General features: G+C 27.1%; 4 protein-coding genes and 1 long non-coding RNA gene across 8 annotated transcripts; 3 read left to right on the top strand and 2 right to left on the bottom strand.

The window, feature by feature from the left end:
- Positions 1-12,030: 12,030 nt before the first annotated feature.
- On the top strand, positions 12,031-13,875 carry LOC135931571 (DNA-directed RNA polymerase III subunit RPC6-like). Of its 2 annotated transcripts, XM_065468795.1 has the most exons (3): positions 12,031-12,094; positions 12,135-12,391; positions 12,556-13,875. In XM_065468795.1, the coding sequence occupies exons 1-3, from the start codon at positions 12,069-12,071 to the stop codon at positions 13,287-13,289; spliced, it is 1,017 nt and encodes a 338-aa protein (XP_065324867.1). In that variant the 5' UTR covers positions 12,031-12,068; the 3' UTR covers positions 13,290-13,875. The 2 variants fall into 2 exon arrangements, with proteins under 2 accessions (XP_065324867.1, XP_065324866.1); XM_065468794.1 differs by having other exon boundaries at positions 12,038-12,391.
- LOC135931570 (uncharacterized) lies at positions 13,734-26,156 on the bottom strand. 3 transcript variants are annotated; one of them, XR_010573088.1, is made up of 11 exons: positions 25,594-26,156; positions 25,253-25,437; positions 23,987-24,130; positions 23,768-23,867; positions 23,538-23,714; positions 22,509-23,412; positions 22,371-22,455; positions 16,630-16,757; positions 15,978-16,297; positions 15,451-15,651; positions 13,734-15,398 (listed from the first exon to the last, which is right to left on the bottom strand). XR_010573088.1 is itself a non-coding variant. In XM_065468793.1 (11 exons), exons 1-11 carry the CDS (start codon positions 26,134-26,136, stop codon positions 15,571-15,573), a joined length of 2,604 nt encoding a protein of 867 aa, XP_065324865.1. In that variant the 5' UTR covers positions 26,137-26,156; the 3' UTR covers positions 13,734-15,570. The 3 variants fall into 3 exon arrangements, 2 of the variants coding, with proteins under 2 accessions (XP_065324865.1, XP_065324863.1); XM_065468793.1 differs by having other exon boundaries at positions 13,734-15,651; positions 22,509-23,303; positions 23,367-23,412; XM_065468791.1 differs by having other exon boundaries at positions 13,734-15,651.
- Positions 26,157-26,212: 56 nt separating this feature from the next.
- On the top strand, positions 26,213-34,431 carry LOC135931395 (RNA polymerase-associated protein RTF1 homolog). The gene is made up of 18 exons (XM_065468467.1): positions 26,213-26,315; positions 26,354-26,410; positions 26,453-26,519; positions 26,662-26,824; positions 26,950-27,158; positions 28,904-29,032; positions 29,577-29,763; positions 29,975-30,055; positions 30,172-30,262; positions 30,324-30,406; positions 31,726-31,921; positions 31,968-32,045; positions 32,964-33,085; positions 33,572-33,629; positions 33,679-33,872; positions 33,922-33,964; positions 34,019-34,187; positions 34,231-34,431. The coding sequence occupies exons 1-18, from the start codon at positions 26,295-26,297 to the stop codon at positions 34,371-34,373; spliced, it is 2,091 nt and encodes a 696-aa protein (XP_065324539.1). The 5' UTR covers positions 26,213-26,294; the 3' UTR covers positions 34,374-34,431.
- Positions 34,432-41,993: 7,562 nt separating this feature from the next.
- Positions 41,994-46,240, bottom strand: LOC135922904 (uncharacterized). Its single transcript, XR_010571067.1, has 3 exons — positions 46,155-46,240; positions 43,997-44,121; positions 41,994-42,085 (listed from the first exon to the last, which is right to left on the bottom strand). It is a non-coding gene; the product is annotated as an uncharacterized LOC135922904 (long non-coding RNA).
- Positions 46,241-50,068: 3,828 nt separating this feature from the next.
- On the top strand, positions 50,069-65,348 carry LOC135931422 (monocarboxylate transporter 12-like). Its single transcript, XM_065468507.1, has 3 exons — positions 50,069-50,428; positions 60,407-60,558; positions 63,708-65,348. Exons 1-3 carry the CDS (start codon positions 50,284-50,286, stop codon positions 64,875-64,877), a joined length of 1,467 nt encoding a protein of 488 aa, XP_065324579.1. The 5' UTR covers positions 50,069-50,283; the 3' UTR covers positions 64,878-65,348.
- The last annotated feature ends 6,741 nt before the right edge of the window (positions 65,349-72,089 follow it).

Below are 72,089 nucleotides of genomic sequence, written 5' to 3'. Positions count from 1 at the left end.
AAAGGTTCTATTACGTGGTAAAGTAACGTTTATCTTATTCTTCTCCTCCATCGGTTTTAATAAGTCCCATTTAATTCTAATATCTCGATTAAACATTCTTTGAGAAGGTGTAACACCTGTAGTATCATTACGCGTATTTCTGTAATTAAATAAAAATTTTCCAAGCGCGATATCTGGGTCAATTTTAATATTCCTTTTCATATGTGTTTTGAACGTTCTAACCATACGTTCAACCTGGCCATTGGATTGCTGGTGATAAGCAGATGTAAGCACATGTTTAATACCAAAATTGTTGCAAAATTTTCCAAAATCGTTACTCGTAAAGTTAGTGCCGTTATCAGTAACTATAATTTCAGGTATTCCATATAGCGAAATAGTTTTAAAGATTTCTTTTAAAGTAATATCAGTCGTAATATTTTTAACAGGAATAATAATTGGGAATTTGCTGTAGGCATCGATTATTATCAACCAATTTTTTGTCAAAAACGGACCCGCATAATCTATGTGTATCCTTTCAAACGGTTTGGTTGCCGAAACCCATGGTTTTTGTATCTTTATAGGATTATCGTGATATATGTTACAATCATCACAACTTTTCACTTCCATAACTACATCATTATTTATACCAGGCCACCACATGTAATCTTTGGCTAAGGATTTGATTTTTCCTGCTCCCAAGTGACCTTCATGTAATGACTGTAGTATATTTTTTCTCATAGAAGACGGAATTATGATTTTGTTGTTTTGTAAAGACAATCCTTAATTATACTTAATTCCAATTCAATGTTTTTATAAATATTATTCATTATAGGCCTGTTGTTATTAATATCACTTATGACTTGTTTTAATTCCATATCTTTCAAAGTTTCATCACGAATTTGATTAAAGTTAATAGGTAAATTCTCATATTCATTTATTATGGTTATATTTTCAATAGTTTTATCACGACATTCTTGTGGTAATCTCGAGAGACAATCAGGAACAACATTATATTTACCGGCTTTATACTTTATATTAAAATCATATCCTCCTAATGTAAAATTCCACATCTGGAGTCTTAACGACATGGTGCTATAATCCTTAAGACCCTTGGTAAAGATGTGAACTAGAGGCTTATGGTCAGTAATAATAGTAAATTTTGTGCCTATTAAATATTCCTGGAATCTCTTTATAGCGAACATTATGGCGAGAGCCTCACGCTCAATATTGGTATAGTTCATTTCAGATTTTAATAAAGTTCTCGACGCGAAAGCTATAGGTTTTTCTTTACCATCTTTTTTAATATGAAATAGTACAGAGCCTAGACCGCATTTCGATGCGTCAGTAGCTATCCCTATAGGTAATTCAGGGTTAAAATATGTCAAAGCAGGTGGAAGACTAATCAACTTCTGGAGATCATTATAACTTTTAGAGTGTTCTAGGTTCCAAGCCCATTTTTCTTTGTTGACAATCTTATAAAGAGGATCGGCAATTTCCGCAAAATTGTTCAAAATAATTTCTATAGTAGCCAGCCATTCCCAGAAATGTTGATAATTCAGCAGCTGATTTTGGTTCTGGCATATTAATTATTGCTTCAATTTTGTCGTGTTTAGCATGAATCCCCTTAGCGTCAGAATCATGACCCAGGAACCTCACTTTGTTTTTAAAGAACACACTTTTATTAAAGTTAGGTATTAGCCCAAACGATGATATTCTATCAAACACTTTTTTTATGTTGTTAAGGTGGGCTTCATCGTTTTTTGCAGTTATAAGTAAATCATCAATATAAAATATGACGTCATCCATATCACCGAAGATTCGATCCATAATCTGTTGAAAAATTGCAGATGAGGTCTTAAGCCCAAAAGGAAGTCTAGTAAATTGGTAATATCCCTTGTGCGTAGATATGGTTAAAATATTTCTGCAACTTTTATCAATTGGTATCTGTAAGAAAGCATTTGTAAAGTCAATCTTCGTAAATTTCTTTCCTTCTGAAAGTTTAGCAATTAGATCATTGATTCGTGGTAGAGGGTGTCTAAAATCTTCTAGAGCTGGGTTTACAGTGTCCTTAAAATCAGCACAACGCCTAATGCTCCCATCATCTTTGTAGACAGCGGTAACAGGACTTGCCCATCGGACATCATTCACCGGCTCAATTATCTTATCATGTATAAATTTCTTAAGTTCATTGCTAACAAGATCAATTTTTGAATAAGGAATACGTCTAGGCGGTATAATTTTAGGTTGGGCATCTCTTCTTAAATGTAACTTGACACTTGCTTTGTTGATTGGCCCATTAGTCAATTTGGATTCACACTCTATAATCAATTTTTTTATTTAATCTTCGTAATTAGTGTCAACATTTGCTATAAATTTATTTAAAATATTTTTGAAAGCATTGATCCACGTACGTCCCAACAAGGCATTTTTACTTGATTCGACGACTACCGCTAGTAAATATTTTGAGATACCATCATAAGTCACTTTAACTTGAGTAGTGCCGATGATTTTGATTAAATTCCCGTCATAAGCGGTGAGTTGTAACTCGGATTTCTTAAGATCTCTAATACCAAGTTTTTTAGCCAGACCATGAGGTATAATAGTGTGTTTGGAACCAGTGTCAACTTGCATACAAGTAACAATATCGTTCACTTTTAAAGTAGTCATAAATGCGTTATCTTTGTCATTAAGCATGTCACCAGATAAATTGTTGACATTAAAATCATATCATCTTTGTTCTTTGTAGAGTCCACTTTCTCTTCAATAATTTCTTCAATATTCATGTTGTAATCATTGTTGTATTGTACTTGCTTTCTATTATTTTCGTCGCCACCTCTATAATTATTTGAGTTGTTGTTATATTGTATTTGCTTTCTCTGATTATTATCATTACCTCTATAATTATTTGAATTGTTGTAATAAGATTGGTAATTGTTACGATTTCCGTCACCGTATTGGATTTGTTTTCTTTGATTATTATCATACCATGTATTATTTCTACCATAATTCAATTGATTATTATTGATATAGCGATAGTTGTTGTAGTTATAATTGTTATAATTATCGTGGTATTACGAATTATTATTACCATAATTGTATCTAAAATTATTATTGTAATTCCCATTTCTATTTCTATTATCATAATTATTTCTTTCGCAACTATATCCTTTTAACATTTTTCCCCTTTCAGGGAAAATGTGGATATAGTTGGATACCTTGGCCTTTATGGCTTTGGTATCCCTAAGGCTTTATTTAACAAAATCAAATTTTTGGTGATGTGATATATAAGAGAAAAGTAAATTTTTCGTGGAAATATATATACAAAGAAAATAACAATAATGATATTGAACACATTATAATGAGTATTTATAGTAATAAATATTATCGGATGAATCGTTCTTTAGTGTTCGTTTATTGTTTGAAAATTTTTGATTTTGTTGTCTTGCCTTAGAATAGGTCATCGCTGGCTATGCTAATTTGTTCCATTTCCTATGTTATCGTGCTGGATTGAAGAGATAGTCCGGATATTAACGACGGAGTTGTACCGATTGAGGGGACTGTTTCCTCACCGAATAAGGATATTTCCTCTTCCTGGAGGAGTATTTGTCCTGATAGTGGGGCGCCTTCGAAAAGGGTGAGATTGTCTCTGTTTCCCATCCAAGATCTAGACGGCTCGTCAGCAGGGTTTTCGTCAGTAGGGATCCAACGAATGTTCTGGGACAAGGTTGTAAAATGTGGTAGACCAAGTTTGGATAGTAGACAAGTTATTATTATCTCGAGTGACGGCGATCTTGACCCTCCTTTCCTAAGGGTATAGTAGGTAACTGTGGAGTCTGTCAAGATGATGGGGACTTGGCCATCTTTATCTAATGCAAGGAGGGCGCCTACGCCTGCGGCAAGAATTTCTTTACCGTTGATGTGCTGGATGGCGTGAGTGGGGACATTGAGCAGTAAGGCGGCTTCAGTGTATGAGATGGACAAGTCCTGATATCCCCAGAAGGATATGCCGATGTGGCTATCGGATGCATCAGTGTAGACTGGGTTATATGCTGGGTATCGAATCTGTAGGGGGTGTTTGAGAGCCTCGATGATCATTTCGGCCTTCCTGAATGCCAAGAAGGTATCCACTAACGGTGTCATTTGGCTGCCCATCATTGTGGTGTAGAAGGGTGAGAAGAGCCTTGACATTCCCGTGATGGTGTAGGCGAAATGATTGACCACCCCGAGGACTTTGGCTGCAAGAAGTCTGCCAATTTCGAGGTGTTGGTAGGCGTGTTGTCTAAAGACATTGAGACATTTTTCCAGCCTGCGTCTGGTGTTGTTATCTGCGCTAATGGTTTTGTTGTTGAGGTCGATGGGGACTCCAAGGTAGGTTATGAGCGGCGTTGGGTCTAAGACCGATTTCTCCATGGATATTTCGAGGCCCCACCCTTCAAGGGTACATCGGAGGGATCTAGTAGACCATTTGACGTCGAACTCAGACTCCCCATAGATTAGGATGTCATCAAGGTAAACGTTGTATAATGCTTTCCTAACAGTTTTTGCACAAGCGTCAAGGATGATTGACTGTAAGCAATATAGGCTGAACGATGCCCCCATAGGCAATACCTTGTATGCGTAATACTTATTGTCGATTTTGAATCCAAAGAATTTTCTGACTTGGTGAGCTAATGGGATTGAGAAGAAGGCTGATTTTATGTCAATCTTGCAGGCAAATTTGGCCTTGTGTAGGTTAACCGACATTAGCGGGATTGATTTCAGTTTGAACGGGTAGTGCAGGAAATTCTTGGATGTTTCCGAAAAGTCACTGATTACCCTAGGATTCCCATTAGCTTTAGGTATTACGTATAACGGGGAGCAGAGTTGTGTGGAGTCGGTTTCCACTATGACATCAGCCGCCAGCATTTGCTGTACGATATCTTTGTATCGGCTGGAGATTGCGTGGCTGTGTCTATGCGTGTAGTAGTGCCCAGAATTGTTGGCGATTTTTAAGGGGTCTAGTCGAGGTCTGAATCCTCGGTTAGCTACACGTCTTGTGAAGCTCGACATCAGTGGCCCGGACGTTAGCCTGGCGGTGCTGATCTCGAGTTGTGGGCGTCCTTGGAGTTGTTCGTCCGTGAAGGTCACATGAGCGCTAACATTGGCTATTCATTGAGAATATCCGGTAAGTTAGGTACTGCAGTTGACCCCACCTGGGGCATACCAGTATCGTCTCCGTCACTGTAGATAGAATCGACGAGGCCGGAGATGATGGACGTTTCCTCGGAGGCTCCACTGCTGCTGGAATTCCAAGATGCTGAGGATGCATTTGGGATCCACCACTCAGGAATGCCTGAGTCTTCCGATTGGAAGGAGGGAGTATCGGACTCCGTAGCAGCTGGTTGACCGGCGGGTATTGGCTCGGGAATAGACGGAATGTTATTATTGTTATTGTTATTTTCTTCGTCCGAGCTAATACCTTCATCAGGAGAGAACAGTTGGTGCCTCAATTCCCTTAGGTAAAGATTTACCCTTTTCAGCCAGTCTGGGAATTGCACTATCTCTGCTCTTCGGACCGGAGGACCGTTGTCCGGATTCGTGACTTCCGTTAGATCATGAATGGGTGGCCCTGAAAAGGGCCTTTGGGTATTAGGGGGAGGGGAAGAAGGAGAAGAAGAAGAAGAAGAAGGAAAAGATAAGGAATTTGTATTGTGGCCCGGGTACTTATTTGCTTTTCTTACCCCGGGTGGAGGTCGTCTCCTTCCTGGCGGGTCTCCTTTGATAGGAAGTTGAGGGCCCTGAACGGGCCCTTGCTCGAAAGGGGTCCCTGGCTAGCTTGATTTCTTCCGAGTCCAGGAATTTCTCTTGGTAGGACATTTCGTTAAGTCTGGCAGTATCCCAACCCCAATGGATGGCCAAGCCTAAGATCCTGACTCTTTTTGTCATTGAGTCCACGATCCCTGGTTCTGTGTTGATTGTTATCTGGTCGACCACCTCTTTTATATGCTTTAGCTCGTGCCTGTCGCGTTCGCTAGCTTTGCAGCGGGGTTCCAGCAGGTCGGTGCATACTCCTGCCCAATTTCTTTGCAATTTGGCCACTTTTTCTTCGATAGTGAGTGGTATAGGCGGAGGTCTTGGCGGCAGGCTCGGTGGGACTGGCACAGGTGATGCATGTCTACTCCTAGGAGGGACATATGGCGTTGACGTCATGGCGCTCCTTGATGGCGATCTTTCACGATGGGCTTCTTCCATAGCTTGCATGCGTGTAGACATATTCTGCATTTGTTGCGATATGGTCAAGATAGCTTGCGTGAGCGCAGCTGTATTATCCGGTGGAGGAGCCACGGATAATGAGTTATCGGGAGTGAGTAGGTCGATAGGGGGTTGACCACTCCCAGCGAGATCTTGATTCCGCGTGATAACCATAATTTTTGGTGATGTATTATTATCATTTCTAAAATTATTATTAGGTCTAAAATAATTATTGTCGTTTCTATTTTTATCGTAAAAGTTTTTCTCTTTATCGGACTTTTTATCATTATTTATATAACTTATATTATTATCCTCTGACTTAATATTACTAGAGTGCAGTTTCACCCCTAATTCAACCATCTGGTTTAATGTTAAGTCAAAGTTTTTAGAGAATTTATATTTTATCTTATAATTTAAAGTAGAAGTACGTAGTTTTTCTTTTAATCTACTGTCGTCCAAAAAATTACATTTTTTATGAAGTTTCGATAATCACAGCATAAAACTCTCTGATGAGTTTTGTTGAAGAAGATTAAATTTATTAATAAAAATGTTCTTATCTTGCACCGGTAAAAGATAGGTTAACTTTTTAATCACAATTTTAAGATCTATAATGTCGGTATCAGAACAAATTGCTTTAATATCGTCAAAAACTTCGTCTGATAAATTATAAACTATTTATTTTAATAGAGTCCGATAATGTACTGGTCGAAAAATAATTTAATATTCTGTCTAAATAAATTTAGGTAAGAGGTCCCACTAACTTAGAAATCTTATGTATAAACTCTGGTTTTATCTCCATTTTTTATTAATAGGACATATCATTAAGAAATTATAACATATGATATTTTAATAATTTATGTTTTGACAAATTACAAATTAGTTGGATAAAATCATTATCGCTAAATATGTAATGCTTTCCATTCAAAGATTCGAAGCAAGAAATCATATTTCTCAAATTGATAAATTCGAACAGAACGTCTTCTGTCCCACTAATTCTCGAATAATTTACATCACAATTATAAGTTAAGTCGAACAGGATGTCATAAATTGAAATATTGTAGGCGATATTAATTAACTTGAACGAGAACATAATATAAAAAAATGAATTTACTTTTCAATCTTCTTGTATATATAGGGGAAATTTTTTTTTTATTTTTTAAAGAAAAACATTTAATTTCCATAAGGTGAGATTCTTTTACCTATTATGGAGCACCATGCAAAGAAACATGATATGTGCTATTAAACAAAAACGTATTTTTATTATTAACTTTATTATGTCTATCTTTTCCATTTCACACTTCGTTTATATACATATTTTATAAATCCAAATTAGAATACAATATTAAAAAAACGAAAAACAAAAATAAGATTAAAATATTAAAAAGTAAGGTTATGAAATACAACAAGTAAAATTAGATTATAAAAAATAAAAATTAGAATGCAACAACGCAACATAAAAATTGTATCAAATTTGTCATATATGATTTCAAAAACATAACTTAAAAGTTTATCTAAATTAGAGATCTGCAAAAGTAGGCGCGGCCCGTACCCGGCCCGAACGGATTTCAGTCTGTGCCGGGCCTAATATTATTTAAGAAAATTCGGGCCAGGCCGGGTCGGGCTTAAATCTTTTTAAAATATATCTAAATTTATCAATTTCATGTTGAATTTTTTATGTAAAATAAAAATATATGATTTTATTTATAGAAAGTAGACGCCATATATATATCGTTTATGTTGAGTAATTCTAAGAATTAATTTCTATATTTAAATAAATTCGGGCCGGGCAAAACTTTATAAAAAAAATTTCGGGCCGGGCTTGAAAAATTAGGCCCGATGCAGATGACTAATCTAAATCACTAATCTAAATTTATACATGCAATAGGTGTGCAGATACTTCATTTATAGTGAAGAAGATTATGAAAGCAGTAAGTCATTATTATAATAATGGTGTCTACCAAAATTTAATTTACCATAGAAAAAGATAACACAAACGATTAAGGAGTTCATCTTCAGATCTAGGAGTCTAGGATTTAGCAACAGTTTGGCTGCTTGCATGATCAGTAACACACTATTCCTCTCATTTGGAATAATATTCATAAATCAGATTTTTTTAGCACTTCGAGGTAAGAAAATGTTAATATCAGCTTTAAAAAAATTCTATAATAATTTATCGAAAAAACTCTCTATTTTTTTTACTAAATTAGTAGATAGCCCGTCAAAAATGACGGAGAATGAGAATTTTATTCGTTTTTTTAAGAAAGATGTTACCTTTTATTTAAAAATCATATCCAATTTATATAATTTTTAAACCCCTACTCCCCATTTAGGTCAAGTCCAAGCAATGTCATTGAGTCCAACCCATTAGGACTGAGAGTGGAAACTATTATTTGAGTCAAATTATATTAAATGAGCTTGTACCCAATACCAAAATTCTTTGTAAATATATTACTGGTTACATAAGACTAACATTTAACATTAAAAAATTTCAAGCCAGGTCCAAGCTCATAATATTTGGAAAAAATTTCCACGCGTTCAAGACCTTATAATTTATAAAAAAATTTCTCAAGCCTAGTAGATAAAATAATTAGTATAATTAACTTAATTTAATATTCTTATTTGAGTATATATCTTTTCTTTTTTAAAAAAAGAATTTAACTTAATTTAATAATCTTACTTTTTCAAAAGGAAACTTTGATTAAGTCTATTTAATGCCCTTATTTAGAGAATTTTTTTAAATAACTGGCACTCCGATTTCAGGAATTCAAGGAAAATGATAGTCTCTAAAAATAGATATGATCATAAAAAATAACAAATAAATTACTTCTCCTGATTTCAGGAATTCAAATAAAATGATAATCTCTAAAAATTGGTATCTTGGCACTCCGATTTCAGTCAAGGAAAATGATAGTCTCTAAAAATAGATATGATCATAAAAAATCAACAAATAAATTACTTCTTCTGATTTCAGGAATTCAAATTTGGTATAGCCTAGTAGATAAAATAATTAGTATAATTAACTTAATTTAATATACTTATTTGAGTATATATCTTTTCTTTTTTTAAAAAAGGATGAGTGCCCTTATTTAGAGAATTTTTTTAAATAACTGGCACTATGATTTCAGGAATTCAAGGAAAATGATAGTCTCTAAAAATAGATATGATCATAAAAAATAAACAAATAAATTACTTCTTCTGATTTCAGGAATTCAAATAAAATGATAATCTCTAAAAATTGGTATCTGGCACTCCGATTTCAGTCAAGGAAAATGATAGTCTCTAAAAATAGATATGATCATAAAAAATCAACAAATAAATTACTTCTTCTGATTTCAGGAATTCAAATTTGGTATGAACATCTGTTTATAAAAAAATCAACAAATAAAAAATAAATAAATAAATACGTACCGATGACATGACGTAACGATGACATGACGTAGCGATGACATGACGTCACGATGACGTAGTGAGGACATCGGAAATTTATAATATAGATAAGAACTATCTTTAATTGTTAAATAATAGAATTGATTTTTTATATTTAAATTTGCATTGACATTCATTAATTGATATTATTTGAATATAACCTTATTTAATATTTTGATGAAAACTTACGATTATTTTAGCTTATAACCTTACTTTTGTTTAAATAATTTTGTAATATATTTTGATACTTTTTATTTTGTTTAATCAAATTTGTATTTAATATGAAAGATATATATATTATACCTTATTTTTGATAATAGTTTTTTTTAAGTTTTATTAGATTAATGTAAAAATATAATAAACCTAATAAACGCAATTTTTACTTTTGTTAACTTTCAGCACCATATTAATATTAATAAAAGGTCAGTTTTAAAAATATCATATATTTATTAACAGTAAATTACGATGATTAAAAATATTTAATTTTTTCTGCATTTATGTCTGAAATATGAATATTTATGCATATTAAATTTAGTGACACAATATAGAATATTTCTATGCTTGAGGATATAAACTAGCGTCATTTATTTAATGGTGTATTTAGATCAATTTTTAACATGAAATAAATGTGTTTCTTATTCTGAATAGTTTTAAAAAAATGGTTCTTTCAGAATTCATAAATAATTTCCACTTTTGGATTATAATATTAAATAATTGTGTCAATTCCAAAAATTACCTCATTTGTAAAATATATCATAATTTATTATAGTGTACCACTATATTTTATATATATGAATGTTATATTTTTAATTTGGCTTTATTATATTTTACTAACTAAATTACCAAAATTTAGTATGTAAAGTTTAAAACCAAAAAATAATATGGAAGCAATGAAAAAGAAGAATTAGTACTATTCTTAAATCAGTCTTTGATAAAAATAACTCACATGGACAGGCGACTCTAATATATTATTTTTCTTTCATACTTGAGCTTATAATTATTGAAATTTTTTAATTATATTTTTCCCCTTTAGATATAATTATATGAAAAAATTATTTATATTAAATAGCATACAAAATTGAAAATGAGCATTAAAATTATTACTATTAGCGCTTTAATATTAACTTTTTTTACTATAATTATTTTTTGGCCTGCAATATAATAGGAATGCAAAATCCTTTATTAAGGACAGACTTGTCATATTCTACAAACCATCTTTCGGGATTTCCTATGATTTAAAATTGTTAAAAAGAAATTTTTGTTAATCACCGTCAACTAATGATGTTATTTTTTTTAAATAGATATAATTGACAAAGAATTTTATTTTAGTCAAAAAATAAAAATTTACCAATTTAAAAAAAACTATTATTTATATTTCATAAATAGCCTACAGAGGATTATTTTTTGGTTTTTAATAATATGGATAAATAGATATAATTCTTAGTTTAGATAACCTTTATATATCATTTTATTTAGTACATTTTTTTTGTTATATTATTGAATATTTTTTCAAATCTTTATATTGAAACTTTTACAAGAATAACTCTGTATTTAAAAAAAAATCAATTTGGGTCCACCTTTTCGAATATTAAAAAGATAAATAAGTTAAAGTGGCATTTAATGTGGCCCATAATATGTTTGAAACGAGAGAAATATTAAATGAAAACATAAAACTTATAAGAAGGCAAAAGAGAAGGTCAAATTAATAGATTATTGTTATTTTAGGAAATGTAAAAGACACATCTTGGAATTAAATGATATATATTTTTTATTTTATCAAATCACTACAATATTCATTTCACAAAAAAATTATAAACTTGTGTCAAAAATTTGTAAATTATGTGCATCATTTAGTAGAAAATATAAAAATAATGTCATTACATGAATTTTTATATCCTTCATTGAATTGTGAAAATATTATCTTAATAATAGCAAGCATTATCTTGAGTAATTACATAATCTTGAAAGATAGCTTTGTAAAATAAGAAATGTAAAAAGTTTATGTAATTGGAAGATAATTAACTAATAACACTTTATTAAGTAATTAGAATTATTTATAATCTTCAATTGCATGATTTTTTAAGGCATCTATAATATGCAGTAAGATAAATAATGTTAGAAGAGAATAACATTTATTCCATAGTTTGTTAGCATATAATATGCCGTGCAACTAATGTATTTTTAGATTTCAAAGGTTATAGAAGAGGGTAATCATACAAATCTTCCATTGCATGTTTGTTAGGAACTCTATATGCTGTGAAACTAATGTAGTGTTTGATTTTAAAGGTAAATAATGTTAGAAGAAACTTGCATTTATTTATATTATAAAAAAAATAACGTTTTTATGCTATCACCTTTCATAAGGTGACAAACGTATAAACACAATTCGACATTGTGGGACGATACGAACATCATGAAATAAATAATTTATTATGACTGAACAACAAGACAAAGAAAAGTTTTAAATTAATGATTTTATATAATATTTCCCAATTAAGAATTATAAATTATCTAAAAAAAAATGTTAATGGTGTTTCTGATAAAACTCTACGCAAAAATTTTATTGACATTGATCCCAAAAATATAGTCAATATTATTAATTTATTACTGAATGATGGCTCGTTGAATTTGTTGAAATCATCAAATAACACATTAATATACAAATATAACAATGTTGAAAAAAATGCTTCTCAATTATTGGAGGAATCAGATGAAAAGCTTGTTTATCAGATTATTAAAGATTCTGGAAATAAAGGTTATATTTCTTTCTTTAATGACATTTTAATTTAATCAAATTTCTTTAAATAAAAATTTGTTAAAGGTTTATTTCTTTCTAAAATTTGTTTTAATTCATGTAAATATTTTATTTTAAATTTACTCTTTAAAATCAATTTATTTGTCTTGCATCCTTTGCTTAAGGTATATGGATTCGGGATATTAGATACAAATCAAATTTATTGTTGGCACAATTAAACAAGATTGTCAAAAATTTGGAAACCTTGAAATTGGTTAAATCAATCAAAGCAATATCAGCCTCTAAGAAAAAATTATACATGTTATATGAAATCGAACCAGATCAGTCTTTGACAGGAGGGTCTTGGTACTCTGATCAAGATTTTGAATCAGAATTTGTTGAAATATTAAATAATCAATGCTTGAAATATATATATCAAGAAATAAATTCAAGGAAAAAAAGTTTTATGAAAGCTTATAACAAAATACACCCACTTGTAATGTATGTTTCATCTGTAGAGATATTAAAACATATAACTGATTTGGGCATTTCAAAAATATCTTTAAGCTTAGATGATATTGAAATGATAATGGAAACATTATTTTATGACAATTGTGTTGAAAAAATTATTGTATCACAATCATTATTACCACTTTTTATTTTAAACAACATTAGTGAAAAAGCAAATGATAAATTGGTAAATGAATATATCAAATTATATAAAACAACTCAATCTTTTTTCCCCTTTTCTAATATTTTATCGGATATTGAAAATTTAGACCCTATTAATTCACAGAATAAAATAAGTGGACTTTTTTCAGTGCCATGTGGCATATGTCCTACTTTTAATAAATGCTCAACAAATGGATATATATCACCTATAACATGCTCATATATGGGTGAATGGTTGAAATATTGATTATAGCATTTTTTTTATCTTAAGAATTATACCAATATTTAAATATGTAAAATAATTTTTATTTATTGACATATGTATTATAAAAATTTTTGTATAAAAAAATCATTGATTGGCATGGATGGTATAAAATAAATATAAAATTTAGTATTGTTAAAAATCCTGATTTGGGTTGATTTTTAAAAATGGCCCAATTAAGGAGAAGAGATCCATCTTTTTGCCATCTATGAGAAAAATCTCTAGGCCTGATAATATTGTTTTGGCTAAAATCTTAATCAGGTTGTTTACCCAAATCTTGCTTTTTAACAACATTAATAGCTTATATAAAATTTGAAATTAATGGTTTTATTATAAATAATAGACAAGGATATGAAACTGTGTGACACACCTAAACTACACATTTTTATTTCAAATTCAAATTTGATATAATAATAATATGATGTCCCATCAATGGGTTTTAGCTAATTTTTTATAAATACTATAAAATTTACAATGGATATTAAAACAATATTCATATAAAAGTTCTACAAATAAATTTGATATAAAAACAATTGCACAAGTCATATTATAAAATATTGCCTTTATTATGTTACATTATACAATAGTTTAAAGTGTCATAAAAAAAATAAAACTGAGATTTTTGAAGGAATGTAGATTAGATATTGCAGTATACTTGATTAAAATCATGGGCAAAATAAATGATTGGTTTTAAAATAATATCCTCAACCCGTTTTTGCATGATGTTCAGATATAGGAACATTTATTTAATTTTTTTCCATCTTGTCAACTTATCTTTTTTATACCAATTTTATTTAATTCCTGAAATTCCATTTTGTTAAAAAAAATATCTAAGTTTTTAAGCATTTCCACATTTAAATATTTTTTATATTGTTAAGATATTTTTTAATTATATATATAGCAGTAATTCTAAATAATTAATTTTGTTCATAATTAGATATTGGAACACTGGGAACTCAAACAAGTATTAATTATTTTTAAAATTTCTTACAATATTGTATAATTTTTAAATTTTAGGATATTGTTAGATATATAGTAGAAATCCCATAAATAATTAAATAATATATAAGAATTATTTACATAACATGCCACTATTGTATTGAAGAATTGTTTGTAATATTGGAAAATAAGGATGACCAAAACCTATCAACTTATTTTGAGTCATCACCTGGTGATTGAAATCTTAGTAAGGCTAAGGAAAATAGGGAAGATGAATTATATAATAGATAATTCTCGTTTAGGAAGTTACAATATCAGGGAACCATATAGGTTGAATTAAAGAATGAGTTTTGATGAAATCTATTATATTACCCAAAACAAAAAAACTAGCCACTACTTATAAACCGTAACACAAATGATTTAATTCCACAATATCCTCAATTCTCTCTTTCGTCAGAAGCAATTACAAATTTATGTTATGTAGAATATTTTGATTTTTTTTATCATAAACTTTGCAATTATATTTTATTTTTTGAAATAAAAAGACGCCTTTGGCCAAAATCTTTAAATGATCTGAGTGACATAGAATGACAGTATTGTATCAGGGGGTCAAATCGATGTGAATTATCTTTAAAAAAATATATGTTAAATCTCCATGTTGTTTTAAACACATTTTATGTTGATAGTTTTACATTTTATGTTAGAGTATTTGAATAAATTAAAATTTATTTAAAAAAAAGAATATTTACTTTTTTTATTTATTACATGGAGATGGGAGGATAACCTAAAAATTTTTATCGATAAATCGATATAATAAAAAAAAATTAACCTGGGCAAAAACGGGTTAATAAAGATTTAATAAATAAATGTCTAAAATTATATTAAATTTTTTGTTATCAAACAGAAAATAAGGCTTGTTAAAAATCGAGATATATATATAAATAATGAACCACTTTTAAATACTTTTTACAATGGAGAATAAATATGACGTAGTAAATAATTGACTACCATATATGACTAATGCGACATTTGTTATATTATGGTACATTTACAAAAAATGGTGAAATAAATTATTTTTTTTATAAACTTAGGCTTACAGGAAACTTTATTAAATTTTTTTTAAATCCAATTTAGAATTTATAAGTTAGCTTTTTCCTAAAATGGGATTATTGAAAATTTTAAAACCAATGTTTCTTATAATTTTTACTTCTATTCTTGTTATGTTAATAATAATTCGGCACATTTTCAGGGGGAGGGAGGATTCTCATTTGATTCTAAGTTATATTGAAATTCCGTTTGTGATTTTTTTACCACATTTAACTTGCAATTAGATATGAGTTTCTGGGATGGCATAAAGATGTCTTATATTTCTATATTTAGGTTGCGTGGGATCATACATTCTTGATGACTAAAAAATAAGAGTTTGGTATAAATACTAAATATTTAAAATTTCTTTAAGAAAACGCATCGGGAGGCCCATATGGCTATTAAATTAAGGAAATTTTAAATGATATCTATCTTTTGTGATATTAAAAAAGATTATATTAAGTTCTTATTGAGTTTTAAACCTCGGCTAGGCCTAAAATTTTCAATTTGAAAAATTGCAATAACGCATTTATATTATATAAAAGTTAAAAAGCCTGAGCCTGCCTAGAAATTTTTTTAAATCAATGTTGAGGGGGGGGGGGGTATTGCCACAAATGGAATAAATTATCAATATAATTAATATAAAACTTGAGGTTCATCCGATAGTGCTTGAGTTTTCCTTAAAATATGGGAATATCCAACCTTTTCTGGATACCATTCGACTATCCTATATTTATACCTCCGAACAAACATTAAGAACATAATCAAAAGAGCTAAAAATGCCAAAAATGAGATAACTACGAAGAACCATATGTGTTTATCGTTGCTATCAATTATCTCCGAATCAGCTGAAGAAAACATTGTACCCATTTCTAAATAGGTATATTGAGCAGTGATATTATTATCACAAACTAAGAATCCAACAGGGTGAAGTGGTAATCCAGTAAAGCATGTATTATTTGATGAATCTAAACAAATAAACAAAAATAATCATTTTAAATATAAGGGTGAAGAAAGTAAAAATATCTTTGCTTGTTTTTTTATAGTTCTAACTCCATTTTTGATGGAGGTAAGGCATTTAAAAAATAATTATCTGGATTAAAAATATATAGAAACGAGTTTTAAGAAGCTAGAATTTTAGACTTCAATACTTAAGATAGTGACCGGATCTAATATCCGATATATTTTGAACCGGATATGATGTTTTTTTCCCAAAATAGCTCGACTTTAAAATGATTTTTTTATTAATAATTAAGTAACGATATAGTATATTTAAAAAAAATTAAATAAACGATCTAACCATTTTCCTGTAACTTAAATTTATATGTATTAACACCATCATTGCGAATAATTATATATTTTTGCATGTTTTGATTAACTAAAGAGATTGGCAAATTGATTATGCGTTTAGATAAGTTTCCATCACGTCTATATAAATAAAAGTAAAAATTATACTTTTTTATAATAAAAATATAGTACTAAAATTTATTGCAGGGTAGACTAGACATAATTTAGTAATGCATATAAATGATTTTATTGAGTCGATAATTCTTTGGATGGAGATTATTAAAATAGAACCAATCTAGAACCTGGGTTAACTCTTTTTTTGGTAAAAAACCCGAAACCTTTTTAACGATTTGGCTTGAATCTGAACCTAAAAAAAAATAAAAAGGGAGATCGGGCATAACAATTTCATTGCAATTTGATTATTTATGATTTGTTTAAAAGATATTTTTTTTAAAAAATGTTTTATATCAAACACTAAGTTATTTTTATGCTGCGGCCTAATGAAAATTCTTCTAACGTATTTTGTTTTTAAAATTATCAATCAATAAAATTTAATGACAAAACGTAGAACTAGGATATATTTTTAAATGCCTGAACAATAAATGTCGAATATACGTTTTAAGCACTTAAGACAAGCTTAGGAAGCTTCTAATAAGATATATTTCAAGATTTATTATAGGCTATTTTCGATATATTTAGATAGATATTTAGGCCACGTCCAAATTTTTAAAAATAGTAATAAAAGATTTACACATTTTTCCCATTATTTGTCCAAAATACAATATAATATATTAAAAAGAATCATTTTTGCTATCTTAATAATAATTTTTTATTATGCCCAAATATCAGGGCGGCCAATTTAGAGTAATACTAAATAAAAATCTCAATATTATAAGTCTAGTTTATATATTAACTTTATTAGATTATAAAAAAAAAGTAGTTAGTCTAGATTTTATGATTCAACTCGAGTTGGAGTCGTAAAAACAACGTTCACAGCCTAAGGAACAGACCACTTTGTCGGTTCGTTTAGTAAAATCAAGGCAGGCTGATTTAATCGTCTTTTTTTAAAGTTAGATTAGAGATAAATAAAAAAAATTGTTATAGTTAGTTATTGCATCTACTTAAGTGTCTGTTTATTAAAGTGTTTGAAAAGGTTTTTTTTTTTAAAATTTCTAAATTATACTTGTTCTTAGCAATGATATTTGCTAAAGTTATATTTATATATTTTCTTCTCGAAAAATTCCAAAATTAAACTTTGGTTGTTTTTTGGAATGAATGCCTTCTAAAACCTAAAGATAACCCTTTCTCACGAAGCTAATTTTTTTTTTGAAATTATCATGTTTTGAATTGGATCTTATTAGAGTTTCCAGATTTTCTACAATGTTTTATAAGTTAAATATAAAATTAGACTAACCAAAACCCAGAAATAGGAAATAGAGAAGAAAAACAAAATAGTTCAAATGCATATTTGTCTCATAATGCAATCTAAAATATATCAGTCATGGAGAATTAAAAATACCCAAAACTTTGATTATCTTTGAAATAAATTTCTCTAAAACTATCTACTAACTATACCATAAAAACAATAATTTGTGCTTAGATAGTCTCGAAATATACTAGGTTATATTTGACTATCACACCCTAAAGCCTTTATTATTTATTTACAGATTTATACTACAAGCTTATTGCATATCCTCTTTCCTGATTTAGAATAAGAGGGGTTTAAAGGACTAACAAATATTTATTTCATATATTTTAAAAGAAGTATTGAATTAAAATTAACTTTTATAGATACCTTCTCACTTCACGGACATTAAATTTGTTGAAATCGGATGCCTGAAAATATCTGCTATAAACCTAATGAATAAATTTTTAAGTTTTTCATAATATCCTGTTGTATTTAATGAAACTTGGCAGAAATTTTTTTTTTAATGTGAGGATCCAGAAATTTACCAAAGTAAGTTTTCAAAGTATGTCATATGTGAAAAATAAATATTGCATTTATAAATCAATGACCCACAAAGCCTTATTGATCAGTTTGGTGATAAGTTCCATGCCTATCAAAGCCTCGATGTATTTTATCAGCATAATATACTACCATCCCAATCGTAAAGAGATGTTTCTCAACTAATTTCACACGTGATTTTGAAAAAAAAGGAATTAGGAACAGTTCAAATTCATTTAAAAATCTCTGATTCCTCAGTTTTTAAGGAAAGCTTTCATCACCTAAATATTTATTGCCTAGTATTAATAATAACGAATTCCTGCATAATTTTGGACTTTTGTGTAATTTCTCTACAAAACTTTCAACTTTCTCAAGTTCACTATAGAAGCTCTCTAGTTTCTCTTTCCCAATAATATTTATTATAATGCGCAAGGCAGGCATATCGGATGGATATATATCAAAAATTTATATTTTTTTATTGATAATTATTCATTTAAAAAATAGGGATGCGACTATAAAATTTGTGCCCATGTCATGTGTGCAATTAACGACATATTTTTTCCCCCAATTTTAAATTCTTTATTAAAAATAATAGAAGTTCGAAAGTTTGAATTCTCACTTCTCTGTATGCGTGAGGAAACCATAAATTAACAAGCAATAAAATCTTCTGTTACCCAATTCGCATATAATAAAATGAACTGTTATTTTGTATTATAAAGTGTTAAAAGGCTCGATTTTTAAAAACGGCTAACTCAATATTTTAGCCAAAAAATGTTATGCAATGCCTATAGATTTCGTTGATAGATGTCTAAACCTTTCTGCTATCTGAGCAAAATCTCCAGACTTGCATAATATTTTTTCTAAAATATTAGATAAACTGTTTTTAAAATAGAGCCGTTGAAATCGAATTTTCTTATATCCATTTTATCTACTTTTAATTTTAATTGGTCACGCATTTAAAGTTGTTGATTACATTATATTTAGCCCAATTTAATATATTGGATGTATATTTTGTTGCAGTTTGCCCTACAGAAATTTTTTTTAGCATATTTTGAACATGTTTTTAAAATGTTTCGGTCTATTAAAATATTGAATGATGCATTATTATTTATTAAGCATCATGATTAGACTATTAGTATGCAAATTTTGACTGACAGATAATTTCCTTGCTTGTAAATATGGATAATGATTCAGAATATAAGGATTTCCCGTGTCTTCGTAAATTTGCTAAAAATATAAATAAATTTTTAGGGCTGTACCGGTATTTCTGCAGGCAAACTGGAAGAAAATATATCAATATATTCAATAGTGCGAAAAATAACATAATCAAAATCTTAAAAGATCAATTATCCCTAACAAGTGATATATGAATTTAAAATTCGAATCTTGCATTATATAACTGTTCATTTTATTGAGGCATATTAAATCCCAAAAAAATTTTTACTTGATATTTTAGAGTTTCCTCATTTTTCACAGGTGAGGATATTTTTTACCTTATATTATCATCAATTGAATATTTTAAAATTGAAAAAAAATTATTATCAATTACCCAAGACAATGGGTCTAATATAGCAGCTTCAAATAAGCTTAATGACTAATATAAAAAAATTATGTCATGGATGGCTTGCACATATTATAAATATTATTGTAAAGGGACTAAAAACCTGTTCTAATTTACTAGAAAAGGTTGAAAATTTTGTAAATTACATAGAAGTCCAAAATATATGCTAGTTTGTTAATATTAGCGGTGAGAATCGTTCCACTGAATGTTTCAACAAGGTGGAAGAGTAAATTTATAATGCTAACTAGTATTAATTAAAGTAATATTTAATGTATGACAATATTATCTAGCATATAGAGGCTGTAAAGATACTAAGCAAGAAATATTTTGGCGAGGAAAATTTTTCTTTAAATATTGAGGAATCGAGTTTTTAGAAAAACTTGAACAAATTCTATATCCCTTTTATAAAATGGTTTGTGAATTTTGTACCAAAAGATCCCCTATTTGGAATGGCAATTTTGTATATAGACAAAATTTATACAACCCATCAAAATAAACCTCTTAAAAAGACCTAGATGATGATGCTTTACAAATGCGACAATAATATATCGCATATGACAACTAGTTTTCTAGATCCAAGGATCTAAGAGATTTTTTTGCCCACTTTTAAAAATACTGCTGGATATTATGAAAGTCTTAAAAATTTATTCAAAGGTTATGAAGCATCTACTTCTCGGGTATTCGATTTCGAGGAAAACGAATCTAATTTGATGTCAGTTAGCATATAAATGAGATGAGAAGGTAAATATAAAAATTAATTCTTTATATCTAAATATAATTTATAGATAGAAGAGATAACAACACTGGATGTTCTTAGCTAATGGTCTGGAAATGTTAGAGATTTACAAAATTATCGACGATGGCCAGATTTAGGCCAACAAACACTATTAGTTGTCAGGGAAAGATTATTTTCCTGAGCAGCCGATACACAAAAAATCGAAATATGCCTTTCAATAAATTCGTAGTACATTAATATTTAAAATTAACGAATGATTTTTTGAAATAAATATTTTTATATTTTTTTCCTATATAATTTTTGTATATTATAATAATGATAAAATAAAAAAATTGTTATGTTTATATTTCATAATAATAATGATTATATATATTTTATTGGTTAGTTTCGAATTGTTCACAGTAGCTTCATTTAATTTATTTTAAAATATTATATACAAAATTTTAATTTTGGTTCAATACTTTCTATTTTTAATATAATTAAATAAGAATTTCTTAATTTAATAAATTAGACCTCTTAATTTCTAAATCTATGGTCTAGCACTATTTTAAAAGATTTCGTTCTCCCATATTTTATGTTTTTGAATGTAAAGAGTACAGGTAATAAACTTGTGGTGTAATCTGTGGATAAATAACTAAAGGGAAGGTTTTAGGGTGTGATAGATGAATGTAACTTAGGATATTGCATGCTACTATCATCTAATAAAATATTTTAAGAAGATTTATGTTTTTGGCATTTTGTTTGAATGTTTTTTTCATATCAAAATCATGAACTCATCATTTCTCTATGACTGATATAAAATGTTGGATTGCATTATTTTACAAATATGCATTTGAACTATTTTGTTCATTTCCTTTAATTCAGGTTTCTGGGTTTGGTTACACTACATTCAGAGTTAGCGCAAATTCGCGAGACGCGAATTCACGCTAATTGTGAATGCAGGGTTAGGCTTATTTTATATTTAATTTAAATTTGGGAGAAGGTCTAAAAATTATGTAATAAGTTCCATTTCAAAACATGATAATTCATAAAAATATTATAAATGTGGACACTAGCAGATATCATGACTTACTAAAAGTATAATTTAGAAATTTTTTGATAAAAAAAACAATAAAAATACTTTTCAAGATCAGCTGGCAGACTATGTGAGGCTACAAAGTGAATCGACTCGATTCGGAGTCATGTTTCACACTAGAAACTAGGCTCGAGCCGCGACTAATCGACTGGGCTTTACGTATTTATACTAGAGGTCTGCAATGTGAGGGTTTTAACCCGAACGCCAGACTGCTGATTGTTTTAAAAAATAACCCGCTAGTCCATGGTTTTATTAATAATGATTCATACTCGCGCTTACCAATTTATCTAAAGATTTCGCCCGAAAAATATTTCAAATTAACCCGCCCGTTGTTTTAAAAATAATTCTTAAATTTGTTAGCGACATTGCAAACCTCGAATATATACTCTAATATAATGTATATATATAAATGACTAAATATAAGTTATTTAATATACCTTTGATCTTTGTACAGCCTATTTATGCCACCACTAAGTAAACAAATATATTTAATATCTCGTATAAAACTAGAGTTATTGTTATCTGGAAAGAGAGAAAAAATAACATTAAAAAGGTGTATAATTAATTGTCATCACTTTGACTAATTATATCGCACAATTCCTTCTCTCCTAAATAATTAAATTCAACAAGGTGCATTAAAATTTCTTGGTAGGGACAAGTCGAAATAGTCCTAGAGCGAGTTAAATTTTCTCCGATATTAACCAGATCCAATGTAGGGTTTAATTGACCTTTGTCGATCAAAAAATTTTCGACAATATGAAAAGATGACCTATTTGTCATTGTCTCGTTATTAGTTTGATGATAGATATTATGAGTGGCAAAAAAAAATTTCGATTCATTAAAAGTATAATTAGGTGTAAAATTATAAAACTGCTTCCATTTCAAAGATAAAGATGTAATTGTTGACAGGAAATTCTGTGTCGGAGAGTTATCATTAGCATCATATAAATTTTCCACCGTGTGAAAAGGCACAACTTTTAATATAGGTTCCGTTTTTAGAGGTGATACGTTTAGAATAGGTGATAACCGAGATATATTCATACTCCCAAACGACAATGACGTATATCTTTTATGAACATGATCCATAGTAGAAAAGAGGGGTGGTCTGTCCGTTAATGGCCAATTTTCGGCATCCCCCAGTGCCATATTCGTCGTTAAAACTTGTCCGTTAGTATGGACTTCCGGGTTTGTAAAATTTTGGTAATTTAATATGTGGGAATTTATCGTAAAATATGCCGTTTGATTTAATGGTGCATTAGCATACATCAAAATTGAATACGACGATGACGAAGATTTATTAATAACATTAAGGTTGATCCGCGATAAATTGTATGAATAGATGCGTGATTTATTATTTAGGTAAATAGCATCTAGAATTTCATTCCACCCAAATGTAATGCTATTAAAATTAAAGTTTGAATCGTTGAATTTACTTTGATAATCGGATGAGTTACTATGAGACATGTAATAGGATGTAGTCTGAAAAGAAAAAAAAATAATCACAGAGAGAATTATTCCTTCTTATTTATTAAATATATCAGATGTCATTATAATTTTCATATTAGATTTTAATAAAAAAATTAATTAATTTTAATATCATTTACATTTAAATTCCTGGTATAATTACCACGGAAAGTATGTCCAAAAATACCAAACTGACGTAAAGTTGTTTCATTAGCATCAGTATATTTGGAAAAGGGAATAGTGAATGACTCGTCGAAATCAAACTTATTAACATTTTCATCTGCCATTATTGTAGCATTATTATGTGATATTTCGCACTGCAGAAAAGCAAAACAAAAATGAAGTATTATATATACTAATTATATCATACCTTGTAAGGATTTGAGTATTTAAGATGAGATTTAAGGCAATTGCATTGGTATGGAAAAATAGATGTATTACAGGTTGAGGCCATCCCATTACAATGACATCTATTAATATATTTTTTAAATAAATTCACTATGCATTATCTTTTAAAAATGTACAACTTATATGAGTGTTTAAAATATATAAAAATATTAATATAATCATATTAAGATTTTATATATACCTCCCTACAAGGGCTACATCTTGGAGGATAAAAAATTTTGTTTTATTGGGCTGATAGAAATCCCAGGTTAATGTAATTCTAATCTTATTGGTCAATGATTTGTTGATGATACTGGTAATATTGACAACTTTATATAAGTCATGTCTATATTGTGAAAAATAAACTAAAAAAATTCAATGTGTAAATCAGGGCTGTGAACCCTTCTTCGAAAAAAATGGGTTTGGGTTCTTGTTTAGTGAATAATCTCTAAACACTGGTTCTGGTTTACTCTCCAGAAAAATAAGGTCTGAAAAAATTTAGTAAAAATAACAGAGGCATCAGTTTTTCAAAAAATTATATTACTTTGTTTTCTAACATTCACTGTAAAAATAATTTATATCATTTTTAACTTATTATTTTAATAAATAAATAATAATAATAAATTATTTGAAAATGATTCAACATAATTTCACTTTATCTTAATGGGGCAGGTTAGACCTCTTTTAGAAAATCGATTTTTTGATTAAGTTTTTGATATCAAATTTTAGCTAATGAGTTTAAAAATCCAGAAAGCAAATTCGAGTCCAGAACCCTGGTGATAAGAGCTGAAATCAAAGCAATTTAATATTAAAAAATAGTATTTTATATAGAACCTCGACAAAATTATATAAAACAAATTTTTTTTATATCAATCATTTAAAAAAATCCCCCCCCCCCAGGTGGCATATTTAGCCCAAAATAAATGTTAAATATCATCAAATAAGGTTAAAAAATAAACAAATTTTGGGTAGTTCAATCTTTATATAAGCAAATATTTTTTATAATCAGCCAATGATATGGATAAAATGTTAAGATATCAGCAGTTATTTTGAAAAAAATCAAATATTAAATTTATTAAATGTATCCATTTTTGGATAGCCAAGCACAGCACTAAACAAGGACCCGCATAACATGACCCAAAACCCAGCTCATATGTCTGGGTTTAAAATATTAAGACAAGCTAAGCAACATTTTTCTGCCCACAATTCTTTTTAACTTACAAAAGATTTTTTACTTTGCATAAAAATATTTGATTTAAAAAAAAGGTTGAGGCAATTTGAGTAAAAATCTTGGGCTGGACTAAAATTATTATAAACTAGGCTAAACTTTTAAAAAATAATAATGTCTTGCTGATATCTAGAACTAAATATAAGGATATTTGTTTTTAATTCATTTTCAAACTAAACAAATTAAACACAAGAAAATAGTATGCTGGAACCACTTATTCATTAAAAAAAAAGAATAAACTTTTTAGGGTTTTGAAATGTTTGACAATCTTGGTGCAGCATAGTATTTATTTGACTTATATTGCAGGTATTGTTTATAATATTTATTGTGGTCCATTTAGATTTGTTGGTAAATTGATCTATATATTTATCAAAAACCATTCTTGCAGGAACAGGCTTAGAAAATTGCAAAAGTGAGTAGAATATCTATTAAGAATATATATTTTTGTTTGAAAAATTATATTAAAAAATTATCAAACTTTTTTTATCAATAAAATATAAGCTATTTTCATTTCAAGCTAAATTAAAGTGATCAGTTAATTTTTCAAATAAATAATTTATATTTAATTTGAGTTATTATACCTGATACTCTTCACCCATATCCAAAATGATAGATAATTTTGAGGAGATTAGTGGAATATTCAAATGTTTTCCTGGTTTTTGGTATATATCAAAAATACTTTGTTTTAATATAAATCCTTCAATGAGATTTAACTTTTCTATATAAAGTCTAATGGCTGAATGATTACAAATTTTGCTTAACAAAATGTTTGAGGTAACTTTGGAAATACTCACTTCATTCTCTGATTCTTGATGCATATTACAGCATTTTGATATATTTTTGTTATAATCATGATTTTCCTTCTTGTTTAAAGGAATCATTACGATATTTTTATGTTTTAAAATATTACAACTCTTTACATGGTATAAAGTCATGTTCATAAATGATGTATAAGTACAATTATTATTTAAAATCAATGTTTTGCATATAATATACAATTCTTCATCAATATACCAAATAATGTCGATCTTTCGAATATTAATTTCAAATAGTTTTGGATAGATATGAGAATAAATTTTACCAGTATAAATAAAAATTATAAAGATAAAAGAAAATTTATTCATAAATTAAAGCTAGAAAGATATTCAAGTAACAAATTTCTGAACAGAAAAATGACGTGTAATGATGCCTGTCATATTTTAAATTTTAAAATGTGAGTTTTAAAGGTTTTCTGAGAAAAGATGAATAACGTTTAAAACATCGGTAAACACCATCCATTGCAATGAAAAACGAATCTGAAAAGGTAATTTATAACTATATTATTAACCTATTTTGTACCAGCGTAAAATTATAAGATCACCCCAAGATTCTGAAACATCTACCACTGAGAGTGAAGAAGTATATGATTATTTATTTATTTGACTACATAAAAAAAAATAGTGGGGAAAGGAAAAACGCAACCTATCAAAAGTTAAAAAGAAAAGGCAAAAGCTTCAAATTAAAAGAAGTTAAATACATTATTTATTACAAAATCTGAGAATATTTTTCTAAATTTACATTGTAAAATAAAGGCATAGTAAGTATTACTTCATATTCATTAAAGAAGACACAATATTATATTTATTTATTATTTTTTAATATATGGTTAGATATAAGTGATAGTAGTAGTGATGAGGAAGAATTTAATGATGGATATGATGAGAATCTAATTGGTGATGAAGAAGATAGATTACGATTGGAACAAATGACTGAAAAAGAACGTGAACAAGAGATATTTAATCGGCTAGAAAAGCGAGAAGTTCTAAAAGCAAGGTTTTCTTGAACTCCAAATTTATAAAATTTTCAAATTTATTATAGTTGAAATTTTTTGATAATTTGTATTTTTATCACTTTTTAATGTTCTTTTCAGTCTCTAATATTATTTAACATTTTATAAGGTTTGATATTGAAAAACGATTGCGAAAAGTTGGTAAAATGAAAGAAACAGAAAGACTAGCATTACTTAAAAATGATAAATTACATATTTCACCTCAACACAAGAAAAATGGTACAAAATTGAATAATTCTTCATTTTCTGATGGATCCACTACATCTAATTCTGATTTTGAGCCATCATTCAATTCTGATGATGAGGGAGGATTAAAAAGTTTGATTATTTATAATATTGTCTTTCTAAATTCATCAGTAAAATATACCATAAAAATTTACAATTTAAGTGATATATCAAAAATAAGAGAGTCCAAGTGTAGCTATGTTGTTTTATGCAACAAAAAAGGCATTGTACATAATATGACTTGAATTAATTACAATATTATTTTACATTGACTACATCAGTGGAGTAACTTAGCTTGATCTAATCATTATAATTAGGGCATTTTTTTAAAACTATTAATGCAGTTTAAAAACAAAAAATTATGCTCAATTTCATTTAGTTTAGAATAATTTTGAAAAATGTGATTGAATTGTGAAGAGGCTATTATTTGACAAATATTCTCATTATACATGTTTGGTTTAAATTTTGTAAACAATGTTATTCATATTCATTAATCAAAATTATTTATTTTAGGTCTAGCCCAAAGAATAATTATATAAATTAAAATATTTTATTCTAATCATTAAAATTTTATACAACATCTAAAAATATAAGTGTTGTTAATTGACTCCATTTAGCCAATTTAAAAAAAAATTTAAGTTAAAAAAATATTTCCCAAACTTGAAGATTGTGCTTATAGTTCACATGAACATAGTAGCTAAATCTCAAGGCTCAGTAATATTGTTATTGATAAATGACCAATTGAATTTCTTTCATAAGTGTATACTTAATTTCTTTATAATATTGGGCACACAATTTTATGTATATAATATCTTTTTTATTAAATATTATAATTTCAAAGAATGAAATATTTATTTTTTTATTATTAACGTAACATATATTGATATCTTTTTTTTAAAAATATAACAATAAAACATAATCCTTGACATTTGAGTAAAAAATCAAATTTAAGATAAAAAAAAATACATAATTACTACAATTATTTTGTCCTAAATCCTGATTTTGGGTCATTCCATAGCAAATCAAAGAGGAAAGGTTGGCTTAATATTTCAATTTTTATAAAAATTAATATGAGGATTAAATGGGTTATAATTAGATCAGAAATGAAATTTGAACTTAATTAACTTTTATGATAATATAGATATTAAGGGATAAAGGTCCAAAAAACCCTTTTTTACTTTTTTTGAATATTAAATAATTAGTTAATAATTAAAAACTAAATCAATTTTAATATTAAGTTAGGATGTATATATGACTAAGTAGAAGATTTAGAGGAAAAACAGAGAAAATTTTTTATTATACCAGCCATATACTTGTCGTCAAGTATCACCCATTGTTTTAGACTTTTCCACTTCAATTCTTGTGACCTTATCCTAAAAATGGTATGCCCAAATAACACCAGTTCAAAAAAAATTTATATTAAAAACTTTCTAATATACCTATTAATAATTTAAAATTAAAGCAAAAATATTTTAATTCATATCAATACTTCCAGATCAAAAATAATTTAAAAGAATAAAATCTAAATAAAATTAGGAAAATCATTATTTTTTTAACTTTGGCTTTTTTGTTATTTATGAAATTAGACAAGTTTGCAATTTATTTTTCGTTATAAATTATTACGGGCTGAGGCCAGAAAACTTATATAATTATTTTATTAGAACCTGCAAAAAAAACTTTTTTTCAAAAATTTCCAAAGGTTACACCTGTCCCAAGTTATTTCTGAAAAAAACATTTTTATTTATGTTTTAATGTAAGATTGGGCTTGTTAGAGTGGCATTTAATTTTGATGAAAATTATTTTATTGATTTTAAACAAAATATCTTAATTAATTTCAGATTCAAACATCATACAACAAAGAAGTCGGAATAGTCGGAGAGTTTTGGAATTGAACAAAATTGGCAAGCATAACAAAATACATAAGGCTATCCAGGATTTAAAGGCCAAACGGGAAGAAAAAAAGAAAGGTGCATTATATATACTGTTGATTATACAACTCGATTCTTAAAACCGCCCTACCAAATATTTACCCAAAAAATAAGATCCAAGCTATGAGATTTCGTTAATAGATGTCCAAACATTTCTACCATCTATGAGCAAAATCTCCAAGCTTGCCTAATATGTCTGACTATAATATATTGGGATAGCCATTTTTTTCGTTTAACAACACTAATTATATATATATATATATGTCCATTTTAACTTGAAATAATCACTAAGGATTTTATTTGCATTTTTATTTTTACATTTATACAATGGTTCTAAAAAATAAAAGAAAGATTTATTTTATTATTAATTGTTCCTCTCTAAAAAAAATATTAAAAAATATAATCTAGGCTATAAAATGTCATTAAAATGAATTTGAAATTGGTAGAGAATAATGGGCAAAAATTGTTAATTCAATAACAATAAAAATGTACATTATTAAATATACTTATCTATTTGCAAAACTAAAATGATTCAAAATATACCCCTTTTTATAAACTATCTTATTCAAATTAATTTGCTCAGCTTTAGAAAAAAACACTTCGTCTAAATTAAAGCAGACCCCGACCACTAAACCCCACTTGAAACCGAGTGATATTTATTCCGACGACGATTCTACGACATCTTCCGACGATGCAAAAATAGTAACTCAGAGTGATAAGGCCACCGTTGATATATCATCCCAGTCTTCCTCTGATTATGAAGATACTAGGTTGGTGTAAAATACTCATATATACCACCAATTTCATCTTTTTATAATATTGCTTTGAGATTATCATAATTATTAAGTAACATTACAATCAACCCAAACGATACAGGGCCGAATTGTCTGTATCGACTATCCTTTTTTTGAAAAGAGAGTTTCTTTAAATTGGATAAATCAATTATGAACTTAATTCTTTTAAAAATTAATTTTATATTAGCAATCTTGAAAGCAAAGCCGAATTGATAACAACCCGAGAGCAGCTCAGCAAAATAAGGCTCTCAAGAAACAAATTGGAAAAGTATATTTAGAAAAATATATATTATTTTTTGCTACAAATTGTTATGGTTTTACTTATTTATTTCAAAAATTATAATATCTAATATATTTAAAATAAATTGTTTATTTAAAAAAAAGATGGGTTCATATGCCTTTTTTCGAAAAAACCGTTAAAGGTTGTTTTTTGCGTGTCGGTATTGGGCAACATGAAGGAAAGCCAATCTATAGGGTTTTTCCATAAATATATCGTCTGTATCATTTAAATAACCTAATTTTTTTAAAATAAATAGATTGTAGAAGTAATGGATGCTGTTGAAACCTCTAAAATTTATCAATTGGGAGCCACAAGAACTAACAAAGGATTGAAGTTAAGGTATATTTTTCCATTTAAATTATTAACTATTTAAACAAGCAACATAATTAATATTAACCTATATTTTCAAGTTAAACTGTTACCAGTTGCAGATACCCAAAATCAATGTTGTTAAAAGGCTCGACTTAAGCCGATTTTTAAAAACGATTAGCTCAGCATTTTCGCCAGATGAGTTAGCTGTTTTTGAAAATTATCAACAAATTCCTGAACAGATACGGAAAAAATATGGAAACATTGTTTTCCTAACTTAAAAAATAGTTTATTGCAGAATTAACTTTAATCTTACACACTTCATTTTAATCTTTTGATACTCTATTGTGGTATATATTCCCAAGCGCGTTAAGATTAATATTACTTAAACATGGTAATTTAGTAACTTCATCTAAATTTATTTTAAAATATATATTCAAAATTTCATTAATTCTTGGCTCAATAGTTTTTCAAATATACGCCATTTGTGATGGATTTGGGTCTGGCAAATCCCACAAGAGTGTGTTTGCTTAAGTTTTTTTAAACCTTAATTAATATATGATTTTTTTTAAAAAAATTTCTATTTATAAATTTTATTTTTATGAAATACCTTTTCTAATAATATTTTTTATACTTAATAATTTAAAGTTTAGAAAAAATTTGTTTTTTTAGATAGTATTTGGCAAAGTTATAATTATCCTCATCTTTTTATAAGTATAATAAATTAAAATAAATATTTTATAAAGTTTTAGGTTTACTTCTATAAATATAAAATTCAAATTACGAATAAAAATGGAGATATCCTTAATTTTGGGGTTTATTAAACTTTACTGGAGCATTTACATGATTTTTTTACCAGAATATTTTGATGACTTAATATTAAAAAGTATTTTATAGAAGAAATTTTATAATATTTTTTTTTAATAAACATGTTTTTTGACATGTTTTTTTGGATTATATTTCATAAATAAAATTGTATCGGTTGTTACAATATCGGTATAGGCAACAAAAGTGGTAGCGGTGTTTATGGAATTTTTATTTATTTAAAAATCTATATCACCTTGTGATTTTAAAATATTAGCACTGATCGATAACCATTATTAATATCTGTGGATAAATTTAAAATACATACAATGGATAACCTTGTTAGGCTTTTTAAAATACGAATGGAATAGTGAATTATTCGGGTTCGATTCGTTTATCATACGATTAATAAAATTTACTATTTGTTTTTATAATCGATTCAAATAATTTATGTTTTTTTTAAATATATATTTTTTAAAAAATATATATTATAAAATAATTCACACGAAAATATATTGATAAATTTTTTATTTATTTGTTTGAAGGCATGGTAGTGAAAGCAAAGTTTTTAGGCTCGAATTTGTTTCTAATAGTGATTTTACGGATTCCGAATTTTTAAAATGGAAAGATGCTATAAATTTGTCAAACATTAGTTTACCAGATACGAATCACATTTTGGAAAAGGAAAGGGATATTAAAGCAGCACTCAATTATAGCTTTAAAGAAGAGGATGTTGATAAAGTTAATTATTTTTTTCTCCAAATGTAAATCTTATTAATGATTTTAGATAATAAATGAAAAATTACGTTTTAAAAAGAATCCATATAATTTCGCTATGAAAAAGAGCATTCTCCTCAAGACAAAGGTTTCACATATGAATAAAAAATAAAATATGACATAACTTTAAATATTTTTTTTAAAGAATTTAATGCTATTATTAAAGACCTGTATAGTAACCATTATCCTACTAGGTTTTGTAATATATTATTAGGGTTTGTCCGGCATTTTAATATCCTACGATTTTCCCCGGACCACTCTGGTATGGGCCTGCAGATCTCTGATAATTATTAATAAAATATTATTTAAATCTTTTTGATGTATCCTGTTCCATTTTTCAAAATAAATATTACATTATAAAACCCGCTAATCTTATAAATAGCTTTCCTGTTTATAATAATTTACCAATTTGATTTCTTAACCCTTTCAGGTAGGATAAAATGAATTGGAAACCACTTACAAAATATTAAATTTAAACTTTATGCTCATAGATCATCTTTATTGCAATCACCAAAATATTATATAAATATTTTTATCATTACAATTTACTAATACTTGAAAAAGAAAAATGATTAATTTTGAGATTAAAACAAATTTAATAATCTTATTTGAACATTTTTATGAATTCTGGGCTGGCTGGGGGAGGTGTATCCATATGATACCACGTAAAAAAATTTAAAATATATTTTATTTATTTTTATAGATAAAAACGAAACTTTTATAACAAAGAAAAAATTATCAGAATGTTTTTTTTGCACCGGGAAAGGTTAACACACAAAATCTTATCATTTTAGTTACATCTCTACTAAGATTTAAATTTTTTCTCATTATATAAAAAAAATTATAAATTTTCAAAAATAAATTGTTCCAATAATTGATCCAGCCTTCACAGTGAATTCATGAGTTTACTATATTTTAGGCTTCAATAATGTTGTATATTAAACAATTCTTAAATGATTGCCCGTCTCTTAATCATTTAACATTATATATTTATTTTTAACTTTAGGAAGAGGCGGAATCTTTAGGCGATGATGAAAAAGTTTTCGAAATCAAACAACAATTGGAAGAATTGGAAATAAAGGCTACAGAATTGGATCGCTTGAGGAACAGCAGCTTGAGCGCTGTTAGGTACGTCGTTCTCTAAATTATGTTTTAATAGGAGCTTGAAAAAAAAATTGAGCAAAAATCTTTTTCAAACTCTGGTTTAAATTCTATGAAAAGAATCGAATGGGGGAAAATTTCTAATAACTTGCTTTTATTTAAACAAACTAATAATTATCCTTAGGGTATATCCTGGTTAGATTTATTACTTAAACAGCGGTTGTTTAACCGGCTATTTAGTATCTACTAAACACTCTAAAAAGCAAAAGAAAAACTTTTGAAAATATTACAAAAGAAATGTCACCAAATACTTAAATAAAACAAACCAAATAGGGTGTCCTAAATCAGAAGCTGTTCAGTAGTCTAGGCTAAACAATAACTAAGTTTTAAACTTAAATCGAACCATGACACAGCCTTGATACTTTTCTTTACTTCACTAACTTCCTTTTAATAAATAAACATTTAATTATAATTTTTTATTATCGAAATAAATATGTCAAATATTTTTGTTAGCTATATTAACCAAAGAAATCGCAAACAAAATATAATTCAATCCGAAAAGGCCAATATGGTATAATATAAATTAAAAGGATTTTTTTATTTATGTAAAATAATTTTAGGAAGATTATATTAATAAATCTACATCCGCTCTTAATGAAGATGACCCATTTACTAGAAGAAAATGCCTGCCAACATTAGTGACGAAAAAGAGAGACGATAATTTTGAAATGCCCAATATATTGCCATCTCGATCTATCGATATTAAAACGAATCAATTCAAATCCACAAAGCATCCTAATACCAATGATTTAAAGTAATAATATACGCAAATCACAAGTATTTTATATATTTTTTTCTTTTAGCTTTACCAAGACCCAATCTAAAACCATTAATACACATAAAACGGTATTTAAATATATTTACACGATTTATTTAAATTATATACAAATATTTTTTTAGAATTCGAGCTTAAAGATTACAGAACAAACCTATTCTTATACCAATATAAGTAAGGATAATTTCATGGGTTTGAAAAATGATTCTCATAAAAATTCGACTATTACTCACGATTTATATGAAGTTCATAATTTCGACATAAAAATTGATTTAGGAATACCGTCAATGTCAAGTATTGATATAAAACTAATATATATAAATATTTATTTTTTTAGTGGAATCATATGACTCCTCGAATATAAAACCTGATTATATAATCAATAATATAGCTAACTCACCCCTAAAAATACCTGATGCTTCTAACACTAAAAAATCTATGAATCTTGAAGACTATAAAAAGTTCCGAGGCTTAATATAGCATTATATTTATTTATTTTATATATATATATTGTAAAATTAATGTAATTATTTATCGTATTTTATTCTAATATGTGTGTGAAACTTAAATGCTGATAAGATAATAAAAAATTTGAAAACTAAGTTTTATGAAATGTCTTATTTTGTTACAATGTGTCCACGAAACTTTTGAGAAGATATAGATAATAAATTTAAAAACTTTTTGTACAATAAATTTTTTTTTTTAAGGGTAAGTCACAGATTTGTTTAAGAATCGCCATGCTGCATCTATTGATATAATCTTTGTTTATAACAATATATGATCCACACTATTGTAAAAGTATCTGTGTCAATAATGAAAAGGAACTTTATATTAAACCGCAAAGTTCCCTATCGGTAAGATCTAAGATCACTAATGCCTAATTCTAAGTATACTAAATTATATTAATCTAATATTTAATTTATGTAATTATAGTGAAAACTGAATTTTGAGGAGTCTTAAGTATATGTTGAATTTCTAAAATAAGTACATTCTAGGGTTAGTATTTTTTTAACTGAGATATATAGGGGTTGGCAGCTCAAATTGCAAACCTCAAAGGAACAACTAAAAATGGGGAAAATTCTCCCAAATTATTTACCCTCTTCTTAATAAGACAATACAAATATTTTTTTAGTCGTTTTATTTTTGCTGACATTTCTCTACCATTTTTGTAATTCCAGCATTGTTATCGGTAATCGCTACCAGCGCTAATTTAGATTTTGCTTGTGGCAAAGGTTGGCTATTAGCATGGACCTTTTCAACTTCTTTTAACAAGTTTTTTTCAGTTGAAAAATAAAAAATTAATTTGAAAAAACTATTTGCTGTTTATTTGATTCACTCCGAAATTTAAATAATAATAATTGGCAATATGTCATGATTTCTTTTATAAAAGTAAATATAAACGAATATCATTTTATATATATTTCGTTATATTTTTGATTATATTGATATTGGCATCTTAGGCTCGACAAATTTTAAGCATCCTAATCTATTAAATACATTTCTTTAAACAACTGCTGATTTAATTTACACTAAAACACATTTTATTGTATAAGATATGAGTTAATTTGCATGCAATACGTATTTTATTTATTTATTGTATAAGATATATAAGTATTAAACATGAATGATACAATATTTGTCACCAATACCCTATAGATTAAAGGTACCATTGACATATTTATTAATTGAACGAATGGCCATATTTTATAGTTGGCTTTCATGATATATATATAATCCTTTTCAATCTTTTGATCAATCGTTGAAAAGTTTCCATTTTTTAATATCTCGGGCGTGACTAAATAATTTAGTAAGAATATCGGCGCAAAAAATACCTATAAATCATAATATTTTTATTATAGAAAAAAAGTTATATATATTTTGCTATAAGTAAATTCTCTACTTAACTCCCTTTTTGCTTGTTTTTACAAAGGAAAATTTATATTCCTAACAACTTCCTCATAGCAGATGAAAGCTGATCTCGACTGGTAAGCGATGACGAACGATATTTAGGTCATAGCTTATTTATGAATTAATAAATCTCAAGGAAACGGAAAATAAAGGGTTTTTTTATTCAAAAAAAAATGATGGATTTCAAGCAAGAAATTTAAAAAATTTGATATGAGATTATTTGATTCGCAAATTTAAATTTTCTGATTTTTCTAGTAAATGAAAAATATTGTATTCCACTTTAGTTATTTATCCTATAACTTATATTTAATTTTTCATAGGGAAAATATCAACTAATAAATATAATTTACTTGATCTATAACCATTTTTTTAAACCCATATCTGAACGATTTTTGAGTTCCAAAAGATTTATCTAAAAACGAGTACCAACTTCTCATCAATGGTCCCTAATGATTAAATATTAGTAGGACATATATTTGTTACACGCTTTTCTAAATCAGTGCCATCTTTTATTACATGATTTAGAGGCATGCTATTAAGAAAAATATATGACTCAAATATAAAACAATTCAGGCACTCAAATTAAATCTAGGTAGACAGCGTTATAATCGTAATCTCTGCCTTGGCAAATAAATTTTACTGTTATACACGGTATTTTTTCTCGAGATATCAACCAAATCTATATCACTTTGATTAAATCCTACATTTAAAAAATATTGAGCCTTCTTTCATATATATTATTAAAGAGTGACAGGTTCAAGTCTGATCGGTCCGAAATCATGTTGGTTAAACTGGAATATTCTGGACCTGGCGAACTCGCATTTAGTTGTTTCTTTAAACCCGAGCACTAGACAAAAGAAATCTATTTATTTTGCGGGAGTCAGTCACCCAAAAAAAGGCACATGGTTCTTATATAGATCCTCTTATTTTTTTATTTTTTTTTTGTTAAAAAAAAAGAGGATCCATATATGTTCATTTTTTAAGATTGGTTGAAACTAGATCAAAGTTTCGTAAGAAGAAATTTCAACAAACCCTATTATACATTTAAAATTTATTGAGAGGGCAAAGAGACTATGGAGAATTTAACTATTAATTAAGCCAATTCAACATTTTTTTAAAGATTTGGCTTTTTTTCTTTCTTTTTAAAGCGGACATCGCGAGGAATAGTTTAGTATTTATGGATATAATTAGAACTTAATTTAACACTTTCATATTTTTATATAATCTGCACACTAAAAAATGGCTAATTATTCTAGTGAATTTAATATAAGATAAAAAAATTTCTTACAGCATTGAAAACTCCAAATCCTATCAAGATCGCAGTTCTTTTATAAGAATGGGGATAGTGGCGTGCTCCCTTTTTATACCTGTCTATAGTTTGAGCTGTTATATCTCCGATTCCGTACATAATTCCTAAAATAAAAATAAAGTTACCTTAGTAGCGTATCAAAAGAGGAAGTATAATTCAGTTATTTTTAAAAAAATGGGAATGCGGGGGGGGGGGGGAAGAGGGTTTTTCCCAATCCCTATTTTCCCCGGTCTTAGACCGGTCAGAGTAAAATATTTTTTTAAATTCCAATTAAGTATTCCTGTTTAAAATATTTTTTATTTACACGTGGTCATTTTAATTTTGCAATATCTTTTTATTATCTCCGTGAAGTTGGCCGAAAAATAAATAACATAATTCTTATATCTCAATTAATATTTTATGCTTTATTAGTAACTATGAGTAGTGCCTCAAGCAGTATAGTAGCCAGCATAAGGATTTTTTTTTTATATCCAATAAAATTTTGCCAACTTTACGAAAAGTGTATAGAAAAGGATATATTCTTAAAATTTTATTACTAGGATTGGTAGATAGAAATAAGAAAAACATCATGCCAGAATGGGAAATATAAAAGCACTAAAAATCTGGTATACGCAAATATTTAATGTATGATTAGCACTATTAATTCTTTTACCAGTTCTGCCACCCAAACAAAAAATGTGGTTATAAACAAAATGTAAACTATGACATCACGGTTATAGCTTGAATTATGCCAAGATTTTGGAAACACTAATTCTGAACTTATACTTAACCATTAAGTGATGCTTAATAGTACATTTTAATGCTTTAATCTAGTGAAAGATTATTGGTAAAATAAGAAACAAATTGCCATAACTGTTATGCTTCTTCAACAATTCTTGCAACTATAATGAATAATAAGGAAAATGAAAACCATGATATTATGCCTTAGTTTGAAGTCAGTCAAACTAGAAAAATTGGGGAATTTCACTTAAATCAATAATTAGCTAATATTTAGTAAATTTTAATGCTTCAACGTTTGGTTGTTTTTTTTTAAAAAGCATTATTAAAAAATAAGAAAAGATCGGCAATATGCCAAATAATTATTATAAGTATATATGGATTGCGCCAATACTTATTTATTACTTATATTCATTCATCAATTAGTTATGCCAGTCACTAAAACAGAAACCGAGTTATAAGATAAATAAAAATTATAACGATATACCTTAAGCATCATCTTGATATAGGATTTAGAATTGCAATTTACAAATCAATTACATAGAAAATTAAGACGCATTTTTCATCGATTCGAAATCTTTTATTTATTTTATCTTATATATAGAAATAAAATATTTAACATCTCATATTTTTAATCGAGTTATATTTTCAATCTCATATTACGACGCAGTCTTAAGCATGGTTTGCCAAATTTTGCTTATGTTAATATGTAATGCTTCTTAATTAGTATACATTTTGGTTTAGTGCTTTAAAGCGTAGTTTATTAGTCCTCAAAATATTTAAGATAGAACGAAAAATATAGAAGTACTAAGCGATTATGATAAAAAATTTGTTATATTTTATTTAAAATACTTAAGTGAGGGCTCTCGTTTATATATCATTATGAAAAAATAATAATAGGGGGGTTTAATGATCCTCCGCTTCCTTTTTTTACGCCACTAGAAGTAATTAGCCTTAAATTTTCCCTATTATTTCTTTCGTACTATCATTTTAGTCAATTTTAGTCCTTGAAGCTATAAAAATTTTTAAGCCTAAACATCTCATCAAAAACATGAAATCCAAATGTATGCTTTTATCTTAAGCAACAAATATTCATCATCATAACCATATAAGTCAAACCTGATCTCTATTGCTTCAATGCCTAATATAACTCAGACCCGTGGTTAGAGGGGAGTCGAACCCCCAAGCCTTCAGATTTGCTACAAGTGACTTGTAAAAAAATATTCGCCCTAAAATCACCCTTCCCCTCCCATCTCAATGAAGCTTCCTGGCTACGGGTCTGATGATCTAAGAGATTATTATGGTATTTTTAAATGTTCCTTAAAATCTCTAGAATTCATTATTTTTAAGAACTTTAGCCAAAATTTATTTTTGTTATAAATAATCGAAACAATTCTTAAATTGATATAGTTAAAATCTAAAACTAAAATAGGAGCTAAATTTGAACCAATCAAATAAAATTAGATACCTTGATTTACAAGAAATTGGAAAAGGATTCTAATATAATCATGATGAAAATCTTATTACAAATGTTGGAAATACAAATTAATTAATTGTGGACCCCATTATGAACAAGAACCTTTACAAAGGAAATTAGGACTAATTTTAAAACGAAGCTTGTTGGCAAACAAAAATTTGGCAGTGGGTATCGTTTCAAAAGTAGAATTCACAATTTTTATTTTTTTAAATTATATATTCCTTGTTTTAATTGTATTTATAATAATTTTATATTATTGAGTAATAAAATTTTTTATTATTAAATAAGTATAAATCGTAGGAAAATATATGGTGACCAATTTTCTGCATTCTAAATATGTCCTTGCAGTACCGGGTTAAGTAAGATTTAAAAACAAAGAAGAATGAGGTCTTCTGGGGCAACAAGCGAACCATGTTCCTTATTCTATTTATAAAAATAGGATTCGCAAGAGAAAACACAATTACAAAACTATATTTTATAAACATTTTTTTAGTGCTTTACAAATAGCGATTGAAAGTATGAGTAAAAATAATTAAAGGATTAGTTCACTAATTTATATTAGTTTAAAATTTTTCAGTAATTAAGAAGAGAGGACCTTTACAGATATACGCCAGATGATGGTACTTTTATGGGCCATAATGATAGAGGAACGGTTTCTGCACTTGGGCCTAACAGTAGGGAAAGGTACATAATAACCCTAATTGTAGCGATAAGTTATAGAACCTGGCAAAAGCTTTATTTACTTTCTATCAGATATCTGCAAGGATGTATATGAATCATCGACATTTTATCGGACTTGATACCCGAAATATTTCCTATTTATAACTGATTATTTTAAAAAAATGGTTATTTTTACGCGGAATTTTTTTTATCTCTTCTCTTTAGTAGTCTATTTAAACACTTGTAAAAAAGCGAAACGTTCATGAATTTCAACAGGTTATTAAATATTATGTTCTATTATATTCAGCATGTCCGATGAATACTTATAACTTTTTATAATTTAAAATATAATGGATGAACGTGTAAAAAATATAAATAAATATCATTATCCAAATATTAGCGCATACTTTTTCTTATTCTAAAAAATATGAGATGGTAATCAAATAGTATAATTAATAAAACTTAATTATGTTATGTCGCATAATAAGAATTAACAAAATATGATCTAATTATCACCAGAGCCTTCTAAAACGGAAGGTTGGGGTGAAGAATTAACAAAATATGATCCAATATAATTTTTCACCAGACCCTTCTAAAATGGAAGGTAGGGGTGGTATTAATTGCATCAATAAAATTTCATAGTTAATATTCTGAATTATTTTATAATTTAGTGATCAGAAGTGCCTCACTCAGCGTCTGTCTTAAGGGGCTAGAAGGCTCTGTTTATCACTAAACATAGATGATAAATTTCTTTTTACCTGTTTGACTCATTATAGTTCTCCACGGATAATTTTGTAAGGATTTATTATACAATGCCCATAATTTTTTTAACATAATATATAAGCAGACGATATAATTATTTTAAACGATAACATTTTATTTTTTATAAAGTTAAAATAGAATTTAATTTTATTCGATTAATTAATTAATTTAAGATGCTATTATTTTGTTTAATTTTTTTACCAGAGCCTTCTAACACGCGGGTGGCGTACTATACAATTAGGTCATTGTAATTTCAGGGGGTTGTAATTCAGGTGGATCAGATAGTCAACATAATATAAATTTAATATCCATTATACAATTGAATCGATTTACATTTGAGTCATATAATGATTTGCAATATTATATATAAGTTTAGTTTGCTAGTATTTAAATTAAATGGGCATTTTGAATATAAATTATTTAAAGATATTTCAAATTTCTCATCTCTTTCTTAAATTGTTGTTATTTTTAATATATTTTTCTTTTCTTTTAATCATTTTCTGCTCCGTTTCTTGAGATCATTTTTAAATATCTTTTAACATACTCTGTTAATTTAGTTACACTATTTATCAAACACACATTTTAATTATTTATTCTATATGATAGATAAGTATTAAACATAACTGCTACAATATTTATCACTAATATCCTATAATTTAAAGGTACCAATGACATATTTACTAATTGAACGATTGGCCATATTTTATAGTTGGTTACCATGATATCGTAATAATCTTTTTCAATCTTTTCATTTACCGTTGTAAAGCTTCTATGTTTGATTATCTCAGTCATGACTAAAAAATCTAGTAAGAATATGGGCGCAAACAAGATCTATAAATGGTAAAGCATAATATTTCATTTATAAGGTATATATTTTATTTGGTCCTTTTTTTATAATCAATTACTATATAATCTCAAGTTCTCAACATCTTCTCAGCTGATGGAAACAGACATTGACTGATGGGATCAACGATATTTGAAATTATAGTTTAATTTTAAGTAAACAAATCGCTTAGAAAACGAAGCGTTTCCGTACATATCAAAAAGAAGGAATTTTCACACAAAAAAAGTTCGAATTATTATAAATAGCGCCCCCAAAAAATTATTCGTATTCGATCCCTAAATTTCAATTTTCACTTACCGATTACAAAATTTTACTTTTTTAATTGAATAAAAAAAAATATTGTATCTTTTTATACCTAAAATACTTTTACTCTTTAATATTTCTAAAAAATTTTTTTTATTAATAATATAGTATTCTACTTGATCCATAGCCATCTTTTTAAACCCGGATTTGAAATTTGTTTCAGTTCCAAAAGATTTATCTAAAAACTTGTACCAGATTTTCATCAAGGGTCCCTAAAAATAAATTGAAAGCAATGAAGAATTCTTTTTTTTTTCATGTTGCTTTTTTTAAAAAAAAAACACTAACCTACAATCTAGTGTTGTTAAACGGTTCGATTTGAGCCAATTTATAAAAACGCCTGACTCAATATATCCTGAAAAATATTGCATAAGTTTGAAGATTTACTCACAGATGACACAAAGTTTTTGATCTATTAGCAAAATCTAGAGGCTTAGGCAATATTTTTATCGCGATAATATTCAGTAAGATGTTTTTAACAATCGGTGCAAAGGGAGCCATTTAACAATACTAATGCAAATATTCTAATTGTAAAAATGATATCACAATCAGAGATTTCCAGGCAACTTGTAAAAAATATTACGAACTGTGCCTGAAGTTGGTATATGTTTTTTAAAGCTAACAAATTTAGTAAGTTTATATCCATAAAAAATTGTGAAACAGGCTAGTGTGCCAAATTATTTTGCGGGCCGGGCCAAATAAAAAGTCATCTTAAATATAATCTACCAATATTTTATTAGTTGTATTTTCACTAACACCACCATTAACCTGCTTCATTTTGTGAAATTTTATGACCATTTATTTTCCATTTTCCCAAGTTTCTTACTTTAAAAAAAAACCTAATTTTTCTATTTTTTTCTTCCTTATTTTTTACTTCCCTAATTATTACACACACAACACCTTTCATAAATCAGTTAGTAAACAGGCTCATAAATAAATGTCTAAAATTAAAAATATTTTAAGCTCTTTCAAATTACATTTGATTACACTTGCGTATTGTTTATAACCCTTTTTATAATAAGAATTCTATAGTTATTTGTGTCAATTTGATAGTTACCTGAGTTTTTTTCAGAATTAATTTGATGTGAACAGTTGAATTTGGAAAGATTACTCAATATAAAGAATTTTTTTAAAAATAATAAATAACTTTATAATGTGTAAATGATCAAAATTTAAGATTAATTTTTTAACAAAATTTTTAGTAAAGATATTGCTTATTATTTATTGTTTTCTAAATAGAGAAGGTATGCTCTGCCCGCAAATTCAAGCCAAATTAACTTTAACATCGTTTAGCAGGGAAGAAAATAAATACGCATAAAGGGGACTCTGACCTAATTTTAATTTTAAGTAACTGGAAGGATTTAAACCTAATTTAATAAAAATTTTATAATGAATGATTTCAATTAATGAATATATTTAATATGCTGTCTTCCATGTTTTCATTCTTTTACTAGGCTTCCATTAATTTTCATTTTTTTCCTCAAGATAATCATCAAATCTTATTGTTCTAAGACTGGATCATATTGTGATTATATCCGACACGATTTAACAGCTGATCGATATTGTGAGATCAATTTTTCTTAAAAAAAATCAATAATTTTTAGATTATTATCATATCTAGAATTAAAATTAATAAAGAAGATTTGATCTCATAAAAAGATTTCTAAAATTGATCAGCTGTTAAATGGTGTTGAATAGAATCCCTCTATGAACGTTAAAAAGAGTGAATAAACTCGAACTTAAGTTATAAAAAAAATATCTATATATTTTTGGAAATGACTCTGCATACAAAATGAAAATCTGTTTCTTTCAGGTAGATCAGAACCACCAAAAACATGTTGGATGTAACTATTTTTTCTTTCAGAGGAAATTATTAACATTTGAAAATATAAATGACTAGGAAATGTTTTAATTTTTATTTGAGCCCATCCAAATTATTTTTTTTATAAAGCGTACTTAGTGTTGTAATTCGATTCGATAAGCTGAATTTCTTATGGGGTTAAAATAAATTCTATATTTAATTTAGACTTTCATTTTTTTTAAAAAATATATAATTTACGCGTCTTAAAAAATTTCAGCTAATTAGCTCTATATAAGTATAAAGATAAATGAGAATTGAGATTTACAGCATTAAAAGCTCCAAATCCTGCCAGAATCAATGTTCTTTCGTATGAATAACCTTTGTAAGGTGTTTCCATTTGATATCTTTCTATAGATTGAGCTAAGGTGTCCCCGACTCCATACATAAAACCTAAAATTAAAACAATATTACCATAAAACATATGTAGGATAATGATTAGCATTAATTCTTTTTATAATTCCTTTATAACGGATCAGTCGCCATGGAGATATTAATATCATAATTAAGAACAAATTAGGGTTGACTAACTACACAACCTCCTTGAACCCGTTCACTCATGACTGTCTGTTGGGAAAAGATCAACACAAACATTCCTTGGTTTAGGGGAAAACACCTTATTTGGAATTTCACTTGTGCATCCCAATTTTTTTTCTAACCCAAACATTGATCCGATTATTACAGCTGAAAGGTCAAAAATTAGAAAGTATCACCACTTTTCTGATTTTCATTAGTTATTTCCACCAATGGGTTCCTAAGCCCCCCTTAGGCTATCATTTTTTAAAATATTTTAAGGTAAATAAATGTCTCAAATAAAGGTAATCTATTCTTTTAAAATGTTACAAATAAAATTCACGCAAGTGACCATGTTTTGAGGCAACTATCGTAGTTCCCTCGCATCTCAATGAGAGCCTCCCCCCCCCCTCCCTCTTATATGTTGTATTTTATATATAGTCTTATTTTTGTCTATTTAAGTTGTTTGCTTATTTATTTTTTTAAATGTAGTTTTATAAATTTTGTTAAAATTCCTAAGAATTCTAAATTTTTAAGATTTGAACAAAGAATTAAGTCTTGAAAAACTACTCGAAATGATTTCCTGCAAACTGATTTATTAAAATCTTAAAGAAACCTCACATTTTAACCTAGATAAATTTATAATGTAAATGTTTTCAAGAATTTTTCAAGATTAATGTTGTTAAATGGCTCGATTTAGCCCATTTTATATTAAGATTTTAACCAAAATAATATTACGCAACCTAGAGATTTCGTCAATAGAGTGTAAACCTTTCTGCCATCTATAAGCAAAATCTTCAGGCTTTCGTAATACATTTCCGCTGAAATATTAGATTAGTAAATAGTAACCATATAAATATAAGAATCGGACATGATAATGAGGTGGAATGGGCATAACTTTGAATACAAAAAACAATATGATTAATTATGAAACAGTTTATGAAAAAAACCGGAGACCTGAAAATTAAATTTTGAAAATTATATTAGTAGATTATAGTTTTAAAAACGGGAAGTTTACATTATTGAAGGTCATGACTAGGCCCGCTGGCTTACTTCCAAAGATCGGAACATTATTCTAAGCATTAGATTGGGATTTGAGAGCAAATAAAAGCATAATATATTATACATATGCAAATATTGTTTTTAAAACTCTCGTTGTTAAAGTAGCGATGATAAAATTGTTTTTTGAGTTTAAAAAAAAGGAAACTATAAATTAGTATCGCTTCTAACAACTATTTATAATAGGAACATCTGAATGATGAGAGATCTTTTTATTTTATCGATGCTCATAACTAAAACACATTCTTGAAGAACCACTATAAAATAAACGAATGAAGGGCTCAGTAAACTTGGAACTAGAGCCTTGTAAATTCAATATTCGATCCGAATCCGACCCAAATTTTTATTTTATTTTTAGGATCAGCTAGATTCGGCCCGTCATAAGGATTAAAAACTTTGGTCTTCATTATTTATAATTTAAACTTGAATTCAATTTGATACAACTAAATTGTTTAATTTATATATTTTTTAAAATATAAAATAAAATGCCAAAAAAGACTATAATAAATTTAGAAAAGGAAAGGTTAATTTAAGATTTAATTCTTCAATGTTTAACAAAATAACTAAACATTTTAACTAGAAAAATAAATAAATGAATAATATAGTTATTAAAAAATTATTAAAATGAAAGTAAACATTTATTAAATATATTTGTCAATTTAAATAAATATGTAAATATGCATATATTAAAACAAAATGGGTTTAACCCGGTTAAGTTAACGGTTTTTTAGCTCCATTTAGCGATTTGCATAAAGGAGTGGTTACGATTGAGAAAATTATGAGGGTTTTCTGGTTTTTTCGATTCGCTTCATTTCAAATCCTTGTTAAATAAATCATTATTAAAATTTTTTTACCTGTTTGACTCATGATAGTTGTCCATGGAAAATTTTCTAAGGATTTATTATATATTGACCACATTTTTTTTAACATTAATGAGCAGACATACTTATCTTAAAGAAAGTATTTTGATAAACATTTTATATATATATATATAATTTTTTTTAAAAAATAGAAAATTTAAAATAGAATTAATTTTATTCGATTAGTTATTTATTTTACGATCCTATTAATATTGTTATTTAATTGTTCTTATTTACCTTTTTGATTGATACTTAATTATTTTATTTTCTTCTGTAACAAAAAAAAACCGAAGATTAATATGTTATTTATCAGAGAGAATACCTGCAGACCCGGGCCAAATATTTGCTAGGACAATATTAAAAAAAAATTCTATATAATATATCAAATAATCAGCTGTGAAATATAATGGAGAGTAGAGATCTGAATGCCTGATCGGGCCCCTTATCAGGGCTGGGTAATGTCTGAAGTTGAAATTAACGGGTCGGGCTTGGCAAAAAATTTTTTTGTATAAATTTTGATACTTCATAAAAATGAATCCATAAAGTATATGCTTTTTAAATTTATCCCCTCCCCAAGATTCTGGACAAGAAGTTTTCAAAACGGCTAAAAAGATAAATATTGTCTTAGTAGTTTTTCTATGAATATCATACATTTTTGCTGTTTAGAAAAAAACGTCCTTGTTTGAAAGGTCCCTTAAGGATTTTTTTTTGATTGGTTAGTAAAAAAAAAATTATACTGAATGTTTTTATAGCGATGAATTAATAATTTGTGAAAAATTATGACAAATTTTTCATAAAAATTTATTATATATTAATAATCATCTTACACCTATTTAATATATGCCAACCCATGATGGTATCGTAGCTCAACTTAAATATTTTAAAATTTTAAATTTACAGTGGGTTGGGGGGGGGGAGGTCCCATCTCTACCTTGACTACAATGCCTACTATATCTAGATTTCGAATCCCAATGAATTCCATATCCCAATAAGACATATATACATATGTATTTATTATATAAAGGAAAATAATTTTTAGTTAACGTGTTAACCAATTTCATATCCGAAATAGTATGTAGTGGTGTTGATTATGGTAATGCGCTTGAAAATATCTGATCATCGTCTTAACTAGATGGGACATTTTACAGCGTCTTTGTAAACATCGTTAATGTTTAAACTTGATATCAATTTTGTTTGTGTATAAAAATAGTAGGATACTACAAAATTAAAAGCTGTGTCATCATCTCAATGCCGCCAACCGTTTCGCGTAAATACAACAGAAAAATGTTTAAATATAGATGTTCTCAGCTGAGGTTTCCATAACTTTTGTGCATCATAATGATTTTTCCCCACATAATAACATCTTTTTCGGACCGAACTGCACCTTATGATTTTAATATCTGCCAGTTTCCTCATCAAGCGGTGGTGGTGTTGGGGCATGTTCCTTAAACTATTCGCAAAATTTAATAAGTTGATACAAATCTTAAATAAATAAGAAAACCATAAATATATTTAAAATATTATTATTTAAATTTTTGGTTACCTGGCCTTTTGGGATAGTTAAATCGCTAAAACATAAATCGCTAAAACATAAATCGCAAAAAATTGGGAATGTCGCTTATATCTCCTAGAAAACTTTTAAGTAAGTTTGAAATTAATATTAATAGATGCTAGGTAAGTAAACAATATCGCTAAAAAGGAGAAAATATTATCATTGCTCCCAATTTCATTACCAATTTGGAAATCAAATTGGGAATAGGCTGATATTTCCTCCATTTTTAGCGATTTTTTAAAAAAAACTCAATTTACTTCTATAGCATATATTTATAATAATTTCAAATTTACTTTAAAAATTTTCTAGGAGAAATAAGCGAGATTCCCAATTTTTGGCAATTTAGAACGGAAACTGGTCTTTTGTTTAGATTCTAAGTTATCCTATATCTTTTCCATAAATGTGGTTGATTTTTTTAATTGTATCGTTCAAAATTTGGAATTCCTCGGGTATTTTGATTTCTGTGGCACCGGCTTTTTTATAGCAATTTTCACGGAATGATCCCTAAATTATATAAATTTTATGATTGACGCAGATATGATAAATATATAAATTACCCAAAGCATAATAACGAGTGATGACATTTAATGGCTTCTCCATTAGTGAAGATACGATATCAGGACGAATAACTTTACTAATAAAATATTTTAAAACGGATTCCTTGTCTTCGGAAAAAGAAAGAGAGGGAATATTGATTTGTTATCATTCATTTTATACAAAATATGATTTTTCGCATTTAACGCCCTTAAATACATTCAATTTTTTTAGCTAACTTTTAAAAATGATAAATTAAGATTGCATAATGTAAGTATGATAAGATTATGCAAATTTTATTTTCTTGGACTGCTTAAATAATGATTCAATATCAAATAAAAATACATCTTTAAAATAGAATATATTAGTTATTTATAATATACTAGCTTTGTTTAACGATTATTTACAAAAGGATTTTATATAAACAAATATTTAAAAAATAATAATTAATAAAACCTTTATTTGAGAAGTGCAGACTAAAAATGGGCGAGGGCTGGGACATCACACAATGGGTCACGGTGTGTCAGGCATGATGTGAATAAATTTTGAATTACGAGGCGTGACGGGCTTTTTTATAATTATTATCGGGCGTGATTGGACGTGAACATAAATTTCCCGTGAATCACAAAAATATTAAACAATTGTTTTTCTATGAATACAAATTATAAAATATAATATATATTTTCTAATTTAATTTAATTCTTTTAGAAATAAAAGATAATTTTTTAACAACTAAAAATCTTCAGCAACAACATTTTTTTTACCTGCCTTATAAAAGTAATGACAATGAAATAATTTGGACTGAAATGTTTTGAAAATCGGAGGTATTAACTAAAAAAAGATTTATATCGAATTTAAAGCTTCAGAAAATAGAAAGAGCCCTATTTTGGATAATTTTTTAGAAAACCTAGAAAATTCTGTAAAATGCGCAAATTGCTAAATTACAAGTTTAAGGCATAAATGTGTCTTAAAATGAAAAAAATTATTCTAATCAGACATCATATAATATGTATGTACAATTGTTAAGCAAATCAAGTCTTACAGAAATGTCAGCTATCTCGAAATATCTTCAACCTCTAATAGCAACAGAAAGTGAAAAGTTTTATAGGCAAGGCCTAAAAGTTAATAAATGTTGGTGCTAAATATGAACAAGATAAAATAAAAAGACATACTAGTGGGCAGAAAACCTCGGATGAATATTATAGCTTTAATATGACATTAAAAGTATGATCAGTAATAATTACTTATCTATAACAACCCATATATTAGTGGATCAAAAGTACTTTTAACAACACTAAAAAAAATATAGGCATTTCCACATAATCGACACACTAGACAGGTAGGGCTAAATTTTTAAATCTTACATTTATTTATTTTTTAAGTTTGGATGTACCTTAGTGATGCACTTTGTGACAAAAAAAATCAAGGAAAATTATAATTTCTTTAAAAATGTTCACTTATATAGTTTTAGTAAAGATTTAAAGTTTGTAAGAGATATTCCAAATGATAGTTAACAATTTAGGGACAGGCAAGGGCGTAACCGCAAAAACTTTTAGGGTCCCTTTAAAGCACAGTCTTATGTATCCCACATAATTTAGATTCTTGAAACCCCTGTATCTGAAAAAAAATAGGTGTCGCAGGGTGTCCGTTACGCCTCTGGTGACAACGGGCCTATCCTATTTCTCTGATATGCTTCAATAAATCACCATTAATTTCAAATAAAAATTATTATTTATTAAAAACCTATTATGGCTATAAATCATAAAAAATATTTATTTATTTTAACACTTTATAATAATATCTAACCTTGTTTTTCTTTCTTTCTTTTGTTTTTTTTTTTTATTAAGTTTGCATAATTTAAAAATAAAATTGAATTTTATGGTAATAATTAAATTTTGTAAAATAATATCTTCATTAATATTCTCCTAATTTTTTTTAAAATAAATCAGTATTGGCAATTGAATTAATATTTTCTTTTTCCAAATTTTATACAAATAAAAAGACAAATTTGGAATAATTTTCTATAACAATAGTAAGATGAGGAAATTATGGGGGAATTCATTCATCGTTAATCCCTCGCCACCCAAAAAACAGAATAATAACAGTTCCAAAATCGTGCAAGATAAAGGTTGGGCTTGGGCAGCTCTTTTAGCATCATTTCTCGGCTGTTTCGTAGCTGGAGGTAAATACATGTTTCTCAACTTATCTGAAAAATATTTTTAAAAAAATTATTTATTATAATTCATTTTTATAAGTATCTATCTAGTATAGATATTATTTTTTACCCGCTCATTATTCATTTATAGAAAAATTCATAAACATTTCCATTTATAGAAAAATTCATAAACATTTTCATCTATAGAAAATATAAAAGAAAAGTTTTATATTTTATTGCTGAGGATATAGAAGAATTTTTGTTTGGGAACAGCTCAACTGCTCAACTGAAGGACATTTTTTTACTGGATGAAATATATATTTAAATTAAATAAGTGTCTGAAGTAATGAGTAGGATTAAAGGTTAAAAAATTTGGGTTAGGGCTAATTAAATGTTTGAGAGATAAGGTTTAGGGTTAAGATATATTAAAAATTTTATTTAATAAAATTAAATGAGTTTAATTAATAAACTGATAAATCTCAAATCTGGTGATTGTATATAAATGAATAGAAATTTAAATAAATCAGCTGTTGTGACGGCAATTTATTTGAGTTAAAAAGATAGAAATTTAAATAAATCAGCTGTAATAACGGCAACTTCTTTGAGTTGGACCATAATCAAATCAGGGGCGTGTCACTAGCCTTTATAATATCAGGGAGGGGACACGAAAAAAATTTTCAAAATGATTTTTTGCCTAACATTTTTAAATTGACATTTTTTTGGGTATAAAAAAAATTCAAATTTTTAAGGGGTTTGTTTACCATCGCACTCTCCTTAGTGACGCAGCTGAATTGAATTAATTTCGCTCTTTTTTAAAAATTAATTATAATTCTTGAGAAAATATGCATTTTTAAACTTGCACAAATTGAGCATGTTTTTAAAATAGCCTTGTGAAGTAAAATTCGATCACACTAATATGTTATATTAATTAAAATTGTTTATAATTATTAATCCTTAAAAAAAAAGTGCAGAAGTAATACGAACGAAAGGACACAGGACAAAAATACTCGTTTATTTTTGTGCAGTGTTCTTCCATGGGTATTTTTGTCCAGCTTACTTCTGTCCGTTATTCTTTGAAAACAGATTTATACAAAACTGTGAAATAAATTATATATTAATTAGAATTGGTAATCGGATTTTAAAAAAACCCTTCGACTTAATTACCCTGAATGGAAAAAATAACAGAGACAACAATTCTCTTCTTTTAGTAACATTTAATTTGTAAATAATATATATATTTAAAAAATGTCTTCTACTGAATATTAAATAAGAATTATGTTACAATTGTTAAACAATACCTCTCTTCATCATTTAATTAGTAAACATTTAATTGAGGCGGTTTGTTTCAAATTATTATTGGCTACGTTTTCTCAAATAACAATAAATAGTTTATTGAATCAAATTTTTTTTTTTATCGTTCACCTAAATTACATCAAAAAATTAAATTTACAAACTATCGAAACTTTAATTAATATAGATAAATAATTTTAAATATAAAAATAAAATCATGTCCAAAATATAATTCTAAATTTTGCGAATTTTAAAAATCTAACATGATTTTATTAGAATTTGCAAAAGATTTGAAACTTTTTTTAAAATAGTTTTGAATATATCTTAAAATGAAAATATATAATGTATAAATTGTTAAAATGTTTACTATTTAAAAAACATAATTTTTTTGCTTATGTGATTAAATATTTATTTAACTGTTTTTACCAGTGTAAAATATTAAGATAAAATTGAGCCCGACTTTATTGTTTTATTGAACGAAATATTACAATTTTGACATTTATTTATATTATAAATATACCAATCAATACAATAAGGGCATGAAAAGAAATTATCAAAATTGGAACATATATGCCCATTTTAAAGATCATCATACATGTTAATTCTTTACCTTTTCGGATATTTTTTAAAAAAATTATATATAAAGCAAACTTTTTATAAATCTGCGAATTCCCTTTTTACAGCTTTTATCGGAGGAAGCCTTTTAACCCCCCCCCCCCCCCCAACCAGATGCATCTCTCATATAACTATTTATTGCCTGAAGCTGTAAAAGTACTTTAGGGGATATCTGTACCAGATTTTAAATTATTAGGATAAATATATTTTGCTAAATGAAAAATTATTACAATGTAATTACTTAAATTTAATATTTTTTTCAAAAGTTAAACATAGGTAAGAAAATAAATATATATAATAAAAATACATCCTCACTCACATATTAATGTCTTAATAAGGGTTACATAATTATTCGCGTTAGCATTGTTACTCGATCATTCCCTTTACCTTGGTCTTCCTTATTGAGACTGGGAAATTTTTGTCTCTTTTTTATAATTAGGTATTTTCAGGGATTTTATGTATAAAAAACTCCAAGGGCTGGGAACCAATTTTATTTTGATTCATAGTTACTACATCTAGAGATGCTTATAATAATAATTTTATTTTTTGTAAACTAAAAATGCTTACAAAATATCAAAATTGTAATTCTCGATATTATAATATACCTTTTTTCTGTGTTGTATTTATTGTATGTAGTGTTGAAAACTCGACTTCGCCCTTTTATAATTGTAATTGGCTAAATTGAAGTTTTTAAGAACATACTAGTAATTTTGTTAACGGACTCGATTTGGGCCGATTTTTAAAAAACGGCTAACTTAATATTTATATTTAATTTCAGAAAAATATTACGCAAGCTTCAAGATTTCGCTCATATATGGCGCAAAGGTGACATCTATTAGCGAAGTCCTCAAGGCTTAAGCAATATTTATATGGTTATAATATTGATTTAGAGCGTTTATTTAAAAATAATTCGTTAACTCGAGGTTTACTCTAGACACTAAATTATAAATTGTCAACAAAAAATAATATTTATCTTAATTTATAAATTTTCAAAATAAATACGAGATCATTATAGTATAATTATATTTTTAAAATAACCGAGAACCAGTTATTTTAATCGAAGAACCAGTTATTTTAATAGAATAGGTAGGATCCAAACAGGAAAATCTGCTAGATATTTACTATATACTATAATAAGTATCAGTAGAAGTGTTGTTAAATGGCTAAAATTTGAGCAGATTTTTTGATCAACTCAATATTTTAGCCAGAAAAACATTGCTTAACCCTCTAGATTTTGCTAATATATATCGAAACCTTTGTGCCATCTATGAGCCAAGTCTTCAGGTTGCCTAATATTTTTCTGGATAAAATATTGAGATATCCGTTTTTAATTTAACAATTCTAATCATTACTATATACACTATTTGTTTTTAAATATATTATATTTTACATATTCTTTTAAAAAGATTAAAAAATCTTTGTTTCTTTTTAAATTATTTGTTTGCATATTTTTTTTATTAAAATTTATCAATAAAATTTTGTGGTGTACATAGTTATTATTTACTAAATTATAATCTATGCATTATCCATAAATTCTACTTATAACTTTCTGATAAAAAAAAATATTGGTTCTATAAACCCTTAAAAGACTTTTCGCCCAAGTAAATTTGTCAATTCACATAAGTGAACAATTATAAAATAACAATCTATAATTTTAAATTAATATATTTTTTTTTTATTGGAATGTGATTTAATATTTTAAAATTTGTTAAGAATTTAAGCTCTTATTTAAAAAAAAATATAAATATAGAAATAATATACAAATTTTTTTTTTCAGAAGGTTAATAAAAAATCGATTCTAAGTATATAAAAAATATTTAAATGGTATATCAAGGGTTTAGGCAAACCAAATTTAAAAAAAATTATCCATATGCATACTATTTTTAATTCTTGAAGTCCTTGTATCAATAGATTACCTACAACTATATACTATAGATAAGCTTACCTACAACTATATACTATAGATAAGCACTATCACAATTTATTTATTAACTTTTTTTTTAGATTTTAATTTTTGTAAACCTGTTGATTTTACCCAATAAGCCTCAATCGTAGGGTTAGCTAAATTAGCTTGGCACTTCTAAAATATTGGATTTTCTACCTTATTATCGACAAAAATAACTCCCTTTTAAGATTGATTATGTATAAGAATAATTTAATATTTTATTGTTTAAAAGAGGTAGGGCTCTCAAATTTGCTTATTCTCGTAAGTGTCATTTTAAGCTAATATACTGGCTACACCTGTGATTTCTATACAAAGATATTTAACAAAATAAAAAATATTTACGGCATATAAATAGTTGATTCTTTGCTTTAAAAAAATCAAATTTAATAAATGATCTCAAAAAATAGCCAAAGATAAAATGCAAATTTAAAAAAAATTATTGCGATTTCGAATAATTTTGTGAATCACAGCAGAAATAATGTTGACAAATGCAAAGGGACAATTTTAAGCATGCTTTTCTTTTTTAAGCATTTTAATATATTTTCTTGAAAATTGGGGTATTTTTTCCAATGTCTTTGCCCAGAACATTTCTGTCTTTAATTCCAATTTTAAATATTACTTAAATTAAATTGTTAAACTAAATTGCTAATAAATATATTTTTTGGGCTATAAAAATACTTTATTGATTAAATCATCCGATATTGTAATTATTCATTTTTAATTTCAGCTTTTGAAAGACAAAAAAACTATAAATAAATTACCACTCATAGTAATTAATAAAAAATCATGTGAAATTATTATGTTCAAAAACTGGCAAACAAAACATCATAATCATATTTTGAACGTCTTGTAATTTGGACTAGTTTTTTTATAAAATGGGGAAAATTTAATTTAAAACAAAAATTACATTTTTTTTCTGAATTTTTTTAATAAGTCAGTCATATTTTATTAGTTAAAATTTATAAGTCAAATTATTGTAAGACATTTGGCTCAGAGGGGAGGGGGGGTTAAAGGAAGTGAGAGGAGTTTGAAGATACGCAAAACTAGGCAACTGAAGGGTAGATATCCCTAAGCCTTACCCCTTCTTTACGCATATGACATTGATGTCCAAATGTGGGCCGTATTTATTATTTTTTAAATTAAATTTCGCATATTTTATAAAAATTTACCATAAACTTGCAACGAAATATAGGCTAAGGCCTAATGTGATTTTTTATAAAATTTTCTTATACTTATACTTAAATGAAAAATATGATTTATTATATGCGGAGATCTGCAGGGAGGTAGCTAAACCCACAAATGCTTTCAGAAGTGGTTGTAAATGAAATTTTCCTTAAATTTGGCTGGAATTACTAATAATAAAAAAATTTTAACCCGGGAAAGTGGGCCGGACCGATAAAATAAAAAATTATATTAATTAGAAAGAAAAATGATAATGGGTCATTTATTCATTCATCTTTTATACAATATACAATTAAAAATCCGGACTAAGCCAAAATACCCAGGCAGGGATTGGGCCATAAATATTTATTTAAAATGACGTTGATCATTAGGGGAGACCGGGATAAAACGATTTCAGGGTAACAATGTTAACGCGAATAACTTCCTAACACTTGAGCAAAATGACTTTAAATTTGGTGTGAAGACCTATTTTTATATCTAATTTTTTGCCTATATTTATCTTTTAAAAACCTTCCCCGGTTTACATATTTTGCCTGAAAACCGTTTTTTTACCTAAGAATCATAAAAATCATCTTCGAGTTTTTTTTGCTCTAAGCAAAATTATTAAGGCTCAAAATTTAAAAATTTGTAAACATATTCCCTAAAGCCATAGCTATAAAATAAAATTTATCCAAAGTTATAGCTTAACTAATAAATTTTTCAATATATATCACCTTGGGATAAAGTTGCTATGGAAAACGGTTAAAATCTTCCGTCTGATTTAAGGTCTAAAAAGAAAATTTATAAAAAGATATTTTGTGCAAAAATGAACATTAATAAATAGTTTGTATGTTATTTGGAATAAAATTTTGAATAGGCGCAAAGGGACGAATAATTGAAATGTACGATGTGCCTAAAATGGCCACACGCAAAATGTGATATTTTTTATATAATTTTTTATCCGGATTAGATAATACTAAAAGTGATGAATAGATGTCAAAATTGCAAAATCTTGGTTAATTAAACAACAGTTATGTTGAGTCTTATTTTAATCATTTTACCCAGGGTAAGGGGTAAAATGGCTAGTTAGAGAGCTACACTTTTTTTTATTTTTTAGATGAGGGATTTGACTACTTATAAATATATAATTTGTTATGTTTTTTGTTAATTTTTCAAAATATTATTGTAAAAATGAATAATACCAATCACTTTACTCCTATTTTCACTTATAGGAATATTTATTTCATTGAAATGCAATAAGAACCCATTTTTTAAATATATATATTACCCACCCCAAATCATGTGCTCGCCTTTGATCCGCTTCATATCATGCCCCCGTAGCACACAAATACCTTGTCGACTTCAAAAAAAATAACGATCCTTGGATTCACCCAAGTCGAAGGTTAAAGAGATTCCTCAATCTGTTTATAGTGTCAGAGCCACAGGCGCTTCTTAAAAACAAATATTTTTTATATATAAGAATAATTTTACGACTTCACCAAATATTTTAATAAAACCACAAAAAATCAGTTACATTCGACGCAATACATCATGCCCCTCCCCTTCTCACCTCCTCGCTACCAAAAAAAGCCTCGAATTTTAATAGATCACTTTACTTCTTTTAGTTATCAAAATTTTAATGGTAAAACAAACTTTAATATTAGCGGTTATCTCAAAGATAAAAGAACAATATTATTATGCTTAATAATTTTCCACGTGTGAAATGTTACTTTTTATAAATAGAATCTTAAATTACATTTAGGTCATCAAGTATAAGAAAAAAAATAATCTAAGATCAACGCAAAGGCGCTGGACAAAGATGCTAACGGACATACCCCAATTTTATAAAAATTTAAATTCCTGGAAATAAGGTTAATTAAAAAAGCATTTAAATTTTTTTGAAAATTAGGGTATTTTTATCCAGGGATGCGAACCCGACAAAATTTTTGCCCGGGTTCGGTTCGGGTTCGGTTCAGGGAAATATTTTTGAACCCAGGTTTGGTTCGGGTTCGGTTCGGGTTCAAGAATTTTTGAGTTGATAAAAAAAATTCTATATTTAAATCATAATAAAAAACTAGACATAAATTTGATATAAAAAATAAATTTTTTATTTTATTTATAGGCAAATATAGTTAAAAATACAAAGCATATAGTCATGTATCAATTTTAAAAATTTTATTTAGACGTATTAGCATAATATCTTCCAAGAGTTGTTCACTCATCCTCGATCTATGTGGTGAAAGAATGAATTTCAAATGTGAAAAAGATCTTTCAACGCTAACCTATGTTAAATGTATTTAATGTGAAAATATGAAAAATTAACTTTGGGTTGCAGGAACAGCAAATAAGATTTTAGATAAAATATATAATTCAGGGTGTTCCAGCTTAGCAGACTCCCAAAAATGCAAAATATTTTCCTTCCTATCTAATCTTTTATAATCGCTAAATCCAGTAATTATTGTTCCAATACTTTTCTCAGCAATCGTTGGCCCTCTTTTAAGTATTTTCTCCTGCCTTTCTTTAAGTTGTATCAATTTCTCTAAATCATCTTCTTGTTCAATAACTTCATCGGAACTAATATCATCAGATAAAATCGGCGTTGTTAAGCTTTTAATTCGTCTCCATAAATTGACAAGATGTTTTTTCGCACAAATCTTATCATCATCACTAAGTAATACCTGTAATATTTAAGGATTTATATTGTTTATATTTAAATATTTCATAAAATAACAATTTTAATATAAATCTAAAATAATTAATTTACTAAGCTTTTAATTAACCTTGTATCTTGGGTCCAGGTATATGGCAGCTAAGAGAATTTCGTTCTTTATAAACCTTTCTTCTCTGTTCTTAAGACAAGAATATAGTAATTGAGCAAAATGGTTTGGATTTTTTTCCAGTTCGATGCAGCATATTAACCATGCTGCATAAAAATCTGTCAGTGTTAACTGTTCAGATTGGAATTGTTTGGTTGCGATTTTTAGCGGTTTTAAAATTTCAACAATCGTTATTATCTCTTTCCAATCTTCAGTCAATAAATAACCAGATTGCTCTGTAAAAAAATCTTCTATATTGGGTTTTAGTAAAATCAGCCTTTCTAACATATCATGGGTTGACTGCCATCTGTGGCAATCTAACACAGGCTTAGGGAGTTTCATATTTTTTAATAACTTTTGGTAAGTAAGATGTCTTAATTTTACATTTAGGCTCCTAGCCTTTGCAATGGTTTCCACAATAGGTGATAATTTTATAGCATCTTGAAGTGCCAGCTGAAGTGTGTGAGCTGCACACCGTACACTATAAATCGGATAGGATATAATAGTTGATAAAAAAGTATTTTGTATATCATCAATATCATATTTATATACATTTACATCCATATTTTCCTCATCTGCTGATTCACTCCTTATATCATAATCAGTTTCAGGTTGCAGGAGCTTTATAGCTCTTAAAAAATTACAACCATTATCAGAAGTAATTCTGTATATTTGTTGAATATTAATTTTAAATTTTAGTAAAGTTTTTAATATATTCTCCTGTACATCTCTCTTTCAGCTTTACAATTCCAAGAGTCCTCAAATTTATAATGGACTTTGATATAAATTGAATATTTACACCAAGAATTGACCTATCTAGTCGTTGAACTGCATCAACTTTTAAACTTATTAATTTTCCTTCTACCTCTCTCGATATTTTGTCTCTAATTGATTGGGCTGTTTTATTAATAGTTCTGGATAAATTTTCTTTGTTTATAACTAAATTGAGCCCAGATAGGAGTGGATTTATAATTCTTTGAAATCCCGAATTTTCAATAATTGATAAAGGCCGGCCATTTACAGTAACAAGTTCTAGTATAGAACTCATCAAATCATTAGATGATATATTTATACTTATATGCTTTTTTGGAAAAAAGGTTTCTATATTAATTTTAGGTTTTTTTGTCAATAACAATTCCTGATATTTGGTTTTTTCATTTAAATAATGAAAATATTCATTGTTGTGATTTCTTTCCAGGTGTCTTTCTAAATTTGACAAGTGATTACCAGACATTTTTACTTTGCAATATGAACATATTGATTTTTTTTCTATTGTATTAAAGGTAAAATGCTTATCAAATATGACTTTATCTTTAATCTTAAATCTATAAAAAGAGAACAATTTTTTTAAATAGCAATGATTTCAGAATTAAAAAAGAGATATTTATAAATTTAATTTCATTTATAATATGCACTTCATTAATATCTTGTAAAAATTAAACTGAACCAAAAATAAATGATTAGCATATATAAATTTTAAAATCATTTTAATAAGTTCACAAAAACTGCCCTACATTTAACAATTTTTAGGTTAGATGTTTAGAATTTTTTAAATTAACAATATAATAATTTTTACTTTGATTTGTTAACCATTTTCTTCTAATTAATAATCTTTAAGAATAATAAGATAAAAATTTAAAAATAAATGGCGTAAATTAATTCAATTGTTTAAAATTTTTTAACACTCCAATAGGAATCGAGTATAAATTTAAAAATGGCATAAATGAATTAAGTTGTTTAAAATTTATTAAGACTTCATTTAATTGGAAATTTGAAAATATAATATTTGTATTTACATATATTAATATATGATTTTAAATAATACACTGAACCCGGGTTCAAATAAAATTCTTGGGTTCGGTTCGGGGTTTTGAAAATTTTATAAATGGGGTTCAGGTTCGGTTCGGGTTCAGAGTTTTTTCTAAAAACCCGGGTTCACTTCTCCGGGTTCGGGTTCGGTTCGAATCCCTGTTTTTATCCCTACGAAAATTTGGTTTTGTACTTGACATTTTATATCAGTAATTCAATTTTGATATTGGCCAATTTAAGTATATGTCGGTCGATAACAAATAATTTTTAAAATAAATTTTTGTTATGTCATATTTGCTCACAATACCCACTTATACTTCATATAAAAAATATTTCAAAAATTTTTTTTCTCTTTAATTATAATATTAGGTATTTGCTTCTCCATGGGAGTCTATTACTCGGAATACTTGTTACTTTTCAACCCCGTACAAGTTGCGCTTCTAACAAGCACTCCTGGATCGTTAATCCTTCTTTTAGGGATGGTTTCACAATTTTTATCTAATCAGATAGGATACATGCCGGTAAATATTCGATCCCTAAAACCTAAAATTGAGTAATTAAGGACTCCGAAAAAAAATTTGTAGATAGACACGATTTTTTTTAACGAAATCGGAAAAATTATATGCGCTTAGAACTAGAGGATAGCAAATAATTTTGCGTTTATTCTTGTAGATAATTTTCTTTTAATAAAAAGATTTTAACATTAAACTTAGTTTTTTTTTAAATAAAAATAGGTAGAAAATTAAAAGAGTATTGTGTTTTTTTTTAAATAAAAATATTGGAATAATTTTTTGTTTGTTTTTCTTAAAGTGCATTTTTGTTTTACCTTTGGTTCTTTTATAAAAGTGTTATTTTGTTTTTAATTTGCTTTTATTTAAGTGCACTTTTGTCTTATTTTTCACAATTCATTTTTTTTGGTTGGTTTTTCGCTCTGGGCTGGAATTCTAGATGAAAATAAGGATCAATATTTAGATAAGACTGGTTAGCGATACTTATCTTAGCCCAATCGATACAAAGTTTATGCGTGTCTGTCGATATCTATGCAAATACTTTTTTTAAATACATAAAATAATTTATAGATACATTTTTGAATTAACAGATACATCTACCCAAAGTCAAAAATAAAGTCGGTTTTACATATTGTCGCTTTTATGGAACGCAAAATTTTGCATATAGTTATATTTTGACCAAAATAATTTTAACATGGTAATTTAAGGTTAGAGATTCCAATGATATTTTAATTTATTTCGATCACTAATTTTTAAAGTAATGAAAATTTATTGAAAATTATTTTAGTTAAAAAATAATGTAGTTTTTTAAATTTTGTATTTTAGTCATTGCTTTAAATAGCATTAATGTTAGAGTGAAGGTAAGATCGTCTACGAACATTTGCAAAAACAATGTTTAACTTTTATTTTCGCAATTATTTTTGAATTAATACCCCTTGGATTCATTTACATAAAGAAGGAATGCATAATTTGTCCATAGCCAAAAAACTTTAGCTATGCAGAGAAATTATAAGATGCAATATTAATAAATTAAAAGATCCCGTTAAATTAACTCACATAGGCCTCATAAGGTTTCAAAGTGACAACATTAAAGGATAAACGCAGTTTGCAATAAATTATCAGGAACAATCGCTGATCAGATCTTGTTCCTTTGACTTTGACTCAAACATTAAGAGATAAGACGAAAAATATTATTTATCTATCTCAACCTGCAACAGAATGATTCACTCTTTGGGTTATAATTTTTTTAAAGTGATTTTAATTTTTATCCAGCAACTGTACTTTTTAATTTAATGATAGACCAAAAAAAATTTCTATTAACAGTTAACCAGCAAGGAAATATGTGGTCAAAAGTTGTTCTTTGAGATGGGTCTAAGTTTATATTGGAATATAAGAGTATTCGCAATAATGTGGCACGCAAGGCAAATAAAACATCCCATCTCCATCTTGCTAAATTAAAAATGTTTGGGAAAATTAAGTATCTAAGCTCTGCCTAGCATTTTGAGATCTTAATTTTTGACCATATTAGTATGTGTTATATCCATGAATCAAAACGATTATTTTGTTTATTCTTAATACTATATTTCTTGACATATTCAACCCTTTTTAAAAACAAATTCTCATGCGCAATTATACATATTTAATTTATGACAATTAATCTTGTTAAATGACTCAATTTGGGTCGATTTTTAAAAATGGGTCGATTTTTAAAAATGGGCCGATTAAGATTTTAGGGAAAAAATATTATGTAAGCCTCAAAATTTGGCAAATAGAATTTCAAACTTTTCTGTGATCTATGAACTAAATCTCCAGGTTTACATAATATAATTTTGATTAACAAAATCGGGCAGTTTAACAACACTAACGACAATAAATAAAATATCTTATCATATCTTTAAATAAAGCGTTTAATATCGCATTGAAAAGTAAAAACCGGGGTTATTTTTGGTTTTGGGTATTTATTAAAAATAACAATACATTAAACAAAATATTTAAAACATTAATATGAAATATTATTATTTGATTTTAATATAAAAATATTTTCAAAGTTTTTATCAAGGAAACATCCAATTTTAACAATAAAAACATTTTTAACAACACTGAATAAGCATTCGACTGGCACGCTGAAAAGAATGTTAGTTTTGATAAGCGTTCGGCTGGTATGCTGAAAGGAATGATAATTTGTATTTAATAAATCATTGTTAAATATTAGGAAATTTATGAAAAATGGCGATATTTTTTTTACATTTTTGTGCTAAAAAGATTCTCAAGGTTTTGTTATAATTTATCATTTTAATATTTATTTATAATAAAAAAGTAAAATAAATTATTTGGATTAAATAATTTATTAAAAACAATTTTTATAAAATTTTTTTATGCAAGCCGTTATCCAAAAATATCAAAAAATTCGATCGTAAACCTTTGAAAAATCAATAAGAATTTTTTTAAAGATAAAAATTAGAACATGTCCAAAATAATATTTTTGAATATTTCAAAAATTTAACCTATAATTAAAATTTTTTTCGAATTTTTTAAAAAAGATCTTGGACTTGAAAATAAAAAAATTATCAATTTTCTCTAAAGTATAAAAAATTATTTCAAAACCGGGGACAGACCACGATATATTGTAGTTTTAAAATTATTGCGATACTGTTGGGTACTTATAAAATACATTGGGCATCTCCGATATTAGATTTGATGTTTTGCAAGCTGAGATACTTATCAATGATTCACCTTCGTACTTATATCCTTTTATTATAGTAAAAACAGGGGAATGATTTGAAAGGTTGTGCGTCGGAGTTTAAATTTTATATTTTTTATCAAACTCCCGTGCCTTTAATTCAAAGTATAACTGTATTTCAAAAAAGGTTGAATTTTTTTTAACGGAGAATGTTTAAGGGAGAGTATCTCAATAACTCGGGCAGGGAAAAGTTATATAAACAATTAAGAAATTCGATGAGTTAAACAAATATAAAATTTTTTATTTAAACAAAATGTTTTACTATAGTTTTTATTCAAAATTACATTAAAAAATAAATGCGTTGCTTGCACTTTTGAATAAAGTAACGAAGTGCGTTAAATTTACTCAAAAATTTTATTGACAATACTTTACAGCACTACATTATATGAATAAACTAAAGCCTTCTTTTTTTTGTTCACAGACGCTAATCATCGGTTCTCTAATTTCAGCTATTGGATTTTGCCTTTCTTACTTAAGCCTTAACATATATATATTAATAGTAACGCAAGGCTTATTGGTAGGCACTGGCGCTGGCATAATTTTCACGGCGGCCATATCAGTCAATAGAATTTATTTTAACCGGAAATACCTTCTGGCGAATGCTCTCGCAATGAGTGGTACCGCACTGGGATGTCTTTGTTTTCCAATCCTAATCACTAAACTTATAACAAATTACGGAATTCGAGGGTCGCTTTTAATTAATGGGGGTATTTTTTTAAATGTCTGTATCTCTGGGTGTCTTTTATTTAGGTTACCCCGATTGTCACAGCCCTTGGAGACGAAAGATAATAAAACCGATGTGAATCATCCTATTAAAGTTGCATCACCTCGGAAGAACGATATTATAGATGCAGAATCGGCGCAAGCTATTAACGCGACTCACGATACAGACAATCACGTCAAAGAAATGCGAGTAAGAAATTGGAAAAGTGTCACATTTTTAATATCCTGTGCATTATGGCAAATGGGTTCTAATATAATTTATTTTATGATAGCGGATTTTGGGAGAAATTTGCATTTCAATGTCTTGCAAAGTTCGGCATTAATATCATGGATTGGAATAGGAGATATAATGGGTCGCATGACTATTACATTGTGGGGTGTTTTTGAAAGTTCTCGGAGGAAAAAAATAGTCACAACCGATTTATATGCCATAAAAACTTTTAAATCTATAAGTTTTTTCAACAAAATATTAGTTTTTCTTGCCTCCATTATCGTGCATTTAATAATATGTGTCGCATATTTGTATCCAACTTTCAAATATAGTTATTACCCCTTTTTATCGTTTATGTTTGGCGTATTCTTTGGAATTAGGATTACACTTACGCCAAATATGGTGGACCATATGTTCGGTTCTAAATTTTTCAGGGCCTATGGCATCACGATGATGATGTGCGGAATAGGAGGAATAATAGGCTCTCCTTTGGCTAGCTGGGTGTCCAGCAAATTCCATAACCCCTATATCATGTTTTATATGATGGCTATTATGTTTTTTCTATCCGCGCTATTTTTTATGGCAAGCTTCATGACTAAACTAAAACAATTGTATAGAATGACTCATACTACACCGGAAAAATTACTAATCCGATAATTTGAAATAAAAGAAATCTTCATAGGACAAATCTGATATTTGTAATGAATTGCATAATTATTATATTATTTTATATTAAATATTTTAATGATTGTTTTAATAGTTTTTTATATTGAATATACATTTGTTTTTTTAAATCAGACGATGAATATTTAAAGTAACTTGACCTGCCAAATCTGTTGGGTCATGCGAGATTGTCAGATGTCAAATATTTGACATTCAATTGCAATTATATTTTTATTTAATATTTTAAAAACCTTTTTATATTATCAATTAACTCTCTAAATATTTTTTCTTTCATATTGACTAGATACTTTATAATCACCAAGCTATAAATTGTATATTTTCTATAAAAACACTAAAATTAAAAAATTTATCATACATTTAGAAATTGCATATATGAACCATTTGATTTGCTTGAAAAGAAATTACTTTATATAATAATAATAATTATACATACTAATTGAATAAAATCGCAGAAATCATATCAACTAAAAGAAAAAAGTTACTCCTAATTAGTTGAAATTTTTATAATATATTATATTAATATTTTTCTTTGTAAATAGTATATATAATAATAATAAATAAAATTTTGAATACAGAAAAGATAGAAATTTATTTTATTGCAATATATTTATTATTGAAGATAAGAACAGTCTGATAACCTAACTAGTTTACATTTTACATAGCCCTAATTTATAGTTGTAGCCAGGATTTTGCTGTGGGGGGGGGGGGGTTCTGATTTTAAAATATACTCATTAACTTTTAATTTTTCTCAAATTCTTCTTTATAGTATATTGTATATATTGGGGGAGGAGGGATCTTTATCAGCTTAAAATTATATTTATGAAAACAGACAAATTTTTGAAAGGGATCCTTACCCTCCCTCTCCTGGCTAATCAAAATCAAATATTTTTTAGCAATATATAATTAAAAATTTATTTTTGCTCTATATCTTGAACGCTCTGTTTTCTTCTGTAACTCGTTTGATACAACTAACTTCTCTCTATTTCCTAACTGAATCTTTACCCAAAGAAATTTGATCCCTCAATTACAAAGTTGTTAATGTAGCTCACTACTTTTTTTAAAGCTAAGTATCGCGTTACTTCGAAATTTTTATTAAGTAAATGAAAATTTCGATCGAACATAATTTCTATTTTATTATTTACTATTGAAATTTATATTTTCAAAATTTGTATTATACACCCACAGGCGTACGCAGCAGGGGGGGGCAGGAGGACAAATCCCCCCCCCCCCACCCCCAAAGCCAAAAAATGAAGATGCCGGATTATATTTTTCAAAAATATTATTGTTAATATTAATTTATATTTGTATATTTATTCTTATCTCATATATATTTAATTACATTTATTTATCCCATTCATCTACTAAGTTATTTTATCAATCAATTTCGATTTCAAGTTTTCCTTGGGGTAATTTACCTATTATTTTCAAATTTTAGTGGCGTAATATTTATCTAAATTTCTAGTCAAATAATAATTATCACTGAAACTCCTTGTCCAACAGGGAGAAAGAAATTGCAAGCTTGTCCAACGAGATCGAGTCTCCGCCACAGTAACAGCTATTATGGAGTTAGAAGAGCCGATTATTAATGCTATTACTGAAATATCACAATGGCTTGAAAGAAATATTTCCTCAGAAGCAAGAAAATTATTGGATTCAATACTTATTCCAAATTTTTTTCTCATTAGAATGTATTATTTAATTATACAACTATTTTATGTAATACTTTTCAAAAACGTAACATTGACTTGATTAAGAAGATGAGAATAGCGGAGAGCATTTTATTAGAACTCAAGGAAATTAGAGCTAATGTTGTTGAAGAATTTCATATTTTATATGTTATTGTTGAGTCAAAAGCATAGCTATACGTGTTTAATATTTGCCCCCCCCCCTCGACTTGCAGCAAGCAAGCTCATCGTCAAAACATTAATATAGGATCATTAGAAGAGTATTATAAAACAAATGTCCCCTCTCCCAACCTTTTTCATATGGTGATAGAAAAAAAATATAAATATTTGTTAGATTTTTATCATGAAGATGTTAAAATATCTTATGATGCCTTATTAGCTGAATAACTATTATTAAAAGATTAACTATAGTTGATACAGTTCAAAAAAATGCTATGGATGCTTTTTATTTCAAACACATTTTAGATTATACTCTCAATGTATTAAAATGGTTATATTTATTAGCAGCTCTTTAGTAAACTAATGAGAGAACATTCTCTTTTTTAAGAAGAATAACAGAGCCTTGCAGAGATACCATTTGCAGGACACGGCCCAGATTTTTTTTAAAATTTTTTTCCTGCCCGGGTTTTTTTTTAAAGAATTATATTTTTTGATTTTTATAGCTAATAATGGCGATTTCAAATATTTGGTTTTAAAATATACAGGTCGGCCCGGATATTTTTTCTAAAAATATTTTCAGGCCCAGCCCGGGTTTTTTTTTAAAAAAAAATTACGGGCCCGGCCCGGGTATATTTAAAAAAATTAAAATACGGTCCAGCTCGGGGGCCGGGCCTGCAAGTCTGTGAAAAACATACCTATGAAATACAACATTTGAAAGTAGATTGAATGATTTGGATCTTTTGAATATACATAGTTTGACGCCAAGCAAGGATTGATAATTGAAAAATTAGCTCAAAACATACAAAATACAATTATTCCTAAGAAACTTTTTGTGTATTAATTTATATTTCCAACATTTAAATTTTTTATACTTTATATATTTTAAAAGCTCAAAAAATTCAAATTTCAATTTTGGGTCATTTAAGTGATTCATATCGTGGGTTATATTCACTTTATATTTTATTCACATTTATTTTATAGTTTATCAATGCCGGTTTATATATATAATTTTTTTAATTCACATTAGTTTAAAATTGTGTATTAGAAAAGTTATTAATCCTAATAAATTTATGCTTAGTATTTTTAATTAACAATAATATTTCTTAAAAAAATTTATTATCCCCCCCCCCAGACCAAATTCTTGCGTGCGCGCCTGTATACACCTTAACCATCTGGTGCAAATTATTCAAAATGGATATTAAGTGAGTCAAACAATGAAAATATTAACGAAATGGAAGGTACACTATCAATTTTTCTTTTTGGAAAAACAAAATGTGGAGACAAATATATCTGTTTAAAATAAGAAAAAATTATTCTCAAGTTAGGCAAGGTATATATTAACTCCTAACAACCCTAGAAGGAATTTTATTAATTAAGCAATCGAATTCGTGTCATTTTTTATGTATGACAGAAGATTGGAATTTTCTTTGTGATTAAGCTGGAAATCAATGGATTAGCGATGAAGAGCATACTTTTATAAAAAAGTATATATATACAGAGATAATATACAATTATATTTTCATATTTTAATTTTTTAGATTATGTAAATATGTGGCTGTTTCCCTTTAAATTTTGGAAGTTAGGATTATATGAAGATGGGGTATTATTTTCTTTCTTTAAGTATTCTAACATAATTAAAGAGATTAAATAATCTAAACTTATGCCAACTCGTAGTTGACACTATGCTAAAAGGCATTGATGAAGGTAATTTTTTATATTCTGGAAATTTTTATTTTTACAGCCAAAATAAATGTAATTATAATTGATCCATAATTTAAGTTGGTTCAATATTTTGTATTAAATATTATATAAGTAGAACTAATGTGATATATTGTTGTTCTGATTCTGACTGAATAATTTGTTCTAATTTAAAAGCTAAAAGATTTAATATAATAAGATATATTTTAAATACACTTATTTTAAACTAAATAGATTTCTCAAACTAAGCAATGAAGATAATGTGCTAGCTGCCATGATTCGTCTAAATTTTAAACTAAACCAGCCTTATATCAACTTATTTGGATTTAAAAATCTCATAGGCTCATGTTAAAGCGGAATAATTTTTTACTAAACAAAGATAAATTAGTTATAACCCCCAAAACGGCTTCTTCTATTTTGAAATCAAGGATATTAATCTAATGGAACCTTAGATGCCTTTTTTTAATCACAAAATACTCAAAAGAACATTTTTGATGATTATTCTTATTTTAAAAAAATATTCATAAAATAAAATACTCTATTACCCTCAAATGCTAGTGTTGAGCGATTATTTAGTAAGGCAAAATCTTATACTTATTGATCTCCAGTCTGGACTTGAGATTGATAATAAAGAAATGATTTTATAATTAAAATGTAACAAAATAAATATTACCATAAATAGTTATATACATTCATTTGAGTCTTTTTATTATAAATAATTAATCATATTTAAAAATTTATAAATGTTCATTTTTTTATAGACAATTAATTACATTATAATCAAAAAAATAAAACAAATTTATTTGTAAATTTTTTTTTATAAAGTAGCTAATGCGACTTTTAAAAGATAGAAGCAAATGACCTGCTACTTTGTTTTGTTGGGTAGTGATAGCAATGCTACTTTTTGGCAAAGAGCGAGCGATAATGCGCCACTTTTAAAAGTAGGGCTTAACAGCTCTTCTCAATTGATCCACAAGGCTTATGATGTACAGAATTTCTCTACTAGATATGGCAATTCATATAGTTGTAATCTACTATTGGTTTTTCCACCAACCGAGATGTTTCATTTCTTATCCTGGTTGATTATCGATGAATTATCGTCATCTTGAATCATGATATTTCTTCTTACTGATAATTGTGCCCTTGAATTAAGCATTTGTATTGACATTTTATAGCATTTTCTTGCATCCTGTCTTTTAGGTCAAGCTTAATCCCATCCAATAAAGTTGGTATATGTTTTCCTAACAAAATTATTCAGGCGAGTTTGCTGGTAATATGTGTTCTATCATTAATACAGTAACAAACCTAACTCATTTGTAGCAGCTATTTCCTCGGCCTACCGATTTTTAACATCTATTGGTGGTGGTATAGTATTAATTTAATGTTATTACTTTTACAAAACAACTTAAATTCCTGAGAGATAAATCGAAGCCCATTATCACTCACTATTTGTTTTTGCATATATGACAAATAGAGCTATTATAAACTGATTCTTGACTACGGTTTCTATTATCATTATAACTATTATATCATCTAATTGATGCATTTTTTTTGTTTTGTATAAAAATTATATTTGTCTCGCAAAATGACCTATTTTCCAAATTTAAATATTTTAGATAGTCTGCTTTACAAATCTTCTACACTGAGTGCATATATTTACTTTACCTGACCTATATTTCTCTTATTATTATCACTATTTGCCTGATTCTCCCTACTAAATTTTTGAACTTATTGCGTTGTCTTACTCATATTTACCTCGATCTCTGCCCTCCATGGATAAAGCAATTTTCAATATTTACCAAATTTATTACCATTATCTTCCAATGCATTTGGCAATCTAGTATGAACTTCTATTCCTAATTTTTTCATTTCCATTCCACCCAGGAATTGATCACGAATTAGTTCATCTAATGCCTGAAAAATTATACTGCTTGCATGCTTCTTTTAATTTATTTGAAAAATAAGTTCTCCTCTCATTGTTCAAAAAATTTCAATCTTGTTGATATCCTAGTTTCACTTGGCTTAAAGCTTTTTTAAACTATTTGTCAAATCTTCATACTTTACCTCTCATTTTTTGGATATATATGATTTGATATTATTTCAGCTTTATCCTGTCCTATATAAGCTTGATATAGTTTTATTATCGGTTATCGGCCCGATATTATTAAAATTGTTAATACAATTCGAAAAAGCGGCGTATTCATTTTTATAAAATTTGTGAGCTTATACAGGTGTCCAGACTATGATTATGTGATGTCTAATAACTATACGTTCTTATATTTATAATGGAAAAATGACTTCCTAGCAACAATTTTAAATTCCTTCTTTAAACAATCATTTTTCCAATTAAATCAATACTTTATAGGGAAATAGTACTCCTAGTATGATATTCTTTATAAAAAAATTGAATCTTAGATACAGATACTAGTATCTTTTTCAAAAAGATAAAAGATACTTGTATCTTTTACTAAATTAAAGTATCTTAAATACAAGATACTTTTAAATTATCATTACCAATTAAATTAGAATAGTTTATAAAATACAGTTTTTATTATTTATTTGTGTAGAACATAGCATACACATATAAGAATGAATTGCAATAATTAATAAAATATTTATTAATGAATTAATTATAATAACCAGGGATTTAATATTAGTTTTTGCCCATTAATTTCTTAAACAGGGAAGGGAGAGTAGTATATTTAATGGGAGATGAAAATTTGCAAATTAGAAAAAAAAATTATATCAAATGATTTATTAGAATTTGCTGGTTATTTTCTGTGTTGTTTTTAATAGCTTATATTCGGAGTATATGGCTAAATGGCATCTCTAAAAAAAATATACTAGTTTTATTTTATTCATTATCTTTAATAAGTATTTATCATTACCTGGTTGTGAGTGATATTTATGTATTTTTTAAATTAGTTTATTTTCTATTATGACTTATTAATTCTTGCATTTGTAATATCATATATATAAATATCATTTAAATCTCTTTTCAAACTTTTTTTAAATATTTCTTACAAAATCATTAATTATATATAAAAAATATGAAAATAATGCACAACATTATATTATAATTATTAAATACATAACAATTTTCTTTAATGCATTTTAAATTGATTAAATTTTGTAAATAAATACTGTATAATGTAATTTTATTTATATCATATAGAAATAAAAGTAACTAATCTACCTTATTATAATTATTTTATTAAGAGCCTTTTATATCTAATGTTATATATCAATTGTAGCTTAAATATTTCCTCTAATAAGAACTTGCTTAAATAATTATATATAAAATATATTAGTGATGTGCTGATATTTTTAACGGATCGGGCCGATTTCACACATTTTTAAATATCGGTTATCTGCCAATATTATAAAATTTGATCCGATATAAAATGGCTTTCTTAATAAAAATAAAATGTTATAAAATTTTTATAAAAAGTTATATTTAAAATCATTTATTTTTATAAATAAAATCGAAATCCATTTTTATGTATATTTTTTTAATAATTAATTAATAAACATTCTGACATATTGTTATTTTTTTTGCGCATTCTGTTTATAAAAGTGTGCGAGATTCTCTTCAGAATCTGTTTTTAGTGAAGCTGGTGATATTGACAGATATTATCGCCGC

The sequence above is a fragment of the Gordionus sp. m RMFG-2023 genome, chromosome 1 (genome assembly GCF_954871325.1).
Source record: "Gordionus sp. m RMFG-2023 chromosome 1, tfGorSpeb1-WG-v2, whole genome shotgun sequence".
Lineage (NCBI taxonomy): Eukaryota > Metazoa > Nematomorpha > Gordioida > Chordodea > Parachordodidae > Gordionus > Gordionus sp. m RMFG-2023.
Note: the sequence above shows the minus strand (reverse complement) of the source record. Positions and strands in the feature narration are given on the sequence as shown.

Excerpts from the sequence above, each read along its gene's own strand:
- LOC135931571 (XM_065468794.1), top strand. The coding sequence starts at position 12,106 with ATGATTTTATATAATATTTCCCAATTAAGAATTATAAATTATCTAAAA. Across the intron at positions 12,392-12,555 it reads TAAAGATTCTGGAAATAAAG|GTATATGGATTCGGGATATT; the intron begins GTTATATTTCTT and ends CCTTTGCTTAAG.
- LOC135931570 (XM_065468791.1), bottom strand. The coding sequence starts at position 26,136 with ATGAATAAATTTTCTTTTATCTTTATAATTTTTATTTATACTGGTAAA. Across the intron at positions 25,438-25,593 it reads ATATGGGTGAAGAGTATCAG|ATATTCTACTCACTTTTGCA; the intron begins GTATAATAACTC and ends TATTCTTAATAG. Across the intron at positions 16,298-16,629 it reads ATTTAAGTTACAGGAAAATG|ATTCATCAAATAATACATGC; the intron begins GTTAGATCGTTT and ends TTATTTGTTTAG.
- LOC135931395 (XM_065468467.1), top strand. The coding sequence starts at position 26,295 with ATGAAAAACGAATCTGAAAAG. Across the intron at positions 26,825-26,949 it reads CGAGAAGTTCTAAAAGCAAG|GTTTGATATTGAAAAACGAT; the intron begins GTTTTCTTGAAC and ends ACATTTTATAAG. Across the intron at positions 33,630-33,678 it reads AATCCGAAAAGGCCAATATG|GAAGATTATATTAATAAATC; the intron begins GTATAATATAAA and ends AAATAATTTTAG.
- LOC135931422 (XM_065468507.1), top strand. The coding sequence starts at position 50,284 with ATGAGGAAATTATGGGGGAATTCATTCATCGTTAATCCCTCGCCACCC. Across the intron at positions 50,429-60,406 it reads CGGCTGTTTCGTAGCTGGAG|GTATTTGCTTCTCCATGGGA; the intron begins GTAAATACATGT and ends TTATAATATTAG. Across the intron at positions 60,559-63,707 it reads ATCAGATAGGATACATGCCG|ACGCTAATCATCGGTTCTCT; the intron begins GTAAATATTCGA and ends TTTTGTTCACAG.